The 71,072-nt window shown below is 45.1% G+C and overlaps 1 protein-coding gene across 4 annotated transcripts; it reads left to right on the forward strand.

Moving 5' to 3' along the window:
* Positions 1 to 2,614: 2,614 nt before the first annotated feature.
* Ipo5 (importin 5) lies at positions 2,615 to 53,821 on the forward strand. Of its 4 annotated transcripts, XM_030248018.1 has the most exons (29): positions 2,615 to 2,686; positions 3,009 to 3,088; positions 13,743 to 13,847; positions 17,025 to 17,118; positions 23,131 to 23,211; positions 25,698 to 25,890; positions 27,901 to 28,003; positions 28,815 to 28,911; positions 29,256 to 29,360; positions 31,976 to 32,098; positions 32,188 to 32,308; positions 34,233 to 34,320; positions 35,076 to 35,182; positions 38,619 to 38,743; positions 38,826 to 38,915; positions 39,005 to 39,178; positions 40,804 to 41,022; positions 42,197 to 42,280; positions 44,340 to 44,472; positions 44,551 to 44,672; positions 45,235 to 45,331; positions 46,597 to 46,769; positions 47,407 to 47,518; positions 47,605 to 47,660; positions 48,424 to 48,546; positions 49,455 to 49,674; positions 50,108 to 50,336; positions 51,852 to 51,993; positions 52,494 to 53,774. In XM_030248018.1, exons 4-29 carry the CDS (start codon positions 17,029 to 17,031, stop codon positions 52,578 to 52,580), a joined length of 3,294 nt encoding a protein of 1,097 aa, XP_030103878.1. In that variant the 5' UTR covers positions 2,615 to 2,686; positions 3,009 to 3,088; positions 13,743 to 13,847; positions 17,025 to 17,028; the 3' UTR covers positions 52,581 to 53,774. The 4 variants fall into 4 exon arrangements, with proteins under 4 accessions (XP_030103878.1, XP_030103879.1, NP_076068.1 ...); XM_030248019.1 differs by lacking the exons at positions 2,615 to 2,686; positions 3,009 to 3,088 and having other exon boundaries at positions 13,747 to 13,851; NM_023579.4 differs by lacking the exons at positions 2,615 to 2,686; positions 3,009 to 3,088; positions 13,743 to 13,847 and having other exon boundaries at positions 16,969 to 17,118; positions 52,494 to 53,821.
* The last annotated feature ends 17,251 nt before the right edge of the window (positions 53,822 to 71,072 follow it).

The raw sequence follows: 71,072 nt of genomic DNA on the forward strand, positions 1-71,072 counted from the left end.
CCATGAGATCCAACTGTAAGGCATTTTCTCAATTAGTGATCAAGGGGGAAAGGCTCCTTGTGGGTGGGACCATCTCTGGGCTGGTAATCTTGGTTCTATAAGAGAGCAGGCTAAGCAAGCCAGTAAAGAACATCCCTCCATGGCCTCTGCATCAGCTCCTGCTTCCTGACCTGCCTGAGTTCCAGTCCTGACTTCCTTTGGTGATGAACAGCAGTATGGAAGTGTAAGCTAAATAAACCCTTTCCTCCCCAAACTGCTCCTTGGTCATGATGTTTGTGCAGGAATAGAAACCCTGACTAAGACAGTAGGCTAAAAATGATTAGTAGGGGCAAGAAGATGTCTCAGCCAGCAGAGTGCCTGCCTTAGAAGCATACGTTCACCCTTAGTTTGAATCCTAATTACCTACGTACAAAAGCAAGGACAGCTATACACATCTGGGGCAGAGTCGGGCAGATCGGTGGAGCTCTATAACCAAGGCAGCTTATGGAAGGGAGGGCTTACTCGGGCTCCATGTTCCAGAGCGTTAGTCCATGCTGATGAAGCCACTAGAATAGCAAGCTGGGATCACACACCCTGACCCACAAGCAGGAAGCAGAGAGAGTGGACTGGGGAAGGCCTCCACTCCTCCCCTCCATGACACACTTCCTCCTGTCGCTGGGTTTTACAATCCTAATAAGCCCGTTGTAAAAGACACACAGCCCAGATTTTTGTTTGTTTGTTTGTTTGTTTGTTTTCGAGACAGAAACCCTGTCTCTGTGTAGCTGGCTGTCCTGGGACTCACTTTGTAGACCAGGCTGGCCTTGAACTCAGAAATCTGCCTGCCTCTGCCTCCCGAGTGCTGGGATTCAGATATTTTAATTATAAGATTGGGCGGATTTAGGACGACACTAATTTATTCTCTGGCTACGAGGCCACTTGTTACTTGCTGCTTCTCCTGGCCACTTGGTTCTGGTCCATGGCGATTTGCACCGCACTAGTCTCCTCGCTGCCCCCACCCCCAACCCCCTTGCTACCTGCCTCACTGTCTCAAGCCCCCAGTACCCCTTCCCCCCTCCACTGCCCAATCCCAGGCTCTACCCTTCTATTGACCAGTTTTTTGTTTTTTTAAGATTTATTTCTTTATTATATGTAAGTACACTGTAGCTGTCATCAGACGTTTCAGAAGAGGGCGTCAGATCTCGTTACGGATGGTTGTGAGCCACCATGTGGTTGCTGGGATTTGAACTCAGGACCTCTGGAAGAGCAGTCAGTGCTCTTAACCGCTGAGCCATCTCTCCAGCCCTTATTTTGTTTTTTGAGACAGGGTTTCTCCATTGACTAGTTAAAATGCAGAGAAGGTTCGCTTGCTCTCCCTTGAGTAGTGAGGGTCTGCATTCTGGGAAGACCACCTCTGGAGGAACCAGTATTAACTTTAGAATACAGCAGCAACAGGACAACCCGCTACATCCTGCTCGCCCTCCCAAACACTGTCAATGTCTGAAATCCAGTGGAACCAAGTATTCAAATGCTCAATGAGATTAGTGGGTGTGTCTTATTCAAACCACTCCGTGGACTCGTCTCGCAGGGCCAGAGATGAGTAATGGGGGGAAGACAACTGGCACCGACTTCTGGCCTTCACTTACATATGTATGAGACACTCAGGACTAACTCAATGGGGTGAGAATAATGGGGTGAGTGTTGGGGACAACAGGCCATAATTCAAAGCACCCTCCACAGGCTTCTCTAACCCTGACATTCTAGGCTTTACCTTTGCCCACGACACTGGTTGTTCTCAACCCTCCCACTCTTGTGCTTTCCGAGGAAGTGCCATACACACTCGCTCCTCTCAAGTTAGTCATCGTGTAGGCTGTGGATGATCAGGCCTCAGTCAAAGCTCCACTGGCCAAAACCAAGCAACCCTTCAAAGAGGCAGAAGGAACTTCTGAGAATCTCGCTCCTAAAAGACGTTCGCTGCCGGGCGTGGTGGGGCATGCCTTTAATCCCAGCACTTGAGAGGCAGAGGCAGACGGATTTCTGAGTTGGAGGCCAGCCTGTTCTATAGAGTGAGTTCCAGGACAGTCAGGGCGACACAGAGAAACCCTGTCTCAGAAAAAAACAAAAAAAATCTGATGTTGTTTAATTCAGAGTTAATACAGAATAATGATGTAGTAAGGGCAGTCAAGTGGGCATTGAGAAAAATGTAGGAGAGATGATGCGCCTATGTCCCATGAGAATTTTATTACCACCCCAATGTCAGAACCTGATTTAATATGGACTTTCCTGTTGCTTCCGCATACATTTATCTGTGTTTGTGAGACTGGTTTTGTTTGGCACCGAGTAATGAGAGTTGACATCCACAGGTAAAGAGACTACTCGTGTGGTTCAAAGATGAAGTTGGTGGCACATCTGTGTCCCGTCCCCCTGGCCCTTATCTCCATGTGCTTTGTTCTCCGGGGCCAGCAGCTTCCTTTCCCTCTGTGATTCAGGTGAACTTGCCCTGTAATATCCAATTCTACAGTCCAGGGCCCTGCCGCTGAGGGATGGCAGACGCAAACGGCCAGCAGCAGCACACCACTCACATGAAGGAGGTCACAATTGCAATCTAGTGTCTCCATGGCGACCTCTCTGAACTGTGAGGTCAGAACTGTGGGGTTAGTGCCATCCTGTGACTGACGCAAGCATAGGGCTGAGAACAGCCTTGACTACTGTAAGTAGCCCTCATGCTCCCTTTGGACAGAGAAAACGTAAGAGCTTACGGAAGGGAAGGCACTTCCGCCTAAGATCTGGGGGCCTCCTTCAGCTCTCCCGCTCCCAGGGGTTGGAAGTGCAGCATCTGTTGGAGGGAAGATCAGAAGAAGGGATTCCGAAAGTCTAGCTGGCAGAAACCAAGGGACAACCATAGCAGCGCCTTCAGCCCACGACACTGTCTGTGTGAACTTGGTTAGGGCTGCTTAAAGCAGAACTGGTCTCATGACCCACAGCCTGTCACCACTGCAGAACAGTCAGACACAGTTTTCTATCTCGCTCAGGTGGTTCCGGGGAGAAAGCTTACCAGGGCCCATGTGTGAGCACAGCCACTCTTCCTGACCAGGACCTTTGCACCACCCAAGTAAGTGATTCCCAGATGCATCTGGCTTCTCCCGATTGGCAGAAAGACCTCCTGTTTTCCTTTATAACTCTTCTCTTCACTTCTTGACTTCTTGACCTCCTGTTCATGTGATTTAAGTCCCACCCACTAGAACAGTCTATCCCCATTCCTATAGAAAAAAACGATTGGCCACCTGTTTAAAGACTCTGGAGTCCCCACTTTGGGCTCCTGGACATCGTGGTTGTGTCCTTTCAGCAGTGAGCATATTTTGTCTCAGCTTTCAGAGACTACTAGTCAAGTGAATGAGAGGGAAACATTTCGCCTTCATTGTGGGGAAACCTACTCAATCACTCACTCACTAACCACAACAGGGTTTACTTAATGAACAGCCTACTCGGCCAACTCTGCTCCTTAGAGAACTGAGTGTCCTCCTCACTAGGGTAAAGCCAGTGTCACCTTGCAAAGAAAATGATCAGAGATGGGCCAAGGCCCAGATCTATGCAGCTTCTTCCTAAACAGTTCCTAAACAGCCACCGCATGAGTGTGGGAGATGGGTCGCACGCGTAGGAGAGACAGCTTTGGATTGGAACATTGTCACCTCCTCCAGAGAGATGAGACCACTGGAACACAGTTATAAACCCTAAAACGGAAAGTCGGTGGGGCTGGCAGTGGGGCTCAGTCTGTAGAGCCCTAATCTAGCATGCATGAAGCCCTGAGCTCAAGCCTCAGCATTGCATAAAGGCCATAAAGTCAGATGGGGCAGCTCATGCCTGTGCCCCCCAGAAACACAGGTAGGAGCTGCTCTGAGTTCAAAGCCAAACTGATCTATATATTGAGTCCCAAACGAATCAAGGATATAGAAAATATTTTTTTTTGGTCTCAAAAAAGCCTCTCCTCCTTCCAAGAGCAGCCTACATGAAACTCTGCCTCAAAAATAAATAGATAGCTGGGCATTGTGGCGCACGCCTTTAATCCCAGCACTCGGGAGGCAGAGGCAGGCGGATTTCTGAGTTCAAGGCCAGCCTGGTCTACAAAGTGAGTTCCAAGTCAACCAAGGCTACACAGAGAAACCCTATCTCGAAAAAAACCAAAATAAATAAATAGATAGATAGATAGATAGATGATAGACAGACAGATAGATGATAGATAGATAGATAGATAGATAGATAGATAGATAGATAGATTTTTATAGGTGGCCAAATCACTCTTCTACATGTGTTACTCTTCAGGAATGTGTTCTGCTCCTCACAAATGTCCCCCGCTACTTTTGGTTTTCCTGGCATTTAGAGCACACATTAAGCCAGATAACAAGGAACGGGCAGATAAAAACAGCTGCTTTTTTTTTTTTTTTTTGGTTAGCAGTTACTACAAAAAATGACAGCACATGATAGAGAAGACATGTTCCTAAACTCTAGGGTAGATGTTGGGAGCACAGATCTGTAAACTCCCAAGATGAGTGAGGAACCCTAAGCTGCTGGCTGCCCTGGGGACACTGTTACAACACAATGGATAGCTGATTTGGTAATCCTTACCTGCAGGAGGCAGAAAGACACCCTGGGGAACTGGTCCAACCCTCCCAAAACAGAGTTAAGGCACATATTCACTGTCCCTGCTTCCCTGTGTGCTCTCCAGCACATCATCAATCGTCTTCATTGTTGTAGCCCCACAGTTCTCTTCCACCACCTGAAGGCAGGAGGCATAAGGACCTGAAAACACGGCCTTTGCCTGCACCCTGTAGACATTCTTCAGAAGGGCAGGGGGCCATTATCTATCTGAACAATCAAACAAAACTGTAAACCAGAACAAAACAAAGAACATAACTGCTGGGATTGAGATGGGAAGGTCAGGGCTATTGTGTTATTTACTGAAAATACCTGTATCTAGTTGTGTGGCTCAGGTTTTTAGCACATACCTTTAATCCTTCGGGCTGGAATACAGACAGACCCTTAGTACACTTTAATCCTAAACAATGGATTTAAAGTTAGTTTGTAAATGGAAGGATCCATGCTTGAAAGTGATGTCTAGCTGGGTGTAGTGGCGCACGCCTTTAATCCCAGCACTCAGGAGGCAGAGGCAGGCAGATTTCTGAGTTTGAGGCCAGCCTGGTCTACAAAGTGAGTTCCAGGACAGCCATGGCTATACAGAGAAACCCTGTCTCAAAAAAAACAGAGAGAGAGAGAGAGAGAGAGAGAGAGAGAGAGAGAGGTACAAAGAGAAGGAGGAGAAGGAGGAAGAGGAGGAGGAAGAAGAGGAGGAGGTGAAGAGCAAAAACTTATAATTGTGGGTCTTATAGCATTGTGGTATCTAAGTTCAAAAAATTCAGGGCTGAAGAATAAACCCAGGCGGGTCCAGGCACAGCCAAACCCACCCTGTAGCTAAGAATGTCCGGCCATAAAAGATAAAAAAGAGAATGCAGGAACTAGCCAGGGCTATCAGGACGGACCAATTGACCATCTGGCAGGATGGCACCTCCCGGGCGGCGCCTCCCTATAGCCCCCCATAAATCATACATTGACCAGGTGTCCTGCTGACCTCAAGAAGTCCCAAGCCCTTGTGCCTCCCTACACCTTAGCCGGCACGTATTACCCTGTTAATTTGTAATCACCCCGCCAACATTTAAATAAGGCAATCATGTGTAACCAGGCAAATTCTTTCGGCTCCCCACTTTTTGGTTTGTGGTTTTTGCCTTTATAAGCCTATAAGCCTGTAAAAAGTTTGGGCCGGGGTCGAACTCCCCTGCCCCCTGCAAGGTGCATGAGTTTCGACCCCAGCATGCAGGCTTGAGCGCTCCTTTGTTGTTTGTGTGTTTGTGTGCCATTAAAGCCTCGTGTATTTACAGCGAGTTTGGTCTGTGTCCTACTGGGTGCACGCCTCCCCGAGGAGGGACTCCCCGCGGGGGTCTTTCAGAGGCAGCAGTTTTACCCAGACAGTTATAGAGATGCAGGTTGCATAGAGAGAACAAGCTAAGACAGGGGTGAAGACAGAATGAGCCAGACAATGAGATGGAGCCAGAAGACAAAAACAGTTTGACAGAGCTAGTATGAGGCCAAGCAGAACAATTCGAGAAACTGAGAGAAGCCAGATTGAATCAGTTAGCTAAGAGTGGAGTTTGAGCCAGACTAGCTGAGGTGAACCAGCCAGTCACAGTTAAGATAGAACTAGAAAGGGTGAGTATATGCAGCAGTCAGTCTCAGAGGGTGAACACAGTCTAGGCCTAGGTTAGATTGTACAGAAGCTAGAAGCTTCCAGGACTAGGCCTAGATTAGCAGAGGGAGGCAGTAAGCTGCTGCTGAGATGACAGTTACATCAGGTGAATCAAAGTTAGATTTATATTAGTGGGTTCCTAAATGTTAAAGATAGCTGGTTTGGTAACCCTCAGGTCCAGGGGGCAGGAAGACACCCTAGGGAACTGGTCCAATCCTCCCAAAACACAGATAAGGGCAGCCCTGAGAACCAAGATCACGGCTGGTTAGTGGTGAAGGTGTAATCAGAAATCAGCAGAGAAATCCAGGCTTGGTGGCACAGACCAATAATTCCAGTGCCTGGGAGGTGGAGGCACAAGGATCAAGAGTTCAAACTCATCCTCAGCTACATAGAGAATTGGAGGCCAGGATGCTCAAAGGATAAAAGCCTTCGTTTTGTTTGTGAGGACCTGGGTTGGAATCACTACCCCATTGTAATAGGCCAGACTCAACTGTGAGTTTGTAATGTAAATGCTGCGGGGGGGGGGGGGGGGGGGGCGCGGCGGCGCTGCGGAGATGCAGTTTTCCTAGAGCTTGCTGCTCAGATGAGCCAGCAGGTTTCTCTTGTGGATCAAGAGATCCTATCTTGGGCAAATAGAGAGGAAGACACTGGAGGTCATCCTCTGGCCTCCACACACACTTACTGGCATGCACACAACACACTCACTATTAAAATGTTTAAAGAGGGAATTTAAGGTCAGATTAGACTACACGAGTCCCTGTTTCCAAAATCAAAGCAAAAACAAAAACAAAACAGGGAAAGAGGAAGGTGAAATCAACCAAGACGCAGAATTTGTGTTACCTCCTCCTCGTTTAATGACATCACCAGTAGCCCAGACCTCAGACTTAGAGGAAAATTCGCCTTGAAGCTTATGAAGCCAAGCGCCAAGTCAGAACCGGGCACCCTGGCCCTCCAGTACGTTTTGCATTGAGTGGGAATTTTTTATTTAATTTTTATAGAGGACCCTTAATTTATATTTGAGATCACACACACACACACACACACACACACACACACACACACACACACACACACACACACACACATACACAGAGTGATCTGTGTCCAGCTTTTTTATCTTTATTCCTTGAGACAGGGTCTCTTTGTACTCCTAGAACTTTCTATGTTGACCACGCCAGGCAGACTGGGGACTCACAGAGATTCCCCCTGCCTCTCTGCCTCGTGAGTGTTGAGGTCAAAGATGTGTGCTGCCATGCTCAAATGAGATTCTAAAAAAATAAAACTAGCTAAATTTGACCATTTTGAACACTGCTGTTGGCGCCACCTGATAGGCTGAGCCATTACTTTCCGTGCCTCACGGCAATGGCCCCTTCCCAGCACCTTCTCTTTCCCTCCTATTTCTACAGCGCGTCTTTAGAACTGTCTCTGGTTTTGTTTCTGCCTTTTGAGAGAGGATTCCACGGATGGCACCCTGGCCTAACTTGATGCATAGCTGTAGATGACCAAGAGCCTCAGAGTCTCTTGGTTTCTACTTCCCAAGTCCTGAAATTGCAAGTGTTGGCTACCACACGGTTTAAATGGTGCTGGGGGCAGAACCCAGAACTGAGAGAGCCAGGCAAGCGCTTTCCCGGTGTGGTACATCCCTAGTTCCGCAAACTTTCCTTCTAAGATATTGTCTATTAATCCTCCAGGGGTTTCTCTTTTCCTTCCTTACAGCAAGTCGCACTGCTGAGCTGGGACGATGTCTTACGTCCCTCCCAGGCCTCCCCCACCCACCTCGCTTACTCTAGTCTGGCTACACGCTTTCCTACTGTCTACATCCTATAACTCATCTTCACTTTACAGGGTTTGTTTGTGCAGCTTTCTCCACACCTCCATTTCCTCTCATTTTTCCTTTTTTTTTTTTTTTCAGCAAAAAAATCTCTCAAAAGACTGTGACCTTAGAGTCACCCTGCCCCCACTCCAGTCTTGACTTCACTCTTCTTTCTCTCAGGTATCACTGCAGGAAATTATCTTCTGCTCACGTGTTCATTTTCTCCCATCCCAGCTACAGACTGAATACCTGAGGGTGTGGTAGCCTATGCTCATGGTCCCACCAACTAAGGAGGTGGAGGCAGGAGGACTGTGATTTTTGTGGCCAACCTGATCTACATAGTAAGACCTCAGAAAGAAAGAGAGAGAGAGGATGGGAACTCTGTCTTCAAGCTCACCATTGAATTTCCACAGGGGCCAATCCAATATTCACTACAGACATAAACAGCCAAGATGTTCATTAAGTACTAAAATGGTAATGTAGTTAGATGTGGTACACAGTACGTAGGGCAGACAAGTGAGGAAGAGGAACAGGAAGTCCTTTAGGCTGCTAAAAGTCTGCCTAGCCGGTAGCTACAAGTTTGGGATATGATGTTACTGCTCCCTGGGTGTGCCATCTCAACGCTTGAGGCAAAGTACATCCAAGCATCCAATTGTGAGGTGTTCTCTGTGAATAGAAAAGAAGAAAAAACAAAAAAACAAAAAACCCCCAAAACAAACAAAGCACATAGCCTGAGTCTTGCTACAGTGGTCCCTTCTGTTTTTCCCCAAATACTGACATGGGAATGTTCAGAGAGTTGAGGGTTATGAATGCTGCCAGTCATACATTCTGAACATAAGAAAAAATATTGTTAAAAGATTTAAAAAAAGGATTGAATAAGGTCAAGATCAATTGCCTTCAAGTTTGTAAAGTATTTTAAAGTAATAGCTATTGGAATATAATCCATGTATCATAGACAAGAGATTTCTTCATTTCATTTTTGGTTTGGGTTTTTTTTGTTTTGTTTTGTTTTGTTTTGTTTTGTTTTTGTTTGTTTGTTTTTCGAGACAGGGTTTCTCTGTGTAGCCCTGGCTATCCTGGAACTCACTCTGTAGACCAGGCTGGCCTCAAACTCAGAAATCTGCCTGCCTCTGCCTCCCGAGTACTGGGGTTAAAGGTGTGCGCCACCACTGCCCGGCTCTGGTTTGGGGTTTTTAATAGGGAAGATTTTTGGTTTTGTTTGAAACTCAGAGAGATCAGCCTTTACCTTCTGAGAGCTGTGACTCATTGTGTGGACCATCAGCCCTAGGTCAATATGTTTTTAAATGACATTTGGGGATTTGGGTTTGTTTGTTTGGTTGGTTGGTTTTTGTTTGGTGGTGGTGGTGGGGGGGTTTGCTTCCTTGCTTGCTTGGTTTAGTTTGGTTTTCCGAGAGAGGGTTTCTCTGTGTAACAGCACTGGCTGTGCTGAAAATTGCTGTGTAGCCCAGGCTGGCCTCGAACTCGGAGATCTGCTTGCCTGTGCATCACTACGCCTGGCTACCTACTGCATGTGCATGGATTGGCTTACACGTGTCCTCCCCACCTAATTTTGGCCTTTAAAGTATACAATTGTTTTAGCTTAGGATATTTACAATTGTACACCCACTACCACTGCTGTATTCATGAACCTCTTCATTACCCACGTTAGCTTTCTTTCTGCTGCTCAGTATAAACACCGTCACCAAAAGCAACTTGAGAGGAAAGAATTCACTGTGCCTCATAAACTGCAGCCTAGCCGGGCGTGGTGGCGCACGCCTTTAATCCCAGCACTCGGGAGGCAGAGGCAGGTGGATTTCTGAGTTCGAGGCCAGCCTGGTCTACAGAGTGAGTTCCAGGACAGCCAGGGCTATACAGAGAAACCCTGTCTCGAAAAACCAATAAATAAATAAATAAATAAATAAATAAATAAATAAATAAATAAATAAAAATAAACTGTAGCCTATTGTAGAGGGTGAGACAAGGCGGGAACAAGCGAGGCAGGACCTTCAAGCAGAAACCAGTGGAAAATGGCTCAACTAGCTTTCTAATACAACTCTCTCCCCCACCCCCACCCCCACCCCCAGACTTGCCTACAGGCCAACCTGATCTCAGTAGCTCCTTGGTTGAGGTTCAATCTTCCCTGACGACTATAGGGTTTGATGAGTAGATGATTAAAACTAACTATGGGACCCCTCCCCAAAAAAAGCTACGTAAGTATCAGCCGTCTTCTTCTCCCTCTCCTCTTCTCCCCTCTGCCCCACCCCCAGACACAAGGCAACCATTCATTTATTTAAACAGATTTGATTTTTTTTTTTTTTTTTTTTTTTTGCCACTCTGGACATTTTGTTCTTGAGCATTTGTGTCTGATGTCACTTTGTAAGATGATCTTAAAGTTCATCCATGTTATGTTGCAGGCATCTGTATTCTATTTCCTTTCATTGCCAAAGACTACCTTGCTGTCTACGTGCACCACATTGGGTGTCCTTGATTCCCAGCTGACAGTCTTCCCTCTGTCCTAAGGCTCAACTGCTCCATGTGCTCCATCAGCAAAGCCTGAGGGTTCTGAGCCTGGAGATTCAGGGTGAGGGTTTCAATTCCTCCACACTCTCAGCAACGCTTATTTCTGCCTTTTTAACTAAGGCAGTGACTTGGCACGTCGGTAACGGTTAGTGCTGTTGAACATTCTCCATGTGTGTATTGTTCACTTGTATCTTTCCCTTGAAGGAATGTCTATTCAAAAGCTTTGCTCACATCTTAATTGGGCTGTCTTCTCGTTGAGTGTAAGAGTTCTTTATGTGTATGTTTTGAAAAGTCCCCAAAGGAGAAATGGCTTGCACAAGTTTCCTCCCATTCTACAGGTTCTCTTTTCACTCCCATGGTGTTGTGAAACGCTGAGAGACCTGGGTTGTCATTCTACTGGTCGAAGGCTTTACATTGCAAGCAGGAAGCCCACCTCAATCCCTCAGCACCAAACACAACCCATCAGGCTGTTACAAGCCTGTCATCCCAGAATTTAGATAAATTTAAGATTATCCTCGAGCCGGCCATGGTGGTGCTCATCCTGTCTTGAAAAACCAAACAAACAAACAAAAAAAAGATTATCCTCAACTACAAAGTGAGTTCAAGGACTGTCTGGTTACAGTCATGCAGGCTGGCTTTGTGCATTTCTACATAAACCAACCTGGCCTTGAACTCAAGGTGATCTGCCTTCCCTACCTCGAGGAATATGCCACCATGGAGAGCGCAAAATATTTACTGTAAAGAGTTAGCTTGCTGGGCAGTGGTGGTGCACGCCTTTGATCCCAGCACTTGGGAGGCAGAGACAGGTGGATTTCTGAGTTCGAGGCCAGCCTGGTCTACAGAGTGAGTTCCAGGACAGCCAGGACTATACAGAGAAACACAAAAAAACAAACAATTAGCTCTTATCACCGTAGGAAACAGCAACGTCAAAATCTGTGAGCGGACCAGGCCTCTGCAATTCCTGATAGCAGCTAATAGTGTGACCTGGAGCTTGAAATCTGAAAGGCGCCTGAATCTCCTGGGGATGGAATTGTTTCTTGCTCCAAAACTCTGAGTGGTTCTTACTAGGGTCTCAGTTATGAAAAATGAACATATCTCATGGCATCAGGAAACTCTGGCCTCCTAAGTGCTGGGATTACTGGAAGAAGCCATTCCACCTGGCATCTTGCATCTTTTCTTATGTTTACAGCTCTGATTTCCCTTATGAGCCTGCTGTTGTGGTGTTCTATAAGTGTTGCTGTCTGACAGTTTTATCATTCTCTAGTGTTTTCTAATTTCTCTCATGAGTTATCCTTTAATATGGCTGTCATTGAAAGTTATAGTGCTTAATCTCTACATACATGTCAAGTTCTCAGATTTCTTTTGGTCCTTAAATCTAATCTCAATCTGTTGTGGCGAAGTTTTTTATGATTGCAAACTTTTTTTTTTTTTGAATTTTCGAGACAGGGTTTTTCTGTGTAGCCCTGGCTGTCCTGGAACTCACTTTGTAGACCAGGCTGGCCTCGAACTCAGAAATCCACCTGCCTCTGCCTCCTGAGTGCTGGGATTAAAGGCGTGTGCCACCACGCCCGGCAGCAAACTTTTTATTTATTTATTTGTTTGTTTATTTATTTATTTATTTATTTATAAGAGTTATTTTTTAAGAGTTATTTATTATTATATGTAAGTACATTGTAGCTGTCTACAGACACACCAAAAGAAAGCATCAGATCTCATTATGGATGGATGTGAGCCACCATTGCTGGGATTTGAACTCAGGACCTTCAGAAGAGCAGTCGGAGCTCTGAGCCATCTTTCCAGTCCTGCAACCTTCTTTAAAAATGGGATCCATCCTGGATCATGCTGTATGTGCACTGGGGAAATGTGTACTCACAGCTGTTAGTGGGTGGTGTCCTATGCAAACCTAGTAGGGACACTGGATTTTATAGCGGTTGTCTCTCTTCTGTCTTCTGTCTATATACCTGGCTATCCTATCAGATGGTGAAGGTAGGGACTAACATCTCAAACTGTTCTCACCAAGCTGTCTCATTTCTTACATGGTTCACGCTTTATTTGGGGCATTTTTAGATTCATGTGTTTAAAACTTCTATGTCTGGGCTGGCAAGACAGATCAGCCAGTAAAGGCTCTTGCCTCCAAGTCACACAATCTGAATTTGATCCCCGAGACCCACATGGTGGAAGGAAGGAGAGAGCCAACTCCCTGTCCTCTGACTTCACACACCATATGGCACATACGCACTCACATGCATACTCTCATACCCATTCCATGTAGATATGTGTAGATTGTGTTTCTTTCACATATAAAGAAATAACATACTAAAAATCTTAGCCCTGTATCTCTCTGATTGGGTTGACCCTTCTGTAATAGAAGTATCCTGTCAATAACGACAAGTTGTAAAACATGTATGTTATGTATGTCTGTGGGTACAAGGGCTGCCATAAACACACACTTAGAGGACAGAGGACAGCTTTGTGGGAAGGTGGTCTCCTTCTGCCTTCATGTGGCTTCCAAGAATTGAGCTCATTTGAGACAGAACCCCAGGTGACCTGAGACTCCAGCTCCTCCAGTTTCAGCGACCCCCACACGCAACTCTAAGGAGGCTTTTGGTCCTGGACTCTGCTTGGGTGACATCAGTGCAGTCCGTCGGCCTTCTTTGGGAGACTGTTTATATGATGTGTCTTTTTCCATTCTTTTCCATTCAACATATTTGCCTTCTAAGTAAAAACATTAATCTTAAAAATGAAATCCTTCTGCTAAGTGTATTTTTATTTCATGGTTGAAATGCAGCAAGGGGGACGGTATGTAAAGCCATTTGCCACATTTAAATAAAAACAGTCATCTCCAGAAAATGATTTTTCTTTAGCTCTTGACCAGTACTTGATTTAAAAAACACATGCACCAAGTAAGTGTGTGTGTGTGTGTACACACCACAGCAAATGTGTAGAAGTCAGAGGACAACTTGGACACAGTTCTTTTTCTAATGGGAGTCCTGGGGATCAAACTCAGGTCACCCTGAGTCCTGGGACTAATGGTTTGAACCACCAGCCACCAGGCTCAGCTGTAAATTTTTATCTTACAAGCTCAGAATTGACCTGATTGTCTTCTAAAGGTCTTCAATTCTGTTTATGTCAAGCCAGCAAGGAAAGGAAATTCCGAAGCAAGGAACACCGGTCAGAAAGCGCTGTGCCATGTCTCCAAATCCCTGAGAATCAAGTCAAAAACTGGGAGCGACAGAAAACACTGTAGGTAACTGATTCATATCCCTTTAAGTCAATACCTAGTTTAAATGACCAACTATACAGTGCAACTGTGTTAGCCCCTTATTTTATTCTTTAGCAAAGCACTATCCAATAGAAGTAAAATATGTGTTTTTACATGTTATTTTTGTTTCTAACTAGCCATACTTTAATAAGAGAAACAGCTAAAAATTTTAACTATGTTATATATAACATAGTTAATTTCATTAGTAGACTTTAACCCAATATACTCTTTCTACTTGTTGTCAATATAAAATGTTAATGTCTCATTGTCTTTAAAATTCTATGCACATTTTACATTTTTAAACTAAAAGCACATCTCCTTTTGAACGCATTGAGTCATCAATAGGCACACGCCTTTCATCCTAGCGCTTGGGGAGAAGGAGGAGGAGAGGCTCTGTGATTTCAAGCCCATCCAGAGGTAGACAGTGAGACCCACAAAACAATCGAAGGAAACAGAAACTAATAAAACAACTACTACTCCCATAGAGCTCTTGGTGCACAAACTTATGCTGAGGTGTTTATTGTTTAATAATCATCCATAAATATTTGTTTGTTGTTTTAGTCAAAGCCTCATGTAGCCCAGACTGCTCTCATCTTTATGCAGCCAAGGGAGAGCTTGATCTTGAATTCCTGATCATCCTGCTTCCACATCCTGAGTGCTGTGCTTACAGGCACGAATCTTCAGGCTTCCTCTTAGCAGTGCTGTCAAGCCCAGGACCTCATGCATGCTAGGGAAACACTCTACCACTCATCTACATCCCCCAACCCTGCATATATGCAATGTATAGATTCGGCTCTCAGCAGAGTCTGGGGAAAGGCACTGGGATAAACACTTGGAGTCGAGAGCCAGCCAAGATTTTTATAACAGAATCTGATTTGTGGGAAAATCTATAGTTTTAGCTACGACTATATATATTTGCAAGCCTCTAGGTAATTTGTCTTATTTCACTGTTACCTAGTTAATTAAAAATTGGTTACCCAGGCGCAGTGGCGTATGCCTTTAATCCCAGCATTTGTGAGGCAGAGGCAGGTGGATTTCTGAGTTCAAGGCCAGCCTGGTCTACAGAGTGAGTTCCAGCACAGCCAGGGCTACACAGAGAAACCATGTCTCGAAAAGCCAAAAATAAATAAATAAATAAATTTGTTAGTATGTAATTCCCCAATTTAAGAACTCTGAATGAGTAATTCATGTCCTACCCCTCTTTCTCTCTCTCTCTCATACACACACACACACACACACACACACACACACACACATCAAAATTAAAAAAAAAAAAAATCGACTCCAAACTAATGTCGGAAATGGTCTGACCTTGAAGAAAACAAATGTGGCCAAAGAATGAATTCAAGGTAGGAAATCAGTTCTACACAATAGCTTTGCTGGCCTCCTGTAGAGAAAGAATCCCGCCAGTGTGGCAGCTAATAGTAGAGGGGGTGACTTTCTCCACAAATCAACTAAATGCCACTGTAGAAACCGGGACTGGTTCCCACAATTCCACGTGATCCCAGGGCTTCTGGCCAGATTTTGCATGACCTGACCATGGATGATGTAAGACCAACCTTTAAAATCACCCAAGAGAAAATATTTAATACTTTCAAAATGCACAATTGCCAACAAGAAATAAAAAACTTCAACATAAATCCCATGAGCTGCTGAGCTGTAGTTACAGGCCTCAGGCTGTGGAAACCTATTCCTTAGGAAGTAGTCGAGTCCTTTTGACACAAGACATACATCCCCCTTTTCACCTGCTGTCATCCTCAACTTGGGCAATGCTTTGGACACACAGTAGGCTTTTAACTGAGTCTGGGCAAACAGGAGCTGGGATAAACTTGGGAGCTGAGAGCCAGTCAAGATTTTTACAACAGAATCTGAATTGTGGAGAAAGGTCTCCCCTCTATAGGTGTAGCTGCAACCCTGATTACGTTCTGCTTTTCTGGAGGCCAGCGCATCTATTTTGTAGAACTAGTTTCCAACTGGGGATGCTCTTTCATTCTTGGGCCACATTGTTTTTTTTTTTTTTTCAGTGTAGGACCATTTCATACATTATTTTTTTCTTTTGATATGAGCATTTGAGTCTGTGGACATTAGACATGATTCTGAATAGGACATGATTCTCAAAGTGTTTCAGTTTGAGCTCTGCTCTCTCCTGTTTAGGCAGTCCCAGATAGAAAGATGGGCCAACGCTGGTGTTTAAGCACTAGAGTTTAGGAGGTGAGAGGGAGGCAGCCTCTGGTCCCCTCCATGCTGGCACGCATCAACTATCAATGGATCGACCACGTTAGGGAGTGGCTCATGACTTCTCCCATCCTTAGAGAGCAAGGAAGCTCCAAACACCAGGATGGGTGGCAGTTCCCGGGTGGGGAGCGTGCGTGATTTGATCCGGGACGGAGAGGTGCAGGGGGGAAGAGTCCGTGATGAGCAACCCCTCTTCCGGGACAGTCCCTGGACGTGAGTCACAGGACAGAGGAGGGTAGGGACCGCCTGAGTCACAGGCTGAGGGGGACGACACGACACCACAGGGCCAGACAGATGGAGGGGTCTGCAGAGGCGGGTGTGTGTATGCGTGTGTGCTCGCTGCTGGGGGGATTGGGATGGGGTTAGGGAGGGGGGTCCCGGGGCCCCAAAGCCCTAAGGCGCGGCTACGCGGCGGGCGGCAGGGAAAGGGAGTCCAGCCAGCCCGCGGCGCCGAAATCTCCCGCGCTCAGGAGCTGGCCCCTCCTCCGGGCCCGGCCTCACGCCCCTCGCGGCGGCCCAGCCGGATCGGCTCCTCCCAACCCGCGCCCCGGGAACCCCAACCTCGTCCTAACAGCGGCCCTCTGGCCGCCACACACGCCCGCCAGCCCCGCCTCCCGGCGCGCGCTGGAGTGACGACACCGCAGGGTGCGTGACCAATCGGCGTGGCCCTCGAGGGGGGGCGGCCTCGGGCACGCCCCCCGCGCCGCGAGCCAATGGGACGCCGGCGTCGGCGGCCGCGGCCGGGTGAGAGGGCGCGAGGCCCCGCCCCGTCCTCCCTCGGCCCCCTCGGCCCCGCCCTTCTCGCCCGGCCCCTCATCCCCGCGCCGCCGCTGGTGCCGGTCGCCGCGCTGGGCCCGCCCCCAACCCTCCCGCCGGCCCGCCAGCGCGCCTCACAGCTCCCTCCTTCTCTCTCTCACGCCTAGCGCAATGGCGGCGGCCGCGGCGGAGCAGCAACAGTTCTACCTGCTCCTGGGAAACCTGCTCAGCCCCGACAATGTGGTCCGGAAACAGGCGGAGGTAAGCGAATCGGCGGCCCCGGCGCGCCGATCCTTCTCCTCCGCGGCCGGCCGGCTGGCCCTGGGCGCTCGTCGGCCGGCCGGCCGAGCGGCGCGGGTCGGCCCGGCTGGCGGACAGCGGCCCCGCAGCCCACGTGCGCGCCTCCCGCCCGGCCCCGGCCCTTCCGGCCCGTGCAGCGGCGGCGGCGCCGGTTGCCTCGCCGCCGACCCGCGCACACGTGCCACCGCGCCTGACGCGCCCCGCCCGCGGGCCCTGCACCCCAGCCCTGCTCTCCCTCCCCGCGTGGCCCGCCAGCCCTCGCGGGCGGCCAGACCCCGGCAGCTCCTGACCCGTCCCGCTTCCCCCACCACCCCAGCCGCTCCCTTCCCCATCCCAGCTCAGGGAGAACGCGTGTCCTGCCTGTCGCTGCCTTACGGCGTCTTTCCCCCGAGCCCCTTTCTGGTTTCTAAAAGGAACTGCACACGCCGGTCCCTTCAAGATCGTGTGAAGTTGCCTTTGAGGGATCCCTGCTTGACCACCTCGCTCTGCTCTTCTTCCTTCGAATCTTGTTTGATCTCTAGAGATTTGGGCTTATAAACGGGATATACTGGGGGCTGTGGCTGTCTAACTGGGCCAGTGCCATCTCTTTTTCATATAACACAGATCGTTCTCAATCAGTCTTAGATCAAGGGTTCCATTTCAGATACAGTTATAAGCCCATTTGCAAGCTAGCAATAATATTATTAGCTCACTAGAAGACGGAAGATACATTGTTAGTGTTGAAGCTCAGATTTTTGTGAGGTAATTTCTAGGAAAGTTGATACGTGGAGCTCCTTACGACCCATGGGTCTGAAGTTTTTTAGGAGACTCTGAGGATGTGTGAATAGCTTTACTTACAAAGCAAAGATGTCTTTTATATATAGCTAGTGACGTTGACATGTCTTGTACTTACCGACCTAAAGTTGGGAGCTGTCTTTTAAAACAGTTGCTAATTTCGCTTTGAGTAGAATGGATAATCTGGCCACACTTAGATTTTAGTAAGTAAAGAAGTTGGAGACTTAACTTCTGTGTGAAATGGTGCTTTAAACTATGTCCTTCTTAATGGTGCTTTTAATTTTGGGGGGAGGGGAGATAGCGATGTTTGGCTCTCTAGTTTACACAGGCCCTTCAAACCTGTGGCAGTCCCCCAGCCAAGTTTCCTGAGCGCACCAGTTCCCATGCCCGCCTTATTCAAGTAATATGCAGTGTATAGGGGGAAATTCAAAGGGTACAATTCTTAATCCACTCTCCACGTTTATTTCATGAGCCTTCCTTGAAAACGTATCTTTAAAAGCATTCGTGTATACATTATGTTACCTGGGTGGATTTATAGTATACATAGTTCTGCAAATTGAATTTTCCCTCAGTTTCTTTCACATTGTCACCCAGAAGACCATACATTATATAGATAGGTGCATCTCCCTGTGAGTGAGTAATCCGATACTTTTAGTGCGGTCCAAGAGTACTGCACATAGAAATAACGTGTATACTTGTCTGGACGAAGGTAGTATATGTATGTAAAAGTATGCGTAAAAGTAAACTTGCAACAGTTTCCACTTAGGATATGATGATGCCTAAACATTTTGATACTTTGTGCAAACTCGAGGTAATTTTTTTAAACCAAAGCAAGTTCTTAATCCCACCCTATAATAGAAATTTCCATGTGTTGCAGAGCAGAACTGCTTTGTAATTAGTAAGCTAGTTTAATTCTCCCCCTCCCCTCCAGTTGCTTAAGTCTATTGTCAAGCCTGGTGGGGAATCGCTCTTCTATTGAACTAAATACCAGTGTCCGGTTCAGCTTGAATTCCAATTTGGTGCCTGTTGTAAATCTTTTTATCTCTTACATCCCTTTAGGGATCGTTAGTAGCATTCAGCGCATTTTCTCATAAAGAACAATCGGAAATAAGTACTCTTTGTCTCTATTCCTAGTGGAGATATTTAGGTACTACGTTTTTCCTTAATATGTCCTGAGAATGTATATAGAAAGTGAGTACTGCGACACTGAATTTTCTTAACTTGGCAAAAGAGCAAATTCGGGGTCAGGGTGGTCCTTGATACCATATGGTATAATAGTAAGTTGTAAATAAAACTTCCTAGAAAAACGCCAAAAAAAAAAAAAAAAGGCACAAAAGCTCCTCAATTTGTTTGGGGAGATTTATAAGTAACCCAAACAAGAGGACATACTAAGTCAGATGAAACAACTATGAAAATACTTTATTGAAGCTGAACAATTGGCATGGGCTCCGAGAATATATTTGTAAATTTATTCAGCCAAAATAAAAATACTTAGTCTACAGGGTCCTGGCTAAGGTCACTGTTGCTCTTACAAGGAGGTGAACAGTGTAACTCACATTGTTACAACATACATTGTTACATTTTGTTGAAGTGGTCTAAAGACTTAAATTTTCTAAAATGTTTCTCCTTTTATTTGGGGGTGGGGGAGAGGTTTGAGACAGGGTTTCTCTGTGTAGCCCTGGCTTTCCTGGAATTCACACTGTAGACCAGGCTAGCCTCGAACTCAGAAATCCGCCTGCCTCTGCCTCCCAAGTACTGGGATTAAAAGTGTGGGCCACCACGCCCGGCTCATTTATTCAGACCATTTAATACTTTTTTTCTTCTTCAAATCTACAAGGCCTTTCTAACTTTACAGAAAATGTTTCTCGTATTTAAGGAAATGATTTTGAGTTGGGCATATCTTTAATTCCAGCGCTGGGGAAGCCAAGTCAGAAGGGTCTCTTGAGTTCAGAGCCAGCCTAATCTAGTAAGTTCCAGGCCTGCCAGCCAGGGCTGAGTAAAGAAACCCTACTTCAAAACAGGGAGGGAAGGAAAGGAAAGAAAATGATTTTGAATGTTCATGTATTGGATACAATAATTAACCCCAATAAGGAGCTAAATAAATAATTGACAAGCATTTTAAAGGCATATAGTATCCATAACTGGACAATTTTATCTGATGTTTATTAATTATATGTAATACACTGTAGCCGTCTTTAAATGTTTCAGAAGAGGGCATCAGATCTCATTACAGATGGTTGTGAGCCACCATGTGGTTGCTGGGATTTGAACTCAGGACTTTAGGAAGAGTAGTAGTAAGTGCTCTTAGCCACTGAGCCATCTCTCCAGCCTGAATTTTCTTTTTTATTATTATTATTTTTTATTTTATGTATGTGAGTAGTTGTCTTCATACACACCAGAAGAGAGCATCGGATCCCATTAGAGATGGCTGTGAGCCACCATGTGGTTGCTGGGAATTAAACTCAGGACCTCTAGAGCAGTCAGTGCTCTTAACCACTGACCATCTCTCCAGCCCGGTGAATTTTAATTCTTAATATTCTTCACCAATAATAATTGTACTGAAGAAGGATAACATTGGAAAATATACTTGATTAGGGAACCAAGATATTTATAAAATAGACGTTCCTTGCTCCCTCTTTGGCATTTTCTCAGGAAAGGAACTGTCCTAAAACTGATGGAGTGAGCGAGAGACAAGAGAAACATTTCTCCTTTGTGGGCAGGAGAGGGAGGCAAAGCTTGTAGGTTTTGATTATGTATAGTGAAATCACATAGGGTTACAATTTTATTTAATTATGTATAGTGGAATCACATAGGGTTAGAATTTTATTTGCTCCAAGGTAGTAGTGGACACTGGACAGAAATGAAAAATGCAATCTCTGCACTGTAGAACTTAGTCTACCTAGGCTATGAAAAAGATAGACTGGACTTAGAGCTGTGTTCCAGTGTGCCTTTATCCTTGCCTGTTCTCCTGAAGTGAATGTAACACAATGTTTCCCACCGTTGAATATACAAATGAGAGGCCCTCTTAGGAGTCCAATGCCATTCATACTGAATTTTCCCGTTCATCCTGGAACCACGTGACTATTTGGCATACTTTATTTATTCTCACTTTGAAAGAACTGGCTTGGTGACACCAATGCGCCCCCCACGCCCCCAAGGATGTCAATCCCCAGAAACTATGCTGGGTTTTTCAAGAAGGATTGCCATGGAAGACTTTTTTTTTCCCCCCGAGACAGTTTCTCTGTGTAGCCTTGGCTGTGCTGGAACTCTGTAGACCAGCTGGCCTCGAACTCAGAAATCCGCCTGCCTCTGCCTCCGGAGTGCAGGGATTAAAGGCGTGCACCACCACCTCCCAGCTTTTATAGAACTTTTAAGAAAAGTGACAGCTTTGCTTGGTTCTTTAGTTGCGTTGGTAAAAGATTAAATGAAAAATTTCAAAATACCTGTCTATTTCATAATCAGCTTATCTTTTACATAAATTATGTCATTTTAATAAATAAATTTAGCACAGCATCTCAGCTCTGTACACCTTTGGGCCCAGTTTTCAGCTCTATTAGATCCTGAGTTTTTTGTTAACTGTGGGACTGTGGGCCTTAGGTTCACCTTCCCTCACAAAAATCTGTTTGTCCTCTGACTAAAATGTTTAAGGAGTTTAAAACTTGAGTGGCCTTATATAAATAGAACTCTTGAGTTTACTAGCCTCAAGGATGAGACCCAGAGCTGTTGGTACCAGGGACATTTGAAGAATGGTTTGGTTGCCTTGGAAGCCCAGGTTGTTGTTGTCTTTCATTTTAAGTGATTCAAGGGATAAAACTTGTTCACCTCTGCCAATGTCAGAGATGCTATGATTCGCATTTAATGGCATAAAGGAGATATCGGGGCAGGGTCTAAGGAGCCTTTATTTTCTTCCTGTGTCATTTCTGAGCATCCAGTGACAGCGAGTGAGACCTTCAAGCTTAGGCGGCTAAGGAGCTAAGATCTACTTAGACCGAAGGCTATGACGAGGTTTCCAGGTAAATAGTACAGATGTGCTTAACTTGATCCGCCTTTAAGGGAAAAGGGCCCAGTGGTAGGCTTCTTGCACATGAATTCTTTTCCACATGAGTTGAGACTTGTTTGGGATCTATTCTAACAATTTGCTTTTTTGTTGTTGTTTGAGATTTTAATATAATTACTACATTTCTCCCTTCTCTTTCTTCCCTGTAAATCCTCCCATGTATACCCCCCCCCTTTTCTAATTTGGGGCTTTAGAAAAAAACTTATACCCTGCTCCGTCTCTATGTTACAATATGTATGATTTTAGGACTGAGTGTTTGGCACTGAAGAACCAGTTGATGTGGTCTTCCACAGAGGAATACCACACAACTCACTTTTGACTGATTCTCTACCTTCTTATTGCTAACACATTTGCTCCGATACTACATAAGGAGAGAAGAGAAAGCATTCTCACCCACAAAACCTTTCTTAATAGATCCAGATTCAATATTGGAATTTGTTTTTGTTTTTTGTTTGATTGATTGTTTTTAGCCAGACTGGTTTTTTTTTGGGGGGGGGGAGTACAATCATTTGAGATGTAGCATATTCCTTCCTTGAAATGTGCAGCATAAAGAATTTGGACGCCCACCGGGCGTGGTGGCGTATGCCTTTAATCCCAGCACTTGGGAGACAGAATGAGTTTGAGGCTAGCCTGGTCTACAGAGTGAGTTCCAGGACAACCAGGGTTACACAGAGAAACTCTGTCTCGAACCCTCCACCCCATCCACCCCCACCCACCAAAAAAAAAAAAACAAAGATTTTGGATGATGCCCGTGGAGGCTAGAAGAGAGTATCTGTCACACGCAACTCCTGGAACTGGATTCATCTGTTGCTAGCTACAGTGTCCATGGTTATAACCAAACCCCCAGGTCCTCTGCAAGAGCAGTAATGCTCTTAACTACTGAATCATCTTTCCAGCCCCGAATTTGAGTTTGTTTGTTTGTTTGTTTATTGTTAACCAAAGGACATATGTTTTGAAAGTATATAAACCTGAAGAGGTAAGTAGAGAACTCTTTCCTTACTTGTCTGGAGTAGAGCACTTCACATCCCTAAAGAAACTGCTAACATCAGTGCTGACTGACTGCATCTTGGTCCTTATTTCGTGACTGGTTTGTTCATGAGATTTTCTAACATTTTGTCCCAACTTGTCACTGTCTCATGCAGGAAACCTATGAGAATATCCCAGGCCGGTCCAAGATCACATTCCTCTTACAAGCCATCAGAAACACAACCGCTGCCGAGGAGGTGATTCCTTAGCCCTGGACACTAACCAGCTCTCAGGGAGGGCGGGCAGTGTCACACGGGAGATGATGCTCAGGGCTAATCAGAATTTTAATGATTCATACTAAATATCAGAATTTTTATAACATTCTTAAGGTAGTTAAAAATTAGTGCCTTTATATAGAATTATTTTTTGTTTGTTTGGTTGGTTGGGTTTTTTTTGTTTGTTTGGTTGTTTTGTTTGGTTGGTTGGTTTTTGAGACAGGGTTTCTCTACTTTTTTAAAAACGATCTTATTTGTTAGCTTTGAGATGGGAGGCTGACCTGGAAATTCACAGTTTTCCTGCCTCTGTTTCAACGTGTTTGGCATTTACATAACAAATTTCTAGTTATAAAAATTGGGTTCTTTCATTGGAACTATTCTAAAGGAAGAAGTTCAATTCACAAAGCATTTGAAGAGAAAATTAGATTTACTTATTTTATGTGTGTAAGTGTTTTGTGTACATGTATATATACTTACCAGATAAGTGTCTATAGATTGTTGTAAACCAACATGTGGGTCCTGGGAACGTTCCTCAAGAACGGCACGTGCTGAGCCATCTCCAGTCCCTCAACAGCATTTTAAAGTCAACCAAATATTTCAAAAATAAATTTATAAAACATTCATATCGCCACTTGTACACGAAGCGGGTGTGTTGGGGAGAAACTCTGGAATAGGCAGTTTATAGGGTTTCTCTGTGTGGCCCTGGCTGTCCTGGAACTCACTCTGTAGACCAGGCTGGCCTCATATTTACAGAAATCCTCCTGCCTCTGCCTCCAGAGTGCTAGGATTAAAGATGTGTGCTACCACACCCAGCTGTTTTTATATAATTTAAGAAGGACTATTATAGTGAGAATTTAAGTGCAAAAGGAAAGGTGCCCCAAAAGAAAGCTACACCCCAGATTCTTGTTTGTTAACTATGTACATATTCCTTTGTGCACGTATATTTGGAGGCCTCAGGTCCCCACAATCCCACACTCCCCTTTATCTTATCTTTATCCTATCTTTGAGATAGGATCTCTCAATGAACCTAGAACTCACTGATTGGCTAGACTGGCTACTCAACAAGCCCCAGGGTTCCTCCAGGTTCTGGTTTTCCAGCCCTGGCATTATAAGCACATGTTATTATACCTAGCTTTTTACAACCACTTTGCTAGCTGAGCCATCTTCCCAGTCCGCCTTCTTTTTTAAAAAGATGGTCTCAAATTATAGCCCAGGCCACCCGTAATTGTGAGTCTCCTGTATCCAGGGGGTTAGGATGTCTAGTGAATTATTTATTGTATGACATTCAGATTACTGGAATTTTAATGTATTTCCTCTGTGTAAAAAATGGCTTTTATAGTTTGCTATTCTTGTGTGTTTAGTATCTAATTTTATCGTTTCATACCATAAAGTACTTATGTGCTTAAAGTCCTTACAGTACTGAATATCTCTTACTTTGGGAAGCGTTGAATGCTCAGGTCTAGAAAACCCTGCGTACAAACGTTGCATACGTAGCCAGGTCATAGGCAGTCTTTGAAAACAGTTAAGCATTTGCTTGTGATATTTGATGGAAATGAAGAAAACAATGTATAGTGGCCACTAGCCAGTCCTACACGTTGTCATTCAGAATGGTGTGAAGATGCTTACAGGGTGATTAACAGTGTGACAGTAACAACTAGCTGGCTGCTTGATGGTTAACAAGGAAACTACCTGATACAGTAAAGCCAGTCACAAAGTGAAGCCATGCTAAATTCCGTGTGAATCTTGATTTGGCTCAGGGATTAGCTGTGAAGGAACCTCTACATCCTGATTGGCACCCCCTTCAACTTTCTGTGATTAACTCAAGGAGTAACGCATAGAAGTTATTATAAATATATTCCACAGGGGTTTGTTGGTTTTTTATTTTTGAGACAGGATTTCTCTGTGTAGCCCTCACTCCTAGAACTCACTTTGTAGACCAGGGTGGCCTGGAACTCAGAGATCCACCTGCTTCTGCCTCCTGACTGCTGGGATAAGAGGGATGTACCTCTAACACCAACACCCAGCTCCACAGGTCTTAATATGTGGATCTAAAAATGTACACATTGAGATAGAGCAGTACATAGTAGCTACTGGGAACTTGTAGGTTTTGCTCACACTAGAGAATCATAAATGGATTTCATAGCATTTTACCAAAGAGCCTAGTGAGGAAGGGCAGTTAATGACAAGAATAATCCAAACTGAGCAGGTGAGGCAGGGAAGGCAAAGCCAGACGGGCGAGTGAGTCACATTCCCCCAAAAGTATCGAGTTGAATTTTCAAGTGTTTGGAGTTTCTTGCCTATGTTTTCTAGATAGATCATTGTGACCAGAAAGTTAATTATTTTTAAAAACTAAAAGGTGCTTTGAAACGAGTTATAAAAATAGGACAGTGAAACCCATCAATGGCACAGGGTTGGAAATCTTTTCTCTAGTAAGACATGAGGTTAATAACAATGTTCTCTATTTCTAGGCTAGACAAATGGCTGCTGTTCTCCTAAGACGTCTTTTGTCCTCTGCATTTGATGAAGTCTACCCAGCTCTTCCATCAGATGTCCAGACTGCCATCAAGAGTGAATTGCTAATGATCATTCAGATGGAAACACAATCCAGCATGAGGAAGAAAATCTGTGATATTGCTGCAGAATTGGCCAGGAATTTAATAGGTGTGTGCACAGTCGGGCTCCTTAGTTGCTCCTGTGTGTTAGTTTGGGCATTTTTGAGACACTCTTAATTGGTCTTAAGTTGTCCTGGCACATGCATGTTCTGTCCTCCTGCGTGCCGTGGTTTCAAGTCTGTACTAAAGTACCTGGCCCTTGACTCCTTTCATGTTTTGAGGCTGGCTTCTTTAAAGGCCAAGCTGGTCTCTTAACTCTTGGCAGTCCCACCTCAGCTGCCTGAGTGGGGCAGCAGGTGAGAGAGTCAGCATGCCCAGCTTTCGTGCTTCCCCCGTTTTTTTTTTAACTAGAATAGTTTCGAATATAGATATCGAAGGACTGTATATTCTATCAAAATGAGTGTAATTATAGATTCTACATTTAGAGCCAAAAGTCACAGGTATTTATGAAATCTAATTCTAATATTTTAACAATATTAGACATTTTTTGTAGACATTTTTTGCCTTTGATTCTGGGTCTCATATAGTGCAGGCTTGCTTTGAACTTGATAACTACCTTCACATCCCAGATGCTGGGACTGCAGGCATGTAGTACTTACTACATGAATAGTTTAAGAATCTTAAACTATTAAAGGCGTGATGGTGCACGCCTTTAATCCCAGCACTTGGGAGGCAGAGGCAGGTGGATTTCTGAGTTCCAGGCCAGCCTGGTCTACAGAGTGAGTTCTAGGACTATACAGAGAAACCCTGTCTTGAAAAGGCAAAAAAAAAAAAAAAAAAAAAAAAGAACCAGACAATTCTACCATTGAGCCCCTGGGGAAACTTGTAAATGGTGTGTCAGAGGGTGTGTTTGGGTTTGGTTACTGGGTAGTTTTGTTGTTTTGTTGATTGTTGTTTTTGGCCCTATCTTAATCCCCTTGTAATGATCCCTACCTTTGCACAATGTAAGGTCCTGTTGTCTGTAGGCTTGCAGCTTGTCGGAGAGGCTTGACTAGTATACCCAGGGGTTAATGCCTGAACCACAAATAAAGGCAGAAGCAGGAATTTGGTTCTATTTTTTTATTGTTCAGCTTTTTAAGAAGATAGATAATGGTGGGAAAGAAAGAAAAAAGGGAAGGAAGAAGACAGACTCTTAGTTACCTCTAGCAGGCAGTCTGAGCAGTGAGTCTCCTAAGGGCCACAGCAGCTTGTATGTTTACTCCTTACGTGTCCAGGCTAGCCTGAAGCTTAGGGCAGTCCTCCTTCAGCCTCCCCAGGGCTGCAGCTATCTGTACATGGGCTTCTTTGCTGATTTCTTCTTTTTTTCCTTTTGCACTACTGAAGTCTGAATGTAAAACCTTACGCGTGTTTGACAGAAATAATTTACTACTGTCCCTAAGCTGGTCTTGAACTCGTGATTTTCCTGTCCTATCCTGTCCTGTCCAAGTTAGGATTTAGGTCTGCACCAACAGGTCTGCCTTAAATTTTGTACTTTTTAGTCTTTTTAAATAAACACTGATGGCACCTTATCCCACTTAGACAGCATAGTGTATGCTGACCGCACATGACTGCTCTAATGGAGGGCAAGGCCAGGGCGGGACTATATAGTGAGGCCCTGCCTCAATAATAATAATAATAATAATAATAATAATAATAATAATAATAATAATAATAATAACAACATCTCCAGCTTCAGGGATTCCTGGTGTTTTCTCCAGTTTGAAAACAATAATTACTTTGATTTCAAGTTTGGCTCTGCCTTAGCAATGGGGAAGGGAGAAGGTGTGGGTTGTAGGTATCTGTGTGACCAAATAGACACATGGAAGTACTCCCTTCTCTACAGTCTGAGGGTGAGCAGTGTTACTGTCTGCTGACACCAACCTTTAAATGCACAGTGGTCCTCTTAACATTGCTACTGTTATGCTTAGATTGCTTTAATGGAATGCTAATAGCGTGGGTGGAGTCTGTACTGGTGTGCGTTGTGAGTCACACAGGTGTCTACACTGGAGTGTGTTGTGAGTCACACATAAATTTATAAAGTTTGAGCTGCACACTTCATGTCTGGATTTTGTATTTGTAGATGAGGACGGCAACAACCAGTGGCCTGAAGGTTTGAAGTTCCTCTTTGATTCAGTCAGCTCACAAAACATGGGACTCCGGGAAGCTGCCCTTCACATATTTTGGTATATAATCTGTTTTAATATTTTGAACACTTTAATGTCACTAACATCTAAAACATTTTAGCTGATTGTTTTAGCCTCGCAGTTCTGAGAGTTATAATAATTTAAGTTTTCTCTGTTGGAAACAAGTCTGAAAGAAAAAACAGCTGTTCTTTTCACACTTGGCATTCCTCATGTGTCTCTGACAATTCTGAAGTGTTTTCACACAGGACCAAGTGTAACTTTAGAAAAACCACATTGGTGATGATATTTTGAAAATGGTAACCCCATGGGAGATGTTGCTGGATCTTCTGTGGTCGTTTTATAATATTTTAACAAACTTCTTTGTATTTAGGAGCAGTGATTGAAGCGGTGACTGTTATGTGGTTGTCTGCTTTGTTTAAAATAAAATAGCAGCACTAGGTTAATAACTTTACCAATGTAAGCAGTATGTAATGGGTTTTAAACACATCACTGCTGTATTTCAGTAAAAGTGTTTCATTTAGTTGTTTTCCTAATGCACAGGAGATCAATTTGAATGTCCAAAACTAGACCCAAGTGGTCAGAGTATGTGCAGACCTGAGGTGTAGCTTCTCTTGTCTCATCCTTGTTTCTTGTCAGGACATCAGCTTGTCTTCTAATTGAGACAAGTGAAAGGAAAGCAGGGCCTGGTGCTGCTCTCTGTGTGGCTCAGCTGCCTTCTTTTAGTTCACCCACTTAGAACATGTAGTAGGTGCAATTTAAGGTCTGATGAATACTGTTCAATCAGGTTTAAGTCCACACCTTGGAAAGATGGTATAGCTTTTAAAGACAGGTCTTGTGAATCATTTCCTAGGAACTTTCCTGGAATTTTTGGGAACCAACAACAGCACTATTTGGACGTCATCAAACGGATGTTAGTTCAGTGTATGCAAGATCAGGAGCATCCTTCGGTAAAGCCCTTCATTTCTTCTATTACCACCAGCCTCATTCAGGGCTAACCTGGGACCAGAGTTATTGCAGTAAAGTGATGTTTCTACTCTTTTTTCCGGTTTTACTTGTTTCTGTGGGGGTGAGTTTTGTTTGGCATGCCCATGTACACAAGAAGAGGGCAACTTTGAGGAGTTGGTCTTCTACCTTTATGTGGGTGCTGGAACCAAGCATACGCTGCAACCCTCTTCACCATCCTTACAGGTCCCCCCACCCCCAAATTTTGACTTTTATACCTTAAAATATAAATGCTAGATTGACTGAGTCTTCATAACCTTTTGACATGACCTCCCTCCCTTCCTTGCAGATCAGGACACTGTCTGCCAGAGCTACTGCTGCCTTCATACTTGCCAATGAGCATAATGTCGCTCTGTTCAAACACTTTGCAGACTTGCTGCCTGGATTCTTACAGGTAAGAACACACCTTTGAATAGACAGACAGCACTCCTTCCTGACGCTGGATTTGAGGGTATTGCATCTTCATCAGTGAGCACAGACATGTGTGCCCATTGAGCTTGCCCTTGCTAGGGCTCCTGATTTGTGAACGTCCGAAGACAAATGGAAAAATCCATTCTGTCGTCCTCTCAGACACAGGGATAAAGCTCAGACTGCAGGTGCCTTTACCCCTGAGCCAGGTCTCTGGACCCCTGAAAGTTGTTTTTGTTTTGTTTATTGAGACATGGTCTATTGTGGTGGTGGTGGTGGTGGTGGTGGTGGTGGTGGTGGTGGTTCGGTTCGGTTCTGTTTTTCAGACACAGGATTTCTCTGACTGGCCTAGAGTTACTCTGTTGACTAGGCTGTCCTGGAGCTCAAAGATCTGCCTTCCCACCCCCCTATACCCACCCTAACCCCACTCCCTGGCTGCAACAGGGTCTTATATAGCCTAGCTGCACCTCAGACTCAAACCTCTTCTGAGTGCTATTAAAAGACAGTTTTTTGGTTGATCTTTAGGATTTTTATGGTTTTCCTTTTTAAAGGAAGATCAAGTGTAGCCTGTGTGTGCCTGTAGCTTGCTAACTAGCCAAGGATGATTTTGGACTGCTGAGCGTCGTCCCGACTCTACCTTCTAAGTCCTAGACTTTCCATCAGTTTTATGAGGTGTTGAGAATGGAATACAGGGCTTTCTGCATACTGGGCGAACACCAGCTAAGCTACAGCTCAACCCTAACAGGCTTTCTTAGCCCTTAAAAGAATAGTTACAAAATCTGTATGTTGGAGAGGTTGTATAAGCACTTACTTATTAAATTACCAAATAGCCTATAAGATTTCTATCACCTTTTGTACAAGGAGAAACTGAGTAGGAAGAACAAGCTTGCCCGAGAGCACAGTCCTGCAGAGTGGAGGGCTGACAGTGAGTGCAGACAGGACCGCAGAGTGCTGCCCGCTCGGCCACAGGCCTTGCTGCTGTTCTTCACGGTGTTAGTTCCCGCCAACAAGTTAATACTCCAAGGCTGCCTCCTGCCTTAGTCACAGATCAAAGATTGGTTTCCATACTGTAGTGGTCCAGTCTTGTCCAACACCAAACACCTGGGGGTTTTTGGGCAAATATGTGTTATCCTAAAATGGTATCACATAGGTAACACAACTCAGTTGTGTATGTATATATCTTAAGTGCCAGTATATATGCCTGTTACAAAGTATGAAGAAATAAAAATACAGTACAATAAATAGCTTCCTTTTCTACAAGCAAGTGCTTAGGCACAACTACCCTAGAAGACTATCAGACAGAATGGTCTGTGATCTGTGCACATAGCTAAAACTGGACAGATAGAGCATTGATAAGTCAAGCCTCACTTGCTTTTTACTGTTGGTAAGAGTTCCTGACCACAGTGGCAGAGACAAGGTGTGTCCAGGGGGCTCAGTGGATAGCCATGAGCTCAAGGGCAAGCTTCAGGGTCAGTGAGAAATCACAGTAGAGAGTGATAGAGAGGAAGACATCTGATGTTAACCTCTGGCTTCCACACATGTGGGAGAGTATTCAGGGCACTGTGCAGTAACTGTAGACATGCAAAGTTTATACGTGTGAGAGTGTGTGTGCAGTACACTGTTAGACATACAAAATCCACATGTGTGGGAGTGTGTGCAGTACACTGCACATACCAAAGTCCTTCATGGTAAAATGGTGTTGAGTTTATATATGACCATGTATACTTTGATGTACGTGATTGTGTGGCTTCTAATACCTAACAGGAGGCAAGTGCTGTATAATTCTTTAGGAAATAGTGATAAAAAGACTGGGCTGGGTGTGGTGGCCCACTTCCTTAGTCGCAGTACTTGGAGGCGAAAGCAGTTGGATCTCTTGAGTTTTGAGGCCAGCCTTGTGTACATGGTGAGCTCCAGCCAACCAGAGTTAACACAGTGGACCTTGACTCAAAAAAAGTTTGGGTACTGTCACTATACAGTTTCCCACTCAATTTTTTTGTTGTAATTGGTTCAACCTGTGATACAACTAAAGCTAAAAATAAGTTGTTAGATTCTAGGCTCAGATCATGTGATTTCCCATTTTTAGAACTACTTGGCATTTGTGATCATGGGAGATCTATGATGAGAGAATCTTGTGATTTCCTCATAAGCCAGAGCCAGTGTCTCCTAGCCTTGACTTTTCTTGCCCTCAGTCATATGGTAAGCAAGAACTGCCTCCTAGAAGAAATTACATACGATGTGTGCAATACAGTTTTTCATAGTGGCTATACTAACATGTTCTCAACAGTTTAGAAGAGGTCCACTGTCTCCACGCCCTAACTAGTGGTTTGTTGTGATTAAGCCATTCTTACAGTTGGGAGGCTGTTTTCATTGTGGTTTCGGGTTTTCCTCTCCCAGGACTCAGGCCTAAGTGTGTTTGGTGTATTTGGTGCGTGTGTGCATGCGTGCATTCTACACTCAAAAGGAAAGGTATTCTCTTAACTCCGGGTAGCACATTTGTACTTGCCTAATTGCAGTGGGCAAGTATTTAGTGCTTCTTAGGAATAAAGCACTGCATCACAAGGTGAGTCTTGAGCACACTGGTTTTCTGTTTCTCATTTGTAGGCTGTCAATGACTCATGCTACCAGAATGATGACTCGGTCCTAAAATCCCTTGTTGAGATTGCAGACACCGTACCAAAGTACTTGCGCCCTCACTTAGAAGCAACTCTGCAGTTGAGTCTGAAGGCAAGTGAACTCCCTCGATCAGGATTTTTTTCTTCTTGTCATGTTCCGGTAGTCTGAACTACTGAACATATACCAATTTGTCTTTGTAGTTGTGTGGAGACACTAACCTCAATAATATGCAGCGCCAGCTTGCCCTTGAAGTGATTGTGACACTGTCAGAGACTGCAGCTGCTATGTTAAGAAAGCATACCAGTCTCATCGCACAGACGAGTAAGTCAAAACTCTGCCAAGACTTTTGTGATTGCAAGCTTGTTGAGTACCTTTGCTAGGATTTGTGTAGTTTCTCAGCTTATTCAGAATATGAGTATGTGTTGAGTTAGGGGAATCTGGGAATCTGTACATGTTTGAACCCAGTATTGTGGATCTGCTTTTAGGACTTTGCAGATCTCTGAAACCTGGTGTTAGAACTAAAACTGCCATTCTTAAATCATGTACATAGTTGATGAGTACACACTGATGAAGAGAAGATAGATACCTGACAGCAAACAGAAAGGAGAGTTCATGGCTGCGGCTCCCAGTGCAGACGGGACCACAGTGCGCTCCACTCTGCTCACTCCTGACAGGGAGGGCTGCGTATGCTCAGGAGGCCCATGTCACTGTTGTGCTGTGGACATACTTTAGCTTAGGGACCAACCTTCCCATTCTTTATGAGCTTGATTTAGAAAGTGAATGCACAGCAGACTGTAGTTTTGTAGTTTCTACAATGAGGGATGAACTTAAACCTTTAAAGACAGGAACAAGGGGAGGGTCTCCACTGTTAGTGTGTCTGTTGCCACTTCCAGACAAAGCATGCAGTAACATGCTGAGGATTGGAAGCAAAGAAAACTTACTTGTTACTTATTAGATCTAAGAGTTTCATAAGGTTACTAACGATAAGAACACTAAAAATGGTTAGAAATAGCAGGTGAGCAGATGAGACCCAGTCAGACCAGTCAGAGACCAACAGAAGTAAAAGGGAGTTCTCAGCGCAGCCTCTATCCTAGCACCATGGCAGTCAGACTATAGGAGCTGCTCACATGGACCTGGTCTGCAGCTGCAGTGAGGTTGGACGATCCTAAGTGGTCAGGATGGGTTAGATGGGCACCATGGAGAGCTTGGCCCTACAGGCAAAGGAGCAGGGTGTTGGTGCAGGTCTAGGCGCTAAGAAAGCAAAATAAGGAGAATCAGAACAGACAGTTCACAGGGAAAGCAAAGCTGACCTGTGAAGTCAGTGATCAGAGGTATTGAGACAACCGTTTATTTGTGCAGGAGAAAAACTCCACGGACCCATCTGCGATATGTTAAAAAAAACAAAATAATAATAATAATAATAATAATAATAATTTGGGGTTGATTAAAGATCCAAGTAAATATAGATAGGTTTTATAAGTAGAAGCTAAATAGGAAAGCATTAGTTACAAGCCAGAGATAAAGACACTGCTGCAATTGCAAATACTAAAAATACATTTTTTTAAATAAATCATCTACTAAAAGACAAGGTTCAAACCAGCAAGGTATATTTTAGGCTTACCTGGGCTACATGAGACCCTGTCTCAACAGCTAAACCATACGCTTAAGAAAGAAGGATATAGCAAAGTTTTGTATTCTAGAAGTGAGATTTGTAAGACAGGATTCCGGCTTAGCATTGGTAACTCAATAAAGACAACAGTGGTTAAAAAATATGTGTTGCTAAGAGGTTTGAAGGTACCAAGGAAGAAGCAGATTTGGGGCATGCATGCAGCCCATGTTGTTCATGGGCAGTGATTTTACAGAATTCAAAACCTACCAGCAAGCACTCAGGTCCCACCATGGAGCTGCTGGTGTTTTGTATTGCCTTTTCAAGTCCTCTTAGGTAAGGCTTACTTACCTAATGGCTCGAAGTCACTTCTCTTCTTCCACATTACGTAGGTTACAGGATAAGACGCAGGTCACGGACCCATCTTGCCAGTCTGTCATGGGTATTCTGAAGTGACTGCTTGCTTGAACGAAAGGCTGTAGAATCTGTGTGGCAGGCAGGCTGGAAATAATGTTCCTTTGGGGGTGGGGGGAAGCAATCTCAATTAAAATTCTTTATTTTGGGGGGAGGGGCATTAAAAATGAAACATGTTAATAAAATAAATTCAGTCTTGAGGTATAAATTAATTCTTGACTTCAGTTCCTCAGATGTTGGCAATGATGGTTGACCTAGAAGAAGATGAGGACTGGGCAAATGCTGATGAGCTAGAAGATGATGATTTCGATAGGTAATCTACCAATCCTGGGTTAGGGTTCGGAATCCTAGTAGTGACAGAGGGTGGCTGAGACCAAACTGTATCTCTAAGCTCAAGTTCAAGTTTGCCTTTCTGTTAGATGCATTTCTGTATCACATAGAAGATATTTTATTTATCATGTATCATTAGCGTTAAGAAATTTTGCACTTAATGGATGTTGTTAAAACAACACTTTACTTTGTTAGTAAAGACAAGCACATCAGGAGAAATACCCATGACAGCAAAATGTCTGTAAAGACTGAGTGCGTACATGATCCGGTCTGTTAACTGATACCCAGCCTGGGGACATCCTGAGACATCTCAGAGGCAGATGAGCTCACAGCAGTGGGGATCCATCCTGCCGGTCCTGAGCTTCTGTTTCAGGTCTATGTTCTGCCACAGGTGAATTGAATGTATTTCTAGGATGAGAGATAAACAGTTTTCCTCAATAGCTGCTTTTAATTAATTCTTGAAAAATAAGATGCAGACAACAGGACAAAAACCTGGTAGACTGATTATGAAGTTTCTGTGTGCCAGGCTAGAGGTGTGGATCTCCTGTGGAGGAGTGCTTGTCTAATGAGCTGGAACCCTTGTATCTACCCCTGACTTAGCACAGTGGTTTTATTTACCGAGTGCTCCTTCTCTACCTGGAGGGCTTTAAACTCACAATTTGCATAAAAGACTGAATTCTTCTCTGTATAATTTGTTCTATGTACTTTTTGCTTATTCTAATGTCATTGTGTGTTTAGCAATGCAGTTGCTGGTGAGAGTGCATTAGACCGAATGGCCTGTGGACTTGGTGGAAAGCTCGTTCTGCCCATGATTAAGGAACACATTATGCAAATGCTTCAAAACCGTAAGCTACCAGTGCCTCAGAGTCCAGTAGTGTCTGTGCTCTTCTTAAGCTTAGGCTCTGACAAATGTTTTCACTGTTAATCTGCTTGTTTCTAGAGTGCTTAACCTAATTCTTAGATTCTCCTGATGAAATTCTATTCAGTCTAAAGCTAAAGAGTGTCTTTTCAGGAGCCAGGCATGGTTACATACCCATCCCTGAAGTCCCAGCACTTGTGAGCATATGAAGAGGTTCATAATAAGTTCAAGGCCAAATTAAACTGTATATCGTGACCCTGTCTCAGTGAAGAAGTTTTACCTTAATGCTGAAGATATTACTCTCTTTTTTTCCCCCTCTAGAATTAATATCCGTGCAGATATTAATTTTTTTTGTTGTTGTTGATTTGACTTGGGACAGTTAGTGTTTCTGCCATAGCTGGCCTGGGACTCTGAAGCCAGGCTTGGTGGTAAACAGCTGTAATGCCAGGCTGGCTGTCATTGAGGAGGGGAGATGGACAAAGATCAGGCTGCATAAGACCCTGCCTGCAAATACATAAATGAATGAATAAATAAGTTTAAAGATTTGGATAAAAGAGGAAAAATTTGATTGGCTGCAATTAGATGATAAACCGTTCATGTTAGTTGGCCATTGTAGTTTATATTAGTCCCATGTTGTTACTTGTGCTTAATTTTAGTTTGTTTTCTACTTAAAAAGATGATAAGGATGGTCGTTTTTAGAATTTAAAATACAGATGTATGTAAATTGCAAGGTTTTCAAATACAAAGGAGTTTGCTGTTAAAGGTTTATTGGAATTTTCTCAGACCTTTGTATTGGGCTACGGTTTTGTGATTGCACACTACATAATCTTTTGTTTTTAGTCATATCAACATAAGGTAGCTTGTCTCTCTTCTGACAGATGCATGGCTTTGATGATCTCCACTGAGCATTGTCATGCTGCCGAAGAGCACTCTGCTGCTGTAGTAATCTCGGCTTGTCATGTGTAGATGCCTGTGTACCTGAGGGCCGGACCTAAGAACCATGGGAGGGAGGGAGGGAGGCCTGGGATGCTGCTCTGGGATTCTCGATTGCTTTTGTTTAGGGTTTAGAGTTAAATCCTAGGTCTCCACGTGCTAAGCACACACTGCCCCTCGTCTGTGCTCAGTGAGCTGGGGGTCTTAAGGTGGAAAGAGCAAGTGAGGTGTGTGAGAACTCGGGCCCTTTATACTATTCATCTGCTTAGCGGTCTCATCATTGCCGCAACCTTTTGAGTTCTTTGAGTGCATGTTTTTATGCATGCACAGAGCATGCACGTGGGTCTATGGACACTTGGAATGCGTTTTTCACCATGTGGGTCCTAGTTTCAAACTCTGTTTATTAGGCACCTTTGACCTAGGCCATCTTGTTGGCTCCAGGCCTAGGGTTTCACTGCATAACAGAGATCTAACTCCCTCTGCCTCCTATAAGCTGGGAGGACAGGAGTGTGTCACCACTCTGACCCTAGATTTAGACACTGCCTCTATGCATTTAGCTTATAAACTTGTGAGTTTCTATTTCGAAAAAGTGAAAGAAACCCAGAGAATGTGACAAGAGTTTGCAAGCGGGGTGTGGTAGTTACATTCATTATATATTCACAGAAATAACTGCATGTGTTCGAATTTGCTTCTTAACTGTGTACCCTTAGCTAGCCCGGAACTTGCAAGTAGATCAGGTTAGCTGACCTTGAGTTTAGAGTGATCCATCTGACTGTCTCCTGGGTGCTGGAACTAAGGGATGCACCAGCAGGCCTGGGTAGATATACTATTATTATGAATTCTCAACTATTGTTCAAAGCAAAAAGGAGATTTGTAAGAATTATTGTATTTGTGTAATATTTTTAAATACTTTAGGTGAGTTCTCATGCCTATCTAGTCTTGGAATTTCACACATAATATCTGGATGTTATATTCTGTTCTTCAAAGGTAGAGTGAAAGAATATTATAAAAATAATTTTGACATAGTAAAAGCCCTTGAGAAAGAACTCTGAGGAAACAACCAGGAAACAGTTTCTGGCACTGAGCCATTGTTACCATGACTTTAGTATAAACGTACTCATTCATTCATTCATTTTGAGACAGGGTTTCTCTGTATAGCCCTGGCTGTCCTGGAACTCACTTTGTAGACCAGGCTGGCCTCGAACTCAAAAATCCTCCTGTCCCACCCCCCAACTCCCCCCAGTGCTGGGATTAAAGGCGCACACCACCACCGCCTGGCCAACCTTACTCATTTATGTTTAGCTTCGTTCTACAAAGAACATCAAGCTACATAGCCCATATTACTATGATGTGATAAACAGGAATGTTTAAAAATGAATCAGGGATGTAGCTCAGGAGTAGAGATTACTTGCTTAGCATATGTAGAACCCTGGAAGTCCTCCACACAGACGTCAGGAAAGCTGGGGGAGAAGTGGCCTGGAAAGATGGATTGTGCACTACTTGTCACACTTCCTGACCTCTGTTTCTAGTGCTAGGGTGCTTGTTTTTAATCTAATACATTTACCTAGTTAATTACTTAGTTAATTAAGGTGAACTTGTGTTGATGTAGGCACAGGGACCAAGCTTAAGTCATTGGGCTTGGCAGCAGACCACGTACTACCTGGTGAGCCATCTTGTTGGCCCTTTTGTTTTTGTGATAGGTATTTTGTGTAGCTAAGGCTGGGTAGTTAAATTCCTAATCTTCCTGCCTCTGCTTCTGGAATTATGGGATTGAATTGAATTATGTCGTGTGCCACGATGACCAGCTGCATTTCTTAATTTAATGAACCCAGTAAACAAATATGTAGAGTCCACTGAAATACAGTGCTGAATTAATGTTTCGTCAACCAAAAAAAAAGCAACTAGCTATTATTAACGCAAGAATACAGATGAGTTTAGCCAATAAAGACATTTTGGAAAAAGCATTTTTTCCCTTGGCTTTTCCTCACCGGCACCGCTGAGTCAGTCCAACCAGGGAACCCAGAACCTGTGTGTGGTGGGAGGTACTGTCCCACCGAGCAAGCTAGAGACCCAACCGAGAGAAGTCTTCTTCCTTGGAAGAGAAGGCCAGGACATAATTACAGTGAGGTAGGGCGTGGTGATGCCTGCTGTCTGGCATTACGGAATGCGTGAGGCGACATGGCAGGCTCCAGCTCAGCTGGCCTGACATCTGCAAGGCTGTCTGTGAGAGCAGGAAAGAAAGCAGGCGAGTTAGATCAAACTGTTTCTCTAAAGTGCACATGGGAAGTGTTGTTCTAGCCAAGTGCTACCGAGCCCCAGGCTCTTAGTCTCTAAGGTCAGACAGGACTGGGCTCTTTCAGGATGACGTGGCTGTAGAGAACAGCTGTACTGTTCTTTTTCTAGTAAGGTTTTTTGGTTGGTTTGTTTGTTTTGTTAGTATGAGTCTGAGCATCTCTTTACTATCCTTTCTGTGCAATTCCTTTTCACAGCTGATTGGAAATACAGGCATGCAGGACTGATGGCCCTATCCGCCATTGGCGAAGGATGCCACCAGCAGATGGAAGGAATTCTAAATGAGATTGTAAATTTTGTCTTGCTTTTCCTCCAGGATCCTGTAAGTACCAATAAATAGTTTATAATTACTTAAGTTTCTTATGGAGTTCTTGCCGCTATTAATACAAAGGAACGTCTTCCAGCATCCGAGAGTCCGGTATGCAGCCTGCAATGCTGTGGGTCAAATGGCTACAGATTTTGCACCTGGTTTTCAAAAGAAATTTCATGAGAAGGTGTGTAACAAGTCCTCAGTTACCGAATACTTTAAAGGGAGGGAGGGAGGGAGGATACACATCTCAAAACACCGGGTTCAATTTTCCAGGTGATTGCAGCTTTGCTTCAGACCATGGAAGACCAAGGCAACCAGCGGGTGCAGGCCCATGCAGCGGCTGCCCTCATTAACTTCACTGAAGATTGTCCCAAGTCGCTGCTTATTCCCTACTTGGATAACTTGGTGAAGCACCTGCACTCCATTATGGTGCTCAAGCTCCAGGAGGTAAGCCTCTGCCAGGGACGTGAGAGTCGCCGCCGGATGGTGAGACCCGAAGCGGAGACACTGTCAGTGCCACAAACACCTAAACATAGGCAGCCAACACTCCAGGCTCTCCACCATGGGGTAGTTTTGGCAGTTTTGAATTGGATTTAAAAAAAAAAAAGTGAGGGGGTGACTACTCAGTGACAGAAATGGCAAGCATGGGAGACCGTACCCTTTCCTTTACTTAGGGTTTTGTTCAATGTAGAGTCAGTGAATCATTAAATCCAGGATGGCCTCAAGTTTGTTTTTGTAGCCAACGATGCCCTTCAATTTGTGGTGTGCCTACCTTCCGGTTTCTGGGATTATAGGAGTTTGCCACCACAGTGGCTTCCCTGGTGATAGCGACAGTGTCAGCTGCAGGACAGGTGCAGCATGGAGATAACTGAGTGGTTGCAGCAGCGTCCGAGCACACCGACAGCTGAGAGAGAGGGACTGTGAAGACGGATAACTGTTATGGCAATGAGGAGCATGCTGAAGAGCCTGGCGTGGAAGCACTGGCTTGTGCTGCCAGCCTTGGGAGACTGAAGCAAGGAAAGCCCAGGTTCATGGCCAACCTTGACCCCATCTCAAAGAAATGAACACATAGAAAATACAGCTCCTTTCTTTATTGGACTGAACTGACAAAACTGAACCCATGTCACACGCCAACATTAGACAACTCAGTTCCTGTCCTTGGTATGGACACAGTGAAGCTGGTGTCTGGTTAGAGAGCAGGGGTGAGATGTGAAGAATGCCCCAGAAGCCATAGCCAGGCATTGAGTGTCAGATACAGAGACAGCATGGAGGTGGATAAAGATGAAGTCATTGAAGGTGAACAGGCTGCCTGTGTAGTCCATAGTAAAAAGATGCAACTGGCTTTGCAAGTAGATTTGGACAGAGAACGTGACCCCAGAGAGTATCTTGTTGGTCCTCAGAGGCCCGTGTGTGAGAATTGGTAGAGACACACTGAGATGAGGACAGTTTGAGGGTGGTGTTGCCATTGTTAGAGAAGTGAAGGGACTCTGGAGAGCTGGCTGGTTCTCAGTAGAGAGTGCTGTAGAGTAGCCTGCACACAGGGTGGACTCTCCTGTTCATGTCTCTGCTACAGGCAAAGGGTCATTATCTTTCTCCAAGCAAGAAACATGTGAAAGAGGAAAACATAGTTTCCTAGAAGGATCATTCAGGGAGAGGTCAGTCACAAAAATAAAGAGCCAGGCAAGGTGGCTCACACCTGTAATCAGGGTCAGGAGTCCATCTGCCTTGGCCACACAGCAACCTGCTGTCCGTGTGATATAGTCTGAGCTGCTGTCTCCAAGTGGTGTATTGAATTACAGAAGGAATCTTTCTCGGTGACTCAGTAGGACAGCATGAAATAGAGTATTGATTTAAATCAGTAAGCAAAAGATGAGCTTTCTATGTTTAAAAGGAAAGAAAACTAGAAATGAGTCCAGATTGTGTTTTATCAGCAACTGTGCTCTGAGATAGAGCTATGAGCTTCTGACTTCTGGAAGGGTGGCCATAATATCTGTTTAGAAAAACTGTCTGAAGAACTTGGGAGGGGTTTCCAGTTAGATACTGAAATGATCGTTTTCATGTCTTCCCTTCAGCTGATTCAGAAAGGCACCAAGTTAGTTTTGGAACAAGTTGTGACATCCATTGCATCAGTTGCAGATACTGCAGAAGAAAAGTTTGTCCCCTACTATGACTTGTTTATGCCATCACTGAAGCACATTGTCGAGAACGCAGTCCAGAAGGAGCTGAGACTGCTGCGAGGGAAGACCATCGAGTGCATCAGCCTCATCGGGCTGGCCGTCGGGAAGGAGAAAGTAAGCGATGGGATGGGTTGGTCAGACCGGCTCTTGGTAGCATGGCTCCAGGGCCTTGGGACTGCTGGGGGAGGCTGTGTTTTCTGTAGAGTCAACAGTTCCTGAATGCTTTTGGGTTTTGTTTTTCTTAACTTTGCCCTCACACATTTTAACTAGAAAGACATAATTTTAATTTTAATCTAATTTTAAATAGAAAGACATAATTCCTTACTTTTTTTCATTGTTAATGTTAAGGATTCTGCTTTGGTCTGGTTCCTTGAAGTTTCTTTTCTCTGTTTTTCAAGACAGGGTTCTCTGTAGCACTGGCTATTCTGGAACTCTATAGACCAGGCTGGCCACGAATTCCAAGATCCTACTGCCTCTGTCTCCTAGTTTTGGGATTAAAGGTGTGTCATGTCACCACCACCCAGCTCACTGTTAGGGACTCAGCCCACATCATTGACAGCAGTGACAGCAGTAAATCTTTGTCTTACTATTCCAAAGCCCATTTTTTGTTTTTACTACTAGTTTTTGTTTTTCAAGACAGGTCTCTCTGTGTAGTCTTAAGGACACTAAGCCTACCCAATGTGTGCGTGCATTTATGAGAGAGTGTGTGTGTGTGTTGTACATTCATTCATATGGTTTTAAACTAATTTTGGAACACTGCTTCATTGATTGCAGTGAAGATTGTCAAATGGAAATCGAAAATCTTTATACACTGACTTTCATGAAGCAATCTAAAATTTTCTTCTTTTATTCATAATTAAACTACATAAACTATAAACTAGATTTTAATGCCATTAGAAATTTCTTCTTTTTTTACCTTAAATTTGAAGTATGTTTTCTTGGAGCATTATGTTAGTTTTACAATACAAAAAAAAATTATCTGTATGACTGTGATCCAAAAGGAAGATACAGATTTAAAAAAAAATTTTAACTTTGATTTATTGGGAGGGTTGGGGAGTACCGCAACATCACAGCGTACAGGTGAAGATCAGATAACAGCTTTAGGACTCAGTTCTCTCCTCCACGTGAGTCCTGAGGGTTTACCTCAGGTGGTTAGGTTCTCGTGCTCCCTTGCATGCCCAGCCACCGTGCTGGCTCTGGATACAGGCAAAGTGGGGTAGCAAGCATAAGACTATCTCTGATGGGATATGCATTAATAAGATGGATGGGGTTTTCTGTGATTCTCTAGTTCATGCAGGATGCTTCAGATGTGATGCAGCTATTGTTGAAGACACAGACAGACTTCAATGATATGGAAGATGACGACCCCCAGGTAAGCAGTTTGCTGCATGTACGGATGCAGGGTTGGTTGGTCCTTGTTTTTCCTGCATACATGTGTGTGTACCTTGTGTGTGTTTATAAATGGTTGTGAGCAACCATGTGTGGGTGTTAGGAACCCTAATTGAACAGCAAGTGCTCTTAACCCCTCAGCCATATCTCCAATCCAGATGTTAATTTTACAATGAGTGACAGCTTTCTAGAGATGCTCTTGATAAAACCTCTGGTTAAAAACATGTTGGTCTGGGGCTGTTCTGGAAGTGTGCTACGTCTCAGCCACCCATTAGCTGTTCCTACTTTCTGGAGCAGAGCTGTTCAAAGCTGTGCTGTAGATTTCTCCTCACATAGTTGCTCACAGATCTTTCTCAAGGATGAGTATCTTTGTTGGGTGTCTGTTGGCCCATTGTCATTGTCATTGACGTGTACCCATTGTCAAAAGAAGTCTCAGCCCTTGTTGTGTGTGCCCGCTTACCCCACAGCTGCTCCTTCGTAAAGCTTTTTCGATGTAGTCTCAGTGGGTATTTACAGCACCACAGTGGCAGCACTGGTGTTAATGATAACATTAATCCTGGTCTTAATGATAACTGGCTATGCTAATATCTCAAAAGACACTGAATAGTTATGAATGAACTGTCAACCTTAGCATAAGCTTTCTGATTATTTCTCAGAGCTAAAAAGGAAAGAAAGTACAATTGTACAGAGACAGAATAGCCTCTTTGGGTTTTCCTTTCTTTACATTGTGGCAGTGTGTAGATAACTACCCACTTACCTTTGTGTAGACAGGGCAAAGGTTGGAATGCAAACAGCTAAGAGTAGGGAGGTTTGGGACCGACCATAAGCTGTAAGGAAGGTGGGAAGGACTACAGTGTTAGCTTTATATTGGCAAATGTAGAATGCTTGGTATGTAGAAAATAAGACACAGCATTGAGGAGTGAATGAACTTTATTCACAATTAAATACAAATTAAAACTACTTGGATGTTTCATGTTGTCCCCAGGAAGAATGTCTATTATCAAGAAAACAAACGACAACATGCTAGATTATATTAACTGTGAGGATATAGGAAATGAGGAGCCCTTAATTCACCACTTTGGGAAATGTTAAATGTTGGAGCAATTATGCAAACTGGTGTGGATGTTTCTTAAAAAACTGAAATTCAGCATGGTCACCCCATGTCTGACAACTAACCGCAGCGCTCGGGAGGCAGTGGAGGCTGGTCTACATACAGGCAGATGCAGTTAGTGGTCAGTACCTTTAATCCCAGAATTTGGGAAGCAAAGGCTAGTTTAGAGGCCAGGCTAGTTTATATAAAGGGTTCCAGGTCGGACAGGACTGCACGGTGAGACCCTGTCTAAAAAAAAGAGAGAGAGAGACTGAAAATAGTGCTGCAGTGTTGCTGTGTGACCCACCCATGCTCCTCCCAGGCAGTGCCCACAGGACTCCAATCCTGCCACAGCTGATTCAGACATTCATGTCTCTGTTCACAGTAGCAAGGAGACAGAAGAAGCTTAGCTGTCCATCAACATACAAATGGGTAGGAAAAATAGGGAACACGTGCTAAGTAAGCAAGATTTTCCTCAGCTGTGAAAGATGCGATGCAGAACAGGAGACATGAGCAATGGAAATGGCACTGGTGGTAGAAGGGAGCGGGTGGGTGGTAGACCTCAAGAGAGAAGGAGCAGACGGCAGATAGAGCCACAGTGCCTGAAACCTGTCCTCTCCCTCGTGTGCGGCACTGAGTGGGGTTTCAGTGGTGTGTGTGGTGCTGTGCCAGGCAGTATGTGTTCCTCCTCCAAAAAGATCGAGGCCTAAGGCCTAAAAGTCAGCTTCACTTTCAGTTAAAGTGGTACAGATACAGAGAAAGAAGAAATTGTAATTGCATCATAGGGGGAAAAGTAGGACAGCCTCACCTGCCAGCTCCATTGGGAATGTTTGGAGTGTGTGCCATTGGGAAATGCATGAACATGTCAATGAATGTTTCCTCAAGAAGGGAAAGTGGCTTTATCTGTCTCAGTTACCCATTGCCTTACGGCCTGTTTGGAATGTTCCCCCAGATTTCTTACATGATCTCAGCATGGGCCAGGATGTGCAAAATCCTTGGGAAAGAATTCCAGCAGTACCTTCCCGTGGTTATGGGGCCGCTGATGAAGACTGCTTCAATTAAGCCTGAAGTGGCCCTTCTAGACAGTAAGTGCCTTCACCAGGACATGGTAGCTGGGCTCCATCTTTCCCTTCCTCTCACGTTTGTCTGTCTCTGGTTACTAGCCCAGGACATGGAGAATATGAGTGATGATGACGGTTGGGAATTTGTGAACCTCGGAGATCAGCAAAGTTTTGGTATTAAAACTGCAGGACTGGAAGAAAAGTCAACGGCTTGTCAGATGTTGGTATGTTGCCTTGATTAAGCTTTGTTTATCCCCTCATAATATTTACTTAGTTAGTTCATAAGACTGTTTAATAACCTCATGCAAATACATTAGAACTTTGTACGTCTAGATTTTTCTCCTTTGCTTATGCTTATTCTGCGTGTGTGATGTATGTGTGTGAGCGCACACACACAAGCTCCATGGCACACAAACTCAGTTCAGAGGACAACTTTCAGTGATGGCCTGCACCCTTCCACTGTCACACAGTCCACGTAACCCACACTGGGTCTCAGGTTGTCAGCCTCACACACAAGTGCTTACCCAGAGCTGGCTGTCCCCGCCTGTGCTACAGAAAGTTTGCAGAGGGTTTGGGGATGGGCTGTGGGAGTAACTTTTGTGGGGGATTTTTGTGTATTTCAGTCAAGTCTATATAGTGACTTAATATCTTTTGAATAAATGAACAGAAATGTGCTGGTCGTATTAAAAGCTAACAGTCTGTTTTCAGTGTAGACAGGCATGGTCAGAGAATCGGTGCTGATCTCTGGAAACCCCATAACCTGGCCCTTGATTTCTTTTCTGACAGGTTTGCTATGCTAAGGAATTAAAGGAAGGTTTTGTGGAATACACTGAACAGGTTGTCAAACTGATGGTCCCGCTGCTGAAATTTTATTTCCACGATGATATCCTTCAACAGTTGAATATAAGCACATCTGGGTGTAGTAACGTAATGTCTACCCTCACCTGAGTTGCACATGGCCATTGCTGTGCGCCTGCTCTGACTTGGTTGTGTGTGCTTGTCTACGTATGCCTTCATTTCTTTCACCTCATGCACCAAAAGTGTGAAAAGGAAAGGCTGAACCATACTGTAGTTGGCTGTCTGTGACCTTACTGAGAATTGTGAAGGCTGACACTTGTTGTAAGGCTCCTGTAGTGTGATAACACCTAGTGGATAACATCTGTAGGGAGCATCGTGGTAAATCTCAGAGGTGGTTGATAAGGCATAGTTAATACTGTGGGTGTTTGTGGTCTACATGTGTACTCACTTTAATAAGCCAGCCCAGCCCTCCTGTTCAGGGGTGTGCTCTACAGTCAGTTCCCCAGCCAACCCCTGCTAATGCTGGAGGAGCAAGTAGCACTGCGTTTTATCAGGAGCACAGGGCCTTCACGTAATTGTGCATCTGTGTCCATTATCCAGAGGAGGCCAGAAGATGTGGTCAAAGCCCCTGGAACTAGACTTAAAGATGGTTGTGAATCACCGTGTAGCTGCTGGGAGTGGGGCCTGGGTGTTCTGGAAGCCAGTGCTCTTAACCACTAAGCCAGCTCCTAGAACTTGAACTTAGTTTTTCAGATTTAAAGTTTTTTATGTCATGTGTATGAGTGTTTTGTATGAATGAATGCATGTGTACATGTCTGCTGGTACCACGGAGCTCAGAAGAAGACATCAGAACACCTGGGACTAGAGTTAGGGATTGTTAAAAACCACCATGTGGATTCAGGAGAACCGAATGAAACCCTGTGCTCTGCAAAAGCAACAAATACTCTTAACAGCTAAGCCATCTCTCCAGCCTTTAGCCTCTGTAATTACTATTTAGGAAGTTACCCAAGGCTTTTTATGTTCTAAATGGAGGTAGATATGGAAGAGCCACTTAGTCCTTGTTGAAAGCCAGCAAGTCCTACATAGGATTCTGAATAGTTTTCTTCGGAGAGCTGTAGCTTCCGTGGCTTGTCCTACCGGAGCAGTGAGCAGCCCTTCATTCTTGCAGACGTGCTGCGACGTGGGGGCAGGGCAGGGCAGGGCAGGCAGGAAGCCTTTGCTGGGTTTGTACCTACTTTGTATGTAGCACAGCTCTCACCTTAGGTGAGCAGGGCATGTTGCTTAGCATGTGGGTAAAATGCAGGGGCACTACGGAGGTTTCCTGATGGTGTATTTCCTTAACGATAAAACGGGTCCGAGTGGCAGCAGCAGAGTCCATGCCTCTTCTGCTTGAGTGTGCGAGAGTCCGGGGTCCCGAGTACCTTACACAGATGTGGCACTTCATGTGCGACGCTCTCATCAAGGCCATCGGCACAGAGCCCGACTCAGATGTCCTCTCGGAGATCATGCATTCCTTTGCAAAGGTGGGTGTTTTCTCTGAATGTCCCCCCCCCCCCACTTTATAAGGCACTTTTGCTTAGTTCTCTGCTGAATAAATTGGGCCAGGAAGTTACAGAACTTTTCAGTGTATTGTAAGAAAACGCTTTCTGAGAATGTTACAATTTTACTTGTTCTGAAATGTTGGTCTTGCCATTATATTTATTGGTTGAGAGGTAGATTACACAGTAAGGATTGTTACACGTAGAGGGAGTTATTACACAGTTAGTATTCATAGGAAAGCTGTAGCTGCAATTGCATGAAGCCAGTTAGTGTGCAGTCCTAAGATCACAGAAGAAAGTCTGACACTCTTGAGTCTCAGCCATGGTAAGTGCCTGTGTTAGAACTGCAGATTCTGACGGCAGACGTTGCACTGTTCATGCCTACATCCAAGTCCCAAATCTCCCTACTTACCCTCTTCATCTCTTATTTTGCTGTCAAAGCCAGGTGGGTACGGTAGAAGTTGGTTACTGTCCTGGCTTTGAATCTGCAACTTGACACATACATACATTTTGTTTCTAACTCCTCTGGAGTGTTGTTCCTCAGATACCAGCTAGAAGTGTACATTCAAGGAGTGAGGAGTTGATTATTTTTCTCAAACCTCGGTGTTTTCTTCACTCTCAGTGCATTGAGGTCATGGGAGACGGGTGCCTCAACAATGAGCACTTTGAGGAGCTGGGAGGCATCCTGAAGGCGAAGCTTGAAGAACATTTCAAAAATCAGGAGTTGCGGCAAGGTGAGTTTCAATATTCTTTTACGTCTAAACAAAGTCCTTGGTCTTTTGCGTGATCTTTTAAAAGCGTTTATTTGGGTATGTTTTAGTTAAAAGACAAGATGAAGACTATGACGAGCAGGTTGAAGAGTCACTACAAGATGAGGTAAGTCAGTCCTTCAGAGCCTCACTCCCGTGAGCTTTGCATCTGAGATGTTTCTTGTGTCTCAGTTCACCTTCCCTAGTCTGGTGGAATTAATTAGCATTTATAGAATAAGTCTTTGGAGATGAACTGGTCTTTGGCGTTTTGGTATTTCTTTTATTTTGGTAGTATTTACACCCAGCAGATGCCATAGGTTGCCTGAAAAGCTGTTGCCCACAAGCATCATTTGCATTTAATGGTAGTTTCCCACACTCAGTGGTTATCCAGAGTGACTGTTGGCAGTCAGGGGCAATTGACCCTAAGGCTTCTTTGTATGTTGTGGGCAAGCGTTCTTTCTATCCCTGGGTTAATATCCCTACCCCTCTTTATTTGGAAAGGAAGATTTTTTTTATCTCAGTTTTTCAGTGTGTTTGCCCAGACTGGACTTGAACTTGGGATACTCCTTACGTCCTCCCAGCAAACCTGCCCGCACCACCAGGCTCAGCTGCGGCTTCTGAGGGAGGCGTCGATTCTCTCACCCTATCCAGCCTAGTGTATGCAAACATTTTGGCCACGGGTGCAGCCAGCCTTTGTGATGTGTGGCTTCTCTTCTGGGCTGTGCTCACATGTGCTCGGAAGAGGCAGCTACAATAAGCACAGCTCTACTGTCAAACCTCAGGGATACTTCAGCCTCCATGTCCTCAATAGAGTATGTTATAGATGTTACTGCTCAATACTTAAGAAGGTATTTTTTCACTCATAGGGTTGTGTTGTGTTTCTTTTTTAGGATGATAATGATGTTTATATACTGACTAAAGTGTCGGATATTTTACACTCAATATTCAGTAGCTACAAAGAAAAGGTGTTGCCGTGGTTTGAACAGCTGCTCCCATTAATTGTCAACCTGATTGTAAGTGTTAATCACCTGAAAGCTATTTGAACAGTTAGCCTGGCACTTGGGGTTAAAACGGGCCTCCGGATTGGGATTCCCAGTAAGCATTTTAGTTAATGCACAGCCCTGTATGTTTTCTGTGTCCTCTCAGTACGTTGAGACAGTAGCCCGTGCTGGGTACAGTCTGCTCTGTGTGTGTGTGTGTGTGTGTGTGTGTGTGTGTGTGTGTGTGTGTGTGTGTGTGGCCTTTGGTAAATATGCTCATCTAGTTGGTCTTCAGGTATTTGGAACAGTTTACGGTTAACAAAGTAAACACAAGCAGATCTGTAATACCTCTGCTCCCCCACACACTCACTTCCTGAACAATAACAGCTACGGTCGTGCAGAACCCAAGACTTTGCGTGTTCTAGGCAAACAGTTTGCCGTGGAGCTGTCAGAAACCCCTCTTTCTCCTGCCCCTCCCTCTCACACACCTTTTTTTCCCCTACTCTGAGATAGAGTCTTGCTAAGTAGCTCAGACTGCTGTGGAACTTGGAATCCTTTTGCTTCGTCCTAAGCAGTAGCTGGGACCACAGACCTTTGCCAGCAGCCTCAGTTGGGACAGGGTGCTGTTAGCCTCCTGGGTAGCAGGGATTGCGGGCACGGGCTCTGCGCGCTTGGTCACCTCCTCACAAAGTAAATGTGTGCACATTGCTGCCCTGTCAGTTCCTCGTGCCGTGTGCGGGATTCTGAAACAAATCCCACAAATCCATTGCTATGAAGTTACATAAATCAATGTATTCCTTCCAGTGTTGTTGCCTTTACATGTGGTTATTATGTTTTTATTTCCTGTGTTTGGTGCAATCTGTAAGCAGGTGGTCCATAATGAATTGTTTACTTTTTTTTGTACCAGTATTTAATACTTAAAAGGGAATCTCATTTTGTAGTGTCCGCAAAGACCATGGCCAGACAGACAATGGGGATTGTGCATCTTCGATGATATCGTAGAACACTGTAGTCCAGCTTCATTTAAGTATGCAGAATATTTCATAAGTCCAATGCTCCAGTATGTGTGTGACAACAGCCCAGAAGTCAGGCAAGCTGCGGCATATGGCCTCGGCGTCATGGCGCAGTTTGGTGGAGATAACTACCGCCCTTTCTGTACCGGTACGTGTGCCCATTCTGCTTTGTGCCCTCTGTCCCCCTGCCGCCTCTTCCCGGCCTCCTTACCACACCGAGAACCGTTCTGGTCCCATTTCTGCTTTAGTCTCCCCACCCAGTCCCATCTACAGCACAACCTGTGCTTATTCTCATAGATGGAAATGAAATGAAGGTGGAGCGGTATCTAGGCCTGCACCGCGCCAGCCTGTCTAGGGAGGAGAGGTTGGTAGTGCTAAAGTGTGAGAGGCTATCAAGCACATACAGTGAGTTTAGGCTGCCGCGCGGGCCGGCTCTCGTGCTCCTTTCAGACTTGGTATCCCTCCCCTTACATACAGTCCTGGGACAGTGACACCTTAGTAATCAGTGACTGGACCAGAGGGAACCGTTCATGTTCATATTCCTCCGTGTTAGCTGACCTGTTCTTACTTGCTTATTTTAGATGCACTCCCGCTGCTTGTAAGAGTCATTCAGGCTCCAGAGGCTAAGACCAAAGAAAATGTCAACGCCACGGAGAACTGCATCTCAGCAGTGGGAAAGATCATGAAGTTCAAGCCCGACTGTGTGAATGTGGAGGAGGTCTTACCACACTGGCTGTCATGGCTGCCCCTACACGAAGATAAAGAAGAAGCTGTCCAGACCTTCAGTTACCTGTGCGACCTGATTGAAAGGTACAGGCCACCTTCTTTCCTCACTCGTGACCAGCAGCATGAGAGAGAGAGTGAGTGTGTGTGTGTGTGTGTGTGTGTGTGTGTGGTAACCACCCTGACCTGTTACCTTGTAACCCTGTCAAGCTTTAACGGTTGGATAAAGATGATGTAACTTGAAGTTGTTCTCTTTGTAATTGTGTTAGCTAATATTGTTTCATGAAAGCTACCCTCAGCTATTCAGTTGCCCACTACATTTGCTGTAGATCAGGTCAGTGGGGGGCGAGGTGTATGGTAAGGCATACTGAAATCTCGGGACAAGTTCAGTGTAGAAAGATCCTGTCTAAAAGAAATGAGGTCCACCAGGCAGCATTGTGATCCGGCCTCATGTGTGGTATCGCTCATTCAGTTTTCAACCCCTGCAACAGCATAGTGGCCTTAGAAACTACTACGTTGTATGATTGCTTTGGTGTCTTTCTGCCCTCTAGTTCTGGCTCTTTCACTGTTAGTTACTGGGTTTAGTTTGTTGGTTCAGGTATCCAGTAGAATTCCTGAATTTTGGATTTTGGTTTGGGGGTAGCATATTCATTCCTTCATGCCTATTGGATTCAGGTTCATAAATACTGTGTGTATATGACCCATGAGATTCTAAGGAATGTGATAGCCACCCTCAGAGTACACTGTCCTTGCCTGCATCTGAAATAGCACTCCTAGGCTATTTGATCTCTCCTTGGAAGTGACCTGTGTCAGTGACTTCTACTCAAATTTATGTGTCTTTCCATTAAGCCTGCCTGACGTTTACTCTTTGAGAGCATCTGGTCTATCAAACGTTATAAGGCAGTGTTATGACGTATGTGTGCTGTGTGCTTGGCCAGCGCCAGAGGTCTCACGTGGCTACAGCAAATGCTGTGTGGCTGAGCCCTCTTTTTCCTCTTGAGCAGGGTCTCAGTAAGCTGCCCTGGCTGGCCTCGAACTTGGCACTCCTCCTCCTTCCACGTCATGCTTGCTGAGTTGATAGACTTTGAGACAACACTGTCTTGAGAATTGTTGTTTGTTTTGTTTTTGACACAGTGCAGAGTAATACAAAGCACTTAATTCTTTTGTTTGGTCCTTAAAAAAAAGTTCTGAAAACTGAGCCTGTCTTTTTTTCCTGAGTTACATAAGAAGGAACTGCAGGCCTACTGCATAAAACCAGCTGGCTTGCTTCTTAATGTCCAAAAGGACATTTGCTCTTTTTAAAAAGGATTTATTTATTTTATATATGTGAGTACACTGTAGCTGTCTTCAGACACACTAGAAGAGGTCATTGGATCCCAATACAGATGGTTGTGAGCCACCATGTGGTTGCTGGGATTTGAACTCCAGACCTTCGGAAGAGCAGTCGGGTGCTCTTACCCACTAAGCCATCTCTCCAGCCCCGGACATTTGCTTTTAATGAACTTATAGCTGTTGTGTACCAAAGAACACAGGGAAGTGTTGTCATGAGTGATTCCTCTTAACAGATTTTATTTATAAAGATGTTTGGTTTTCTCTCTTCAGTAATCACCCAATTGTTCTTGGCCCAAACAATACCAATCTACCGAAAATATTCAGTATAATTGCAGAAGGAGAAATGCATGAGGCCATTAAACATGAAGACCCCTGTGCCAAACGCCTGGCCAATGTAGTTCGCCAAGTACAGGTAAGCTGGTCTGGTTGAACTGGAAAAGGGCAGATAAAATATCCTAGGCATTAGTTGGGGGTCTATTGTCCTTAAACTATATTAAGAATTAACATTTAATAAGCTGCAGAAATTTCATATTTCTATTGGCAAGCTTCAAAATGGGTTAATAACATAAAATCTTTCCATTGAGCTTAAGTCCTTCAGTGGGTACTTAGCATATGATCATTAATTTCAGAATATCAGAAGGAAACGAGATGCAGTTTAATGATGTCAGAACAAAGCAATTACGGACGACTCATTTAGTGACTTGAGGGTAGGACATAGGCTGCTTTAAGGTACCGGCTGCCGGGCCAGTTTTATTGAGGTAGAGGAATGCACTCTGAAAAAAAGGTCAGATTTATTGGTTTTACAATAGTCGTCAAATTAAGGTATAGAGCGTTTGTTTGGGCATTGTTACAGTCGTGTGTGTTTAGTACTTGAAGAGATCACTATGACCAAACATGTGCATTTCCCCCTAGACTTCTGGAGGATTGTGGACTGAATGCATAGCTCAACTCAGTCCGGAGCAGCAGGCAGCCATCCAGGAGCTCCTGAACTCTGCCTGAAGGGCCTTAACTACCACCTGCCAGAAGACTAACTCCAAATAAACGTTTACCCTTTTGTTTAGGTTTCTTTGTTTTGTTTTTGAGCAAGAGAGCAGTAGTGTTGTGTGTAGGCCGTTCTTCTGGAGCCGTGCACAGGAAAAGTAACCCTGTGTGCAGGGTGGACTGCCATGGATCTCATCAAACCCGCAGAGGAGGTCCCTGTAAGCCTGATGGTAGCACTGCAGAGTATTTTTCTATTGCTGTGTCTGACCCACAAGAAGGGAAAGAGGAAACGATTCCTTTTTTCTCATAGACCTGCAGAAACGTAAGGAACGCAGCTTTCAGATCAGTTCATCCACATAGATGTGTGTTACACAGACTGGGGGACAACCTAGTGTTTATTCTGTAAATGGAGTGAGAGTCTGGGGGGATGGAAAGAAGCCAACCAGCTGCTGACAAGCCAGAAGCAAAGGGCTGTCACTTGATGTCACGCTGGTTCTTTGCAAGAAGGCTCATGCAGTGACTCGGTGTGGAGGCTGTCCCACTCCCTCCCGGCCCTTGAATGTGAAGTGTCGTTGGCATGTCTGGCAGTCGTCTCATTCACTCCTCAATAAACAGCATTGAAATACAAAGAGGCCTGTGTAGAACTTCAGTACTGTCTGTCGTTGATTCCTTTCATGTTTTAATAGAAGAGTGATCTGATATTTTTTTAAGGTGATAGTTCTGGCTCAGTGTTTTACCTCCACGCTCTGCAGTGCAGCCTTGGAAGTGTGTCTCCTGTCTTGGAAAGCGCAGTTATAACACAGCTACTCTGTTCACAATTGGTATTCTGAAGGTTTGCACATTCAACCGGCTTTTTTAAAGCTTAGGGTTGTTCTGTAGATCCAAACGTTTTGGCTTAGGATTTCCATTGCAGATTGTAATTGCTTTAGAGACACACGCAGCTTTTGAATTTTTTTAATTTTACAAGTATTATGGCTAAACTTATTTACTGAAAATTTCAGTAAAATGTGTGAAATTTTCTTTATGTATTAACCTCAGAGCAGTAACTGATGAGCTGTTGTTTCCTTTAAGTAATTTTCTAAGGGATCTTAATAGATTTCTGTTGAAACCTTGGTGTTAACGTTTTCATAGTTTGTACTAAATTTAACTGTGATACAAAAATGAGTTTTATGCATAAATCAGAATTTAAAATTAAAAAATTTTTTCTTTAAATGATTTGCATTACTTCATTAAAACAAAATTTGGAATGAAATTGAAAATGAAATGGATTTTATTCAGATGGCTCTGATTGGCATGTGCCCTTGGACTGCGCACTCAGCCTCCAGCTCTGCATGGTTCAGGTCTGCAGGAAATATGCTGAGCGTGTGGCTTGAGCATCCCATCGGGCAGTGCTTCCAGAATGTCAGGTGCTTGGCCTCTTGGAGAAGGGGTGTGGTGATGTTTGGAGGGGCTTAGTGCTCTGTTCCCGTACCAGTGCTGCAAACCCTCTGTGCTCCAGTCTGAGGTGGGGCATTGTACTGTTGCCCAGTGCCTGGAGCAACGTAAGTTTGGCTTTTGTTTAAATTACTGTTGCATTTGCTGAAAAGAAGCACGTGATAAACACAGCCTACCTGCCAAGGTAAGGTAGTGAGTGGTGTGGTTAGGAGATACTGGGATTTGTGGGGAGCTAAGTGTACGCACTGCACTAAGTACTTGTGAGGACAAATACCTCCCTGTCAGTGACTAGTGGGATCCACAGCAGGATACTGGCGGTTTGATGCAGTTTGGCAAGAGGAAGAATTGGCAGTGAATTTTGGTGGGGAAGAAGCAGGTGCCAGAGGCAACTGTGTGACAGTCTTTACGTTGTTTGGGGACACACCTGGGATATCTCATTCTGTCCGTGCAAGATGAAAATGTTAACTGGCCTTGCATGTCAGTAAGTGATAAATTTTATGAATCTGAGCTTTCTGGAGAGAAAACTAAGGCTCCATCTTTTCTGGGGATTTTGTAACAATACATACTCAGCCCAACTCAATTTTGAATATTTTTTAATGCTATAAATTAGAAATAAAACTGTCATAGTGGTAACTGTGACTCTGTAATGTGAAGCACTTTTATCACAATTCAGGTTGTAGCTTGACTTAGCAAGTATCCATAAGTAAAAAAAATAACTCTTGATGCCGCTGGTCTCCTAATAAATGGCATGTACACACATGTAGTTTGGTAGACATTTTGTGGTCTAGTTATCTTGAAGGTTTCTCGTTTAAATGCCAAGTAGGTCATTGAAAAGGCCAAGTAGCCCACTAAACATCTTCCCTCAGTTAGCCCTGCCCTGGCTTCCTAGGTTGTACCAGCCTTTGCTTTGTTAAGGGCATGAGTGTTAAGGGCCTGCCAGGTACGTCTGGATACCGTATGTGCAGTACCTGAGGAAACCAGAAGAGGGCATCCGATCCCCAGGAACTGCAGTTAGATAGTTGTGAGCTGCCCCGTGGGTGCTAGGAATTGAGCCACACCCTCTCAAGTTCCTACTAGAGTTTTGTATTTTATTCCTTTACTACATGTATTAGTGTGCATTTTCTGCAGTGCTGTATTGAGGTCAGAAGAAAAGCTTGCTAGAGTTGGTTCTCTCCTTCCACAGTATAAGTCCCAGGGATCAAACTGAGGTTGTCAGACTTGGCAGCAAGCACCTTTATCGGCTGAACTGGCTGAGTGCTGGTCCCGCATGCATGAAGCCTGGCTCCAGTCCCCAGGCTGCAGGAGGCTAAAGTCCAGTGAGTGTGACGCTCTGGGCTCAGTCTTAAGTAAAGGAGAGATTGGTTTCTGAGCAGGACATGGGTAAGTGAAAGTATCTCCCAAAAAAAAAAAAAAAAGCTGGGCGTGGTGGCGCTCTCCTTTAATCCCAGCACTCCAAGGAGGCAGAGGCAGGCGGATTTCTGAGTTCTGAGACCAGAACTCTACAAAGTGAGTAAGTATCTCATGCTTGTGATTCCTTCTGGCTCTCAGTAACACACAAGACCCCTGCATCTACCCCCAGCACGAGAAAAGGGGTCTGTTGAAAACAGAGGCTGTCAGTATAGTCTCGCGCACTGCTTCCTATTGGGGGAGATCACCATAGTAACTGCCACAACACCAGCAGCTTCTATGGTGTTGGCACTAGATCCCTGTAAGGAGCAGTCGCTTGCCTGCACAAAAGTGAGGGATCCTGGGCATGTGTAAGAGGTATCTCCTAGGGTATCTATCACAGCTGCCTTCTGCTTCATGGGGGACACACGCTTCAAAAGACCGGGAGACAAAGCCTCTCCATTGAATCTGGGGATCTGGCTGAGGCACCCAGCTGGCTTTGCAGCAGTCCCCCATGGCCTGCCAGCTCTGGTGAAGGAACACAAGGCCAGAGGGGTGACAGATGGGGGTCTGGCTGTCTCATCCAGCTGCAATTAGACATTGCCCCAAAGTCCCCATAGCTTGGGTTATAGATAGAGGAATGCCACACCCAAGGACTTTGATCTTCCCCCTCAAACTACCTGGCAACACCCTACCACAGCCACGCTGCTTTCTATGAGGTCCACAAAGATGTCTGTGCATAAATGGTTGCCTTCTACCAGAGTCACCAGAGGTCTCCTGACTGGCGTGTGGCAGTGTTGTGGTAACTGAGACAATTTAGCTCCTGTGCCAGATTTGGCACTGGCACTGTGTTGGTGGCAGCTAACACCCATGTCCTGGGGGGGCGGGGGGTGAGGGGAAACTCCCAGGGAGTCATTTCCAGATACTAGCCACAGCCTAAGGTGGACCCTGCCTTAGCATGCGGGAGGTCCTGGGTCCAGTCAACACTGGTGTGGACTTTTGAAGCCTCAAAATGAAGCCCTCCCCAACAAGGCCACACCTGATCTTTTTAGTCCCTGAAACCAAGCATTCAATATATGAGCCCATGGGGGCCATTCTCACCCAAACCATCACAGCCCCTTCCCACAACCGCTCCGATTAGCTCACTATACAACCTGTATCTGTATCAAAACACTGCATTCCCCAGAACAGAATGCAATTACACAGTGGCTTAAAGCTGAAAATAATGAAATGTCTACATTGACTTAAAAAAGTCAAAATATAACTATAGTTTCAGTGAAATGAAAACATTACACTTTAAAGCAGCCCAGCTAGTAGGGAGATAGAGGCTTGGAAATCCAAGGCTTGCCTGAACACAGAGAATCCAACCCCAGCCTGGACAACTTGATGAGCCCCTCTGTTAGAGAAGAGGGGCCTAGGAGTTCTTCTCTTTCCTGCCATGCAGGAGCCCTGAGTTCAATTCCCTGGCACCACAAACATCAGAAAGCCATCTTTGCTCAGCCCCCAGGCTGCCTTTTTAGATTTGGGTTTTTTTTCTAATTATTCTTCTTGTTTGTCTTAAAACAGTACCATGCTTCCTAGGGTGGCCTCAAAGTCCAAAATGGTTCCTCCCCACCTTTCCAGGGAGCAAACAAGAATTATATCTCAACAAATAATAGTAGAAAGATTGGTGGTAAATACAATAAAATAATGGAACTTGTCATTTATATTATAGTTACCCTTTTTCCTTGATTGTGGTTGGATATATATATGTAATATATATTATATAGTAATATACATTTTAAAAATATAATGTATATATAAGTATGTATGTGTATATATATATACCGAAGAATGCATGATGTCCCTTGGAAGCCACTGTGAGCTGCCTGTGGGGAGCCGCCCTCACATTCGCCGTTACAAGATGGCGCTGACATCCTGTGTTCTAAGTGGTAAACAAATAATCTGCGCATGTGCCAAGGGTAGTTCTCCACTCCATGTGCTCTGCCTTCCCCGTGACGACAACTCGGCCGATGGGCTGCAGCCAATCAGGGAGTGACACGTCCTAGGTGGAGGATAATTCTCCTTAAAAGGGACGGGGTTTCGCCATTCTCTCTCTCTTGCTCTCTTGCTCCTGAAGATGTAAGCAATAAAGCTCTTGCTCCTGAAGATGTAAGCAATAAAGCTTTTGCCACAGAAGATTCCGGTTTGTTGCGTTCTTCCTGGCCGGTCGCGAGAACGCGTGTAAGAGCTGCCCAGTACAATGAGAGTGGAGTCAGGTTTTCCACAGGAATAGTAACGTCCTTAATGATTTAATTTCTATTTTTGAAGTGTTTTTTAATCAAAAGTGTTGCTGCATGACCAGCCACATGCAACAGGAACTTTTCCAGTTCACATTTCTTTTTTATCCCTTAAAACTGCCAATATGCCAGGCAGTGGTAGTACACACCTTTAATCCCAGCACTCAGGAGGCAGGGACAGGCAAGGATGTCTGAGTTCACGGCCAACTTGGTCTACAGAGTCAATTCCAGGACAGTGGGTATACAGTCTTGAAAAAAACCAAAAACCCCAGAACCCAATATTGTAGGATTTCATCAATAAAATATAAAGCAGTAGATTCCTTTTCCTGAAACATTATAGTATAAACTCTCTGAATTTCCTGTCTTACTGGTCAAGTTATAGGCGCACAATTTGCAAAATAAATGCCTTAAAAAGCATCAAACAGGAATTTGCACATTGTTCTCACACAGGGGCCACGCTGATCTCTCTCGGCCCAAACCTGTGCCTGTGCTGCTGAGATCAGCAGTGTTGGGATTTAAGACCTGAGAATTACTTCTAAGGAAAGATTTTTTTTGCTCTTTTCTATAAATGTATAAAAAGTATTTTTAATTATGTATTTAAGAATTTAAAAATCCTCAAAAATTTTTTCTGGTTTTGTTTTCTTCAGTTACATGTGTGTGTGTGTGTGTGTGTGTGTCTATGTAGGGGCTTGTGCATGTGAGTGTAGTTCCTGCAGAGGCCAGAAGGGGGCGCTGGAGCTGCCCTACATGGGTATGTGCATGCTGGGAGTTCAGGTTCTCTGAGAGCAGCAGGCATTCCTAACCACAGAGCCATTTCTCCAGCACCACCCTCACAGCAAGCATGCAGAAGGTGATGCTGCTGAAGTTTTTAAATAGTGAAGACACGGTTGTTTACACTATGAGCAGCTTAGGTGTGGTTTCAAGATGTTATTTGGGTTTTGTTGTTGTTGTTGTTTTGTTTGTTTTTTATCAATTCTTGCTAATGGAGAAAAGCTTTGAAAACCTCGAGAGGGCAGGAGAGCAGCATCTCTGCTCTAACAAGTTTGGGAACAATGGCATTTAGAATTTTTCCATTAAACACACACACATACACACACATACACACACACACACACACACACTAGCTCATGCTAAGGCTATTTCTGAAATTTTTCATACTGATTATACTGAAATACTTCAGATCTGAAACCAATTTCTCAGCCATCAGTTGTGCTTGAACAAAGCCAAGTGAAGGGCTGCAGAGCTCACACTGCTGCTGTGGAGAGCCAGATTTTCAGTTCCCAGCACCCGTGTCAGACAGCTCAGGTCTGTCTGCAACTCCAGCTAGAGGAGATCTGACATCTTTTGGCTTCTAAGGGCACCTGCACTCATGTCCATATGCCCGCACACATACATATCAATGAAAAGTAAGTCTTTTAGGGCTGGAGTGATGGCTCAGCGGGTAAGGGCACTGACTGTTCTTCCAAAGGTCCTGAGTTCAATTCCCAGCAACCACGTAGTAGCTCATAACCACTATAATGTAGTGAAATCTGATGCCCTCTTCTGGTGCATCTGAAGACAGCTGTAGTATATGACTATATTAAATAAGTATTTTTAAAAATAAATCTTTTAAAAATTTTCAAAGAGATGTGAAAAAACTTGGGGTGTCTTTGAGAGCAACAGAGCTTTTATCAGGTTGGTGAGCCTAGCTCCATGGGCTAAGATCATTGAAAACACCATAGCTGTCAAATGTGAGCTAGTCTCACATTCAAAGCCTAAACTTCAAGGACGACACAGGGTGTAGGTGTTAGGGAGAAGTTTGTTATAGATGGCGTAGGTAGGAATTAGAGAGGCAGAAGGCAGAGCTCCTATATAGCAGGCAGGGTGGGTCCTGGGAAATAGGACATCAATAAACTGTTCTTCTGGGGGCTTTTGAAAGGGCTTACAGCAGAGACAGGTAAGGCACGGGAGGGTGTGAACTATGCCAGGTCGGCCCAACCACAAGCTGTCCAGCCGTCTCCTCCCAGTTTCTGTCACATCCTCACTTAGAGCTTCCAGGCAATGGTGAGAGATAGCCAGGAACCAGAGTTCTCCCTGACATCCCTGGCCTCCAGCAAGGGCATTCTCAGAATGGCTGCTTTGGGCTTGCTGCCCTGGCTAACTGGTTTCTAACTCTCCTCTTCTCACCAAAAGAGCAAAGAAACAAGACATGATGCCAGCACTGGGGAGGCTGAGGCAGGAGGAGTACTGTGAGTTTGAGGCCAGCCTGGCTCCAGAGAAGGATGGGGTGTGGGGTTACCCCATAGGGGCAAAAGGGGGTGCTAGGGACTTGCCTGGAATTTTCTGGCTTACTCAACTGGGATGGGTTCAGGCCCAGACTGTCCCTACCTTACAAGAAGCATTTGGCTCCATCCTGAGCGCAGATACAGAGGTAGGACAACACCCGAATCACCCGTGTAGCAGGTAGATAGCTTATGCCTAAAAGTAAAAAGGAGAGGCTGGAGAGATGGCTCAGCGGGTAAGAGCACTGACTGCTCTTCTGAAGGTCCTGAGTTCAAATCCCAGCCACCACATGGTGGCTCACAGCCACCCTTAATGAGATCTGACTCTCTCTTCTGGTGAGTCTGAAGACAGCCACAGTGTACTTATTTATAATAATAAATATTTGGGCCAGAGCGAGCAAGGACTGAGCGAGCCGAGTTGACCGGTGTAAGCAGGGTTGACCGGAGCAAGCAGAGGTCCTAAAAATTCAATTCCCAACAACCACATGAAGGCTCACTACCATCTGTACAGCTACAGTATACTCATAAAATAAAATAAATAAATCTTTTTTTTAAATAAAGGTAAAAAGGAGCTGCCTGTAAAGTAGTACATGGGGACCATGTCGCTCTCCTGTGAAGAATATAATACCCTCACCTGGACCCCATAAAACAAGATAGATAACGCCACAACAGCCACCTGACATCCAGCTACACAGCCTGTGTTTCAAGGGACCGACCAATAGAGACAACCAGTTGTCCCCAGGGCTTCAGGGTACCATGATCCCCCAGGGCTTGATGCAACCCAGTGACTGCCTTCCACCTGTCACCAGTGTGCAACCATCCTGTGAATTCCCTGCTTGGCCAGCTGGCTCTGCAGTTCTGCTCAACCCTGGCTTATTTTGACGCTGATGATCTGAGCAACTCCAGCAAGCTCTCAACCCAGGTGTCAATACCTTGTCGTCTCAAGCTGTGGTCTGCCTCCTGTAAGACTTGGGTGGTGTGTAGGGGGGGGGCGGGGGGGGATTTGTTGTGGTGGTGGTTGTCGTTGCTGCTGCTGCTGTTGTTTTGTTGTTTCTGTTTTAATTCTGTGGTCTGCTTAACCTTTTGTAGCGATTCTGTAAGTTACAAATAGGTCTGCGTTACTGTGTAAAGTGTGATATGTGATATGAAAGCTACTATTAGTAATTAAAAGTGGAATAAAAGTTGGTAGGAGGTGTGTGAAGCACTCTTCTAGGCACGATGTGCTTTTTGCTCATGAACTTTTGTGGGTTACCTGCGCAGCAGGGGGCTGTAGAGGTTTGCATAAAAATGCCCCTCATGGCCTTGGGCATATAAACACTGGTCCCTACCAGGGGAGGTACAGACAGTCCAGTCCTGCAGAAGGAAGCATGCCACTGGAGGTGCATTTTGGAGCTTTGATGACTTGTGCCACCTTCAGGTTACTCTCTATACTTGTGACTCTAGGGGTGCACCCTCAGCCTCCTGTTCCTGTGACCATGCCTGCAGCTTGCTGTGGTGCCCCTCTGCCGTGATAGACTCATCCCTCTGTGTCTTAGTCAGGGTTTCTGTTCCTGCACAAACATCATGACTAAGAAGCAAGTTGGGGAGGAAAGAGTTTATTCAGCTTACACTTCCATACTGCTGTTCATCACCAAGGAAGTCAGGACTGGAACTCAAGCAGGTCAGGAAGCAGGAGCTGATGCAGAGGCCATGGAGGGATGGTTTTGTTGTTGTTGTTGTTTTGTTTTGTTTTTCGAGACAGGGTTTCTCTGTGTAGCCCTGGCTGTCCTGGAACTCACGTTGTAGACCAGGCTGTACTCGAACTCAGAAATCCGCCTGCCTCTGCCTCCCAAGTGCTGGGATTAAAGGCGTACGCCACCACACCTGGCGAGGGATGTTACTTGAATAGGTAAGAAAGCATTTGGTGCTATCGGATGACTTAATGTCACATGGGGGTGGGGTGCCTTGCCTGCCTGCATGCCCAGTGCCCTCAACAGCCAGAAGAAGGCATCACATGGGTTCTGGAACGAGCCCAGGTCCTCAGCAAAAGCAGCCATGTTCTTAGTTGCTGAGCCATCTCTCCATCCTCTGCTGTGACTTTTAAGGCAATCTGAAATTCCCAATTCCCATCAGAATGTTGGTCTGGAATGGTAGGGCTAAACAAAGAAGCCAGAGGAATCAGGAAAAACCATTAGGGAAAAATGTAAGAAGTGGCATGGCTTTACAATGTAAGTTAGGCTACCTCTAGGTGCTTTGTTTTGAGACAGGGTCTCACTCTAGCCGAGGCAAGCTTCAAACCCCAGCCAATCCCCCTTCATCATCCCAAGCACAGGTGTGAGCCAGCACACCCAGCTCGGAACACAATTCTGAAACGGAATCGTGTACCATCTGGTGAAAGGGTTCTATATTGTTAGAAATCTAACATATGCCTGTTTTTTTTTTTTTTTTTTTTAAATAGCCTTTAAAAAATACGTGGTTTTGACATACTGCTGGACTTAGAGCCTATCTTGTCATTGTGGGGAGCGGGTGTGGCGGCAGTCCCAAAGGCGCCAGGGACTGCAGCTAAGTCATATGACTTGCACCTGACTTCCTCATATAAGACACAAACATCTTGAGTGCTGCGCAGGTGTACCAGGATACAGATGAATCCAATTTGGTGGAGATTTGCCCCTGCTGCCCTGATTAGCTGAAGCCTCGTGACTGATGAGGGGGCGTGGCCTGCGGTGCGTGGATGAGAGAGAGTATAAAAGGAGTGAGAGGCCCAGGGTTCGGGGGAGATATAAACAAGAAGAATCAGGACTGAATAAACTGCTGTTAGAAGGACTGGTGGTCGCGTCGTTCTTGCTGGTCGAGAGCGGGCGCGACATGTCATGTGTACAATTTGAATGCATTTATTTCTCCTACAAAAAGCACATAAGAACAGTCACCTTACTGCTTCCTAGGTAGTCAGACTGTGTGTGTGTGTGTGTGTACACGCACGTGTATTTTTGTGTGTTCTGAATACATAGTGATTTTCTTTGTGTCCCAGAGGGCAATCCCATGCGTAAACATGGAAATGTCCCATCTACAGCATGAATGTTTCTGATTCCACTACCTAGGAAAGATTAGGGGTAGATTAGGGATCTGTGCAAACAGGTTGCTGGCTAGAAGATACAGATTTTTGTAATTGTAGCACTTCTTGCTCCCAGACTGGTTTCTCCCACACCCTCCCCCTACACCCTGGGAACTATGAAACCAGTGATAAGACCCAGCTCTGACTGGACAGTTGAGGAAGCCTTTCTTCTGGGCTAAGAATACAAGAAGCGAAGGTCTAGGGAGCTGGCCCAGGGGATACAGCACCTGCCGTGCACACAGAACTGGAACTCGGGTTCCCACAACCCACCTAAGAAGCTGGGCATACTGCCAAAGCTCAGGAGGCAGAGGCAGAGGATGCTCCAGAAAGCTGGCTGGTACCCAGTCCATAACCTCCGGGTTCAGAGAGAGACCCTGCCTCGGTAATAAAGTGGAGAGAGGCTGTAGAGGGGGCCCAGTATGGCCTTGTAGCCTCCCTCCACTCTCAGAAGTGCACACATCCAAAGATGCACATACACAGAATATGGGACATGGGCGATGAACTCAAAAATCAGCTTTACAATCTTTAGCCAGAGGTTATAGGACTTTAATAAATAAAGTGAAGGAGAGGGGTAAGATTTATTTATTTATTTTATATATGTGAGTCCACTATAGCTATACAGATGGTTGTGAGCCTTCATACGGTTGTTGAGGATTGAATTTTTAGGACATCTGCGGCTCCGGTCAGCCCCACTCACTCGGGTCACTTCAGTCCCTGCTTGCTCTGGCCTAAAGATTTATTTATTATTATACATAAGTACACTGTAGCTGACTTCAGACATACCAGAAGAGGGCATCAGATCTCATTACAGGTGGTTGTGAGCCACTGTCTGGTTGCTGGGATGTGAACTCAGGACCTTCGGAAGAGCATTCAGTGCTCTTACTCACTGAGCCATCTCGCCAGCCCCTCCTTTTATGGTTCTTTCCAATCACTTTGGTGGCAACTCTCAGCTCTTTGGTTAGGGGAGGTTATGTATCCACATACAGGTGGGGAGCTAGAAGTTGTCTGATATCACTCTGCAGCCATCTTTGTTGGCCCAATCAGTTTGGCCAGCCTGCTGAAGCTAGATGTGTGGTTTGTATATGCTTGGCCCAGGAAGGGAGTGGCACTATTGGGAGGTGTGGCCTTGTTGGAGTAGGTGTGTCACTGTGGGTGTGGGCTTTGAGACCCTCATCCTAGCTGCCTGGAAGCCAGTCTTCTCCTGGCAGCCTTCAGAACAAGATGTAGAACTCTCAGCTCCTCCTGCAGCATGCCTGCCTGGATGCTGCCATGTTCCTGCCATGAAGATAATGGACTGAACCTCTGAACCTGTAAGCCAACCCCAGTTAAATGTTGTCCTTATAAGAGTTGTTTTATTCATGGTGTCTGCTCAACTTAAGTAAGACACTGGATGAACTAACCCCCAAGCTACAGTTTGAGCAGAGTAGGAAGTTAACTAGGAAGCACAGCTGAGTACAGCACGCAGAATCCTATTCCACATGCTCCCAACCCCATGGCCAGAGAGACACTTGGTGAAGGACCATGGCGTATAACTCTGCTCAAGGCAGTATAAAAAGGGAGATGACATGAAAGGGACATGAGAGAGCAAAGAAGCCTCTCACCATGGGACATAGTTTGCCTTCAGGGGTGGTGATAATGTTTAGATGATGGTGATGATGGTGGTGGTGATGGTGGTGGTGATGGTGATAATACTTAGATGATGATGGTGGTGGTGATGGTGGTGATGGTGATAATGATGGTGGTGGTGAGGAGGAGGAGGATGGAGCTAGGCATGGTGGCTGATACCTATAATTCCAGCCCTTGGGAGAATAAAGCTGGAAGACTGAGTTTGAGTTCAACCTGGAGTACATAGTGGGTTCAAGGCTAGCCTGGTCTACAGAATATGACCCTGTCTCAAAACAGGTAAAATAAGAGTAAGTAGAGGACTGGGGGTATGGCTCAGTGACAGAGTGGCTCCGTAGCATGTGGGAGGCCATGGCTTCAGCCCCCAGTGCAGTCTGTGGTGTAAGAAGCCGAGACGGCGACTCACTGCTGCTGGCAGCGCACAGAGTGTTCTTTCAAACATCTCTACACAGGTGAGTCTGGGGTTCCTGGCTTTACCACAAAACAGAACTTCGGGACAAATCTACGTGAAGCTGCAACATCTGGTGTTCACTGTCAGCTCGACAAAGTCTAGAATGTCCTGGGAGACAGGCCTCTGGGATTATCTTATGTGAGAAGATGGGTGTTAATCGTGGGTGGACCATTACCTCGATGGAGGACCTGGAACTGTGTACAGCGAGAGCAGGGGCTGAGCAGCAGCAGCACACACCATTGCTTTCTTCTGACTATGGGCGACCAGCTGCTTCAGTTTCCTCCTGCCTTGACTTCCCCGCCATGGCGGACTGCACCCCTGGTCCATGTTGCCTTGACTTCCCCACCATGGCAGACTGCACCCCTGCACCGTGCTCCCTTGACTTCCCCACCATGGCAGACTGCACCCCTGCACCGTGCTCCCTTGACTTCCCCGCCATGGCAGACTGCACCCCTGCACCGTGCTCCCTTGACTTCCCCACCATGGCAGACTGCACCCCTGCACCGTGCTCCCTTGACTTCCCCACCATGGCAGACTGCACCCCTGCACCGTGCTCCCTTGACTTCCCCACCATGGCAGACTGCACCCCTGCACTGTGAGCTAAAATAAACCCTTTCTCCCTTAAGTGGCTTTTGTCAGAGAGTTTCGTCACAGCAACGGGAAGAGAAGTGGAGGCAGAAGCAGATATGGAGTTTACTAGACTATGGAAGGGTGCACTCGGGGACGGGGGACAGGTATCCTGTGCACCGCTGCTGCTTCCCCAGAGAGAGTCTCACGTGCTGTCTTTACAGCAGCACCTATATTGTCTGGGTGACTCCTGAAGTTGCAACTCAGAGGAGATCCTTGGAGACCCCTGCTGTGCACTGGATTGCAGTTGACCTGGCAAAACCTCGGGTCCTGGTCAGGGCTGCAGAGGAAGTCACATTCTGACTGTAAATCAAAGTTTACAGTCTTCTTCTTGAGCTTCCCAGAAAATCAATGGCTTGCATCTGGGAAAGGAATAAGCTATTTATGCTTAGGCCTTAAGCTTGCTGCATTACTGTTTTAGCTTTTCTTGCTTTAAATACCTCTGTATGACAGGAATATGGTCTCTGTGTAGGCCTTCTTCCCAGCAAGTGTTGCTTCTTGTACTAGAATTCGTGTGTGTGTGTGTGTCTGTGTGTGTGTGTGTGTGTGTGTATGTCTGTGTGTGTGTGTGTGTGTGTGTGTGTGTGTGTGTGTGTGTGTGTGCAAGTCTATGCACGTGCTGCCCGTGGAGACCACAGATCATAGTGGAATATCTTCCTTGCTCACTCCCCACCTTACTTTTGAGACAGACCTCTGCCGGAACCTGGGCTCTCCCGTCTGTCTGTCTCCCAGGGCTGGATGACAGGTACATTTGGGCACACCCAGCTTCTCACAGGAGTGCTGAGGAATGCACACTCTGCTCCTCGTTCTTCACACCAGCGCCTTCCCACTGAGCCACCTCCCGGCCCCCAGCTAGAACTCTTGACTGCTGGAGGAACTTCAAATAGACTCTGGGGGAGGGGCTCCCTTTTCTTCTATAGCCATTTAATTTTCCCCGACTTTCTGTCCTGCCTCAAAACTGGGTGGGTGGGCACATTTCCTCTGATTGTGACCATCATCTAAAGGAGGGCCTTGGCAACCCCAAATCAGTAAGTCCTGTACATTTAAATTGTTTTGTTTTGTTTTGTTTTGTTTTTTTCCAGTTGTGAGTGGCAATATCCCACAGTGTTCCATCAGGTCCTCCCTGGGCCAGGGACACTCGTGCATCCTTAGGACCCTGTAGTCAGGTGACTTTTGTAATGCATTAAGGACTCCATCCGAGAATGAGCCCAGGGCCTCAGCTCATTACTGCAGCTCTCTCCAGCCAAGGAGACAACTGGGGCTGAAAATAATGAGCTGCGCAGCCAGGCTTTGTCCTCCCACGGGCTCTGGTAACCAAGACAGTTTCTGGAAGCAAATAAAACAGACTTTTTTTTTCCCTTCTGTATTACAATGAAATCAGTTTTCCTCAGTTTCCTCCAAGGTAGGATGTTAATGGTGGACAGCTAGGTTCATGGGGGCCGGCACACAGTTAGGGAAACAAGGAAGCCATTTTGCTCATTTGCTCATTCAAATCCCTTCCAGCTAACACTGTCTGAGGTTGCCCGAAACCTGCAAGCTTGTTCCTCTGAGGTTTATCAGCCAGGATGCCCGCACCACGTTCTTCATCTCACTGTGGCTGCTCCTAACAGTAGAGCGGGCTTTGACGATGAACTCTGAGCTTTGGGCTGTCTCTGGAATCCTGGACCAGGAGGGAGAAGTCCTTGAGACCCAGTGCCAGAGCTGAGCCTAACAGGAGCCTCTCAGCAGCCTCGGCTTGTCCACTGGCTTCTTAAGTTTATGAAAGCTGTCAGAGATGTGGTGAACAGCAAGCCTCCATTCTACAACCCAAAACCAGGGAAGATGTTTGCACAGTAATTTCGAGCAAGTGTTACCAGCCCAGGTTATCACCCTGTCAAGATGCTTGGCTCTAAAAGTTAAAAAAACAAAAAGCATCATTTAAAAATCCATAAGACTAGGAAGGGGTTACCATTAAAAAGCATTCCTATCAGGGATCATTAAAAATGGACAATTTAATTTGCATTTTGAAAGACTCAAAGGAAAGATAAATCTCCCAGGATGACTAATGGGGAAGTTCGATAGTACAAATTATTATCTTTTGTCTTAGCGGAGACCATGAGATACAATGAAATTCAAAAGAAAAATGAAACCGATTGCAAAGGAATCCTATGAAAGATTTAGCGCAGTGCGGTAGAACACAATGAGGCAACCGTCCCTCCAAGGGAACTTCAAACTGATTTTTAAAATTCACACATAAAAAAACGGAAGGGCTAGGAGTGTAGCTCAGTTGGTACAGTTCCACCCAAAGCTGCATAATCCAGGCGCTTTGGCGCATGCTGGAGAAGTCCCGGAGAAGAGGCGCCTTGGCCCCAGAGGAGCTCCTTAAACCACCTGGTCTTCAGCTCGTTGCGCAGCAACTGTTCAAGCGCAGGCTCCGGAGCGGTTCTCCAGGTGGGACCCGGGCCCTGCTGCTCCACAACCATTCTGAGAAGCAAGACCTTAGTCTCCCAGGACAAGTCTTTTTTTTTTTTTTTTTTTTTTTCTTCCTTTTTGGTTTTTCGAGACAGGGTTTCTCTGTGTAGCCCTGGCTGTCCTGGAACTCACTCTGTAGACCAGGCTGGCCTCGAACTCAGAAATCTGCCTGCCTCTGCCTCCCGAGTGCTGGGATAAACGGGTGCGCCACCACGCCCGGCAAGTATTTTTTCTTAATCTCACCCAGAGAGAGAGAGAAAAAAAAAAGCCCTTTTGGATCATCTGAAATTTAGTTATGCAAATACATCGAGATGGAGGGGAATAAACTCAATGAATTGCTTTTGGAGAAATGTGCCTAGGGTGGGAGATAAGACCAGAAATAACAGACTGCAGGCTTTAGAGTGGGTGGAGTTGTCTTGGATTGGAAAAGAAACAAGATGGCGGTGTGTGCTGGGGCAGGGGTGGGTGGCACTGGCTTCATCCTCGGTCCTTCTCAGTCCTCCAGGATCATTAAGATGTTCCGTGGGAAGCTGGGCGTGGTAGTGCACGCCTGTGTGTATGTATATATGTATGCGTGTGTGTACATCTCTCTGTGTGTGGATATATATGTTGTGAATGTGTGTGTTTCTGTGTGTATGTGTGTGTGTATCTGTGTGTATGTGTAAAGTGTGTATGAATGTTTGGTTCTCTCTGAGTATATGTGTGTATGTAAGTATATGAATGTGTATGTTAATATATATGTATGTATGTGTCTGTATCTGTGTGTGAATGTGTGTTTCTCTCTGTGTATGTATATGCTTGTATGTCTGTGAGTATATGTCTATGTATGTATGTGTGTCTGTGTGTGTGTCTATATGTATATGTCTGTATGAGTGTATGTTTATGTTTGTGTGTGCCTGTGTGTATATATCTGTGTGTGTGTCTGTGTCTGTGTGTCTGTGTATATGTCTCTGTGTGTGTATATGTCTGTGTGTGTGTGTGTGAGTGTGTGTGTGTATGTCTCTCTGTGTATATGTCTGTGTGTGTGTGAGTGTGTGTGTGTGTGTGTATGTGTGAGTCTGTCTGTCTGTCTGTCTAAGGCCAGGTGAGTTCTACAGCAGGCAGCACAGTAGTACACAAACAACCAGCAACACTACAAAAGGTCAGTCAGGTGACATCACAGTCACAACAAAGAACATCTGGACCAGATAAAATCCTACAGGATGTTGAGCTCCAGCACTACAAGAATGTTATACATTCTCCTTGGATAAAGAAGAGTCTCAAAAGGTGCCTGCCCTCCAAATACAAAGACACACTGAAAGAAAAGACAGAGGCAAATTCAAATGAATATGTGTTCAAGAGTAAAAAAGATAGGGGGCCAGGCCTTAAATCCCAGCACTTGGGAAGCAGAGACAGGCGGATTTCTGAGTTCGAGGCCAGCCTGGTCTACAGAGTGAGTTCCAGGACAGCCAGGGCTACACAGAGAAACCCTGTCTCGAAAAACAAAAAACAAAAACCAAAAACAAGAAAGAAAGAGAGAGAGAGAAAGAGAGAGAGAGAGAGAAGGAAGGAAGGAAGGAAGGAAGGAAGGAAGGAAGGAAGGAAGGAAGGAAGGAAGGAAGGGGTAAGAGGTAGAGCAAAGTAGACAGTGACCAATGGGAAGCCCAGCTAATTACAAGCTGGAAATGAACACACGCCAAGTACCCAAGACGAAATCTCTGGACATTGCTCTCAGAGTGAGTTGTATCAAATAAACAAAGGAACAATAAAAACTTACCACCAAACAATACTTTGTTTCCTTTTTGCCAGCCTGGAGCTAGACCCCAGGGCCTCACATATGCTAGGAAAGGACTCTACCACAAGCCAGAGCCCTCAGCGCTCAAACTTTGCCAGGGCAAACTTAGAATGAAATGCCGGAGAGATGGCTTAGAGGTTAAAAGTGTGCACTGCTCTTGCAGAGGACCCAGTTTGGTCCCACACTAGGTGGCTCATGATGGCCTGTACCTCTAGATCCAGAGGATCTAACACCCTTTTCTGGCCTCCAAGGGCACCTACATCCACTTACAAACATTCACACACACACACGCACACACACACACACACACACACACAGGGGCACACACATACATACACATAATTCAAAATTAAATTTAAAATGTTTGAGGTAGAATTAACAAATAGCTTTATAGCTGGCTGTGGTGTTATATGCCTGTAGTCCCAGCACTTGAGACATAGTAGCAGGTCATCCAGAGTTCACAGTCATCCTCAGCTACACAGTGAGCAGTGGGTTCCCAGAAAGAAGAGCCACTGCTCCTACTGAGCCTGCTGACTGCTAATCGGATCCCAGGGGTTGCAAACCATTTGAAATGTTGCAAGTCAACAGCCAATTTGTCTCGGGACTTCTTCAGCTCTCTTAACAGCCATGTATTGCCATCCTCTGTGTGTGAGCTACCATATTTGAGACCATTAGGAATGTGCAGACAAGCCAGGCAGTGGTGGTGCATGCCTTTCATCCCAGCACTTGGGAGGCAGAGGCAGGCAGATTTCTGAGTTTGAGGCCAGCCTGGTCTACAGAGTGAGTTCCAAGACAGCCAGGGCTACACAGAGAAACCCTGTCTCGAAAAACCCAAAATCAAAAACCAAAAACCAAAAAGGAAAAAAAAAAAAAAAAAAAAAAAAAAAAGGAATGTGCAGACAGCTAGTACCACCAAACAAAAAGCTAAAAAAAGCCATCAGACAGCACCCATACTTTCTGTGTCCCACCCACCTGACACTTCCATCAATGTATTTGAAAGTGTCTAGATTTAAGGTGTTGTCTTGTTTTATTACCATACAACTTATAAAAGTTGTTAGCAGATTGGAACATGGGATCTGAGGTAATCTGAATTCATATTTCCATGTCATGGTTATTTGTAGGGCATGTGGGAC

Source organism: Mus musculus, chromosome 14 (assembly GCF_000001635.26).
Source record: "Mus musculus strain C57BL/6J chromosome 14, GRCm38.p6 C57BL/6J".
NCBI classification, from domain to species: Eukaryota; Metazoa; Chordata; class Mammalia; order Rodentia; family Muridae; genus Mus; species Mus musculus.

Coding starts and splice junctions, on each gene's coding strand:
- Ipo5 (XM_030248018.1), top strand. CDS start 17,029: ATGGCGGCGGCCGCGGCGGAGCAGCAACAGTTCTACCTGCTCCTGGGA. Junction 25,891..27,900: donor ATTGGCCAGGAATTTAATAG/GTGTGTGCACAG, acceptor TTGTATTTGTAG/ATGAGGACGGCAACAACCAG. Junction 41,023..42,196: donor TGGCCGTCGGGAAGGAGAAA/GTAAGCGATGGG, acceptor GTGATTCTCTAG/TTCATGCAGGATGCTTCAGA.